Source organism: Capricornis sumatraensis, chromosome 1 (assembly GCF_032405125.1).
Source record: "Capricornis sumatraensis isolate serow.1 chromosome 1, serow.2, whole genome shotgun sequence".
Classification (NCBI taxonomy): domain Eukaryota; kingdom Metazoa; phylum Chordata; class Mammalia; order Artiodactyla; family Bovidae; genus Capricornis; species Capricornis sumatraensis.
In genome coordinates, this window is record NC_091069.1 from 223,730,162 (window position 1) to 223,802,250 (window position 72,089).

Here is a 72,089-nt window from a genome sequence, read left to right on the forward strand (position 1 = left end):
CATGGAGAAAGAGGTGATCAAGCGAAGGTGGGCTTCCCTGGTGGCTCAGTGGTAAACAGGACACGGGTCTGATCCCTGGTCGGGGAAAATTCCACATGCCATGGGGCAACTACGCCCATGTGCCAAAACTACTGAGCTAGTGCTCTAGGGGCCACGAGCTGCAACTACTGAGCCTGTGTCTGTGTTCCGCAACTACAGAAGCTGGGGCACCTAGAGCACGTGGTCTGGAACACATGGTCTAAAACATAGAAACCACCCTAATGAGAAGCCTGCATACTGCAATGAAGAGTAGCCCCTGCTCGCCACAACTAGAAAAAAGCCCACATGCAGCAAGGAAGACCTAGTGCAGCTAAAAATCAATCAAAAAATAAATGGGTCTAATGCCAATTTTATTAAAAAAAAAAAAAAAAGAACTATACACTGAGAATTACAAAATATTGGTAAGATAAAGACTTAAAGAAATGGAGAGGAATTCTATGTTCATGGATTAGAAGACTCAATATTGAGATGGTATTTCTCCCCAAATTGATCTACAGTTTCAATAAATCCCTATCAAAATATCATCAGCCTTTTTTTGGGGGTAGATATTGATGAACTGATCCTGAATTTTAAACGGATGTGGAGAACTTAGACTTACCAAAACAGTCTACATCCATACCACCCTTAACGCACCTGATCGCATCTGATCTTGGAAGCTAAGTAGCGTCTGGCTTGGTTAGTACTTGGATGGGAGAATAGCCAAAACAATTAAAAAAAAAAAAAGAAGAAATTTGAAGACTTAAACGATCCTATTTTAAAACTTGCAAACGACAAGGTCCTATTGAATAGCACAGAGAACTATATTCATATCCTATGATAAGCCATAATGGAAAAGGGTTTATATACATATATATATTTAAATATATATACGCATAACTGAATTACTTTGCTGTATAGCAATAATTAACACAACATTGTAAATCAACTATATTTCAATAAAAATAAACAAGGAAGACCTTTCAAAAAAATAATAAAATGTGCTATAAAGCTACAGAAACTGAGCATATAGTATTTACACAAAGATACACATGTAGATCAATGGAACAGAATTGACAACAGTAGGGGTTATATTTACATTGTGTGGGTTTTGCATTTATAATCAACCTTTTTTTTTTTTTTTACTAAGATTCTAAGATTCAATAGGGAAAGGGTAATATTTTCAATTGGAATCAATATGCAAAAGGGTAAATTTAAGCTCTTATCTCGTTTGCACGCTAACTTGCTTCAGTTGTGTCCGACTCTTTGGGACCCAATGGACTATAGCCCTCCAGGCTCCTTAGTCCATGGAATTCTCTAGGCAAGAATACTGGAGTAGGTTGCCATCCCTTCCTCTAGGGGATCTTCCCAACCCAGGGATCAAACCCAGGGATTGGACCTATGTCTCTTACATCTCCCGCATTGCAGGCGGATTCTTGACGACTAGCGCCACCTGGGGAGCCCTCTTATTCCATACTACATACACAAGTGAAGTGAAGTCACTCAGTCATGTCCGACTCTTCGCGACCCCATGGACTGTAGACTACCAGGCTTCTCCGTCCATGGGATTTTCCAGGCAAGAATACTGGAGTGGGTTGCCATTAAGTTAACTCAAAATGGATCACAGACTTAAATATAAAAGCTAACTACATAAAAACTCTGGGAGAGAACAAAGGAGAAAATCATCTTGACTTTGGAGTAGGCAAAGATTTCTTAGATTAGACTGAAAGAACATAAACTATAAAAGAAAATTTTGATAAACTATATTTCATCAAATTAAAATGTTCTACTCAAAATGAAAACAGGCTGAGAGAAAATATTTGCAATACCTATCTCTAATGAAAGATTATATACAGAATACATAAAGATATCTTACAACTTAAATAATAAGAAACCAAATAAACTAATAAAAATGGATAAAAGATTTGCAGACACTTCACAAAAGAAGATATCATCATATCCAATAAGCACATGAAAAGATGCTCAGCATCATCAGTTACAAGGGAAATGCAAATTTAAAAAATCACAGTGAAGGACATCCCTGGTGGTTCAGTGGTCAGGACTTCGTGCTTCCACTGCAGGGGACATGGGTTTGATACCTGGTTGGGGAACTAAGATCACACATGCCGCCATGTGGCCAAAAAAAAAAAAAGAAAAAAAAAAGTCACAATGAAATACCACTACATACTTCTTTGAAGTCTGAAATTAAAGAGTGACAATACCAAGTCTTGGCAAGAATGTGGAGCAACTGGAACTCTCAGTGAGAAAGTAAGACATGTAAACACTTTAGAAAACATTTTGGCCATTTGAAAAATCAACTGAACTATATATTTACCATATGAATCATTCCTCGGTATTTATCCAAGAGAAAAGAAAACAATGTATCCATACAAAGATCTGTACACAAATGTTCCTACAGCTTTATTCATAACAGTTCTAAACAGCAAGCAGCCCAGTTATTCACTGACACTGAATGGATGCACTGTGGTGCCACTCTATGATGCTAATCGGGGATACAAAGAAATGAATTACTGATAGAGCAACAAATATGAATTTCCAAAAATACTTCAACGAGCAAAAGAAGCCAGGTTCAAAAGATTAATTCTGCATGATTTCATTTATATGAAGTTTAAGATAAAGGAAATCTAAAATTTCAAACAAAAAGACCGAAAAAAAAATCCTCCTGCAAACCCGAACAACAACAGAAAAAACAGCCTAGGGCAGGAGATGGGTAGGACTCAGCTTCAAAGGGGCAGGAGGGAATTTTTAAGGTGATAGAGTTACTCTTCATTTTGACTGTGGTTGTGGTTATATGACTATGTACACTTGTCAAAACTCATCGAATTATTTATTTATGTTGCATTTTATTGTCTAGATTATACTGTTATGGAAGGATGTCCATGATTACTGTAGATTTGTAGAAAGCAAGGTGAAGAAGAGTATGTTTAGTATGATCCCATTTATGTTAAAAAAAACCCACAAAATGTGTATATGCATGTATTTCTTAATTATATGCAGAAAAAACTGTTAGCAGAGATTAACTCTGCAGAATAGGGTTGAGGATGAGTCAGATTTAGATTTTATATTCGAGTATAGCCAGTTAACAATGTTGTGATAGTTCCAGCCATACATTTACATGTATCCATTCTCCCTTAAACTCCCCTTCCATTCAGGCTGCCACATGGCCATCTTTTGAATCATAGACCTGCCTCGATGAAATCAAATAGATGAATCAATGAATAGGAATAATTTGTGTATAGCTTCAATGTAATTTGTTCTAGAAAAGGAGCTTTTTCTTCCTATGGTGTCTAACTCACTTAAGTACAATGGGAACAAAAACATGGGATGTGGTTTTTTTCCATAGCCTGGAATCTAGTTCTACTGCTAACCAGATCTGAGATCTTACACAGATTACAAGGTCTCTCTCTGGATTCTCTACACTTGTTTCCCTATCTGTCAAATGAGCAAAATATTTGCTTTCCCAAGACTTACTAGGATAGTTGTGAGGATTTAATGAGATAAAGGGGGAAAAAGACTTTGTAGAAGGTGGTTTAACTTATCTAGGTGACCTCTATTATCATGGGTGCTATTCTCAGATCCTAAAAATCACCCAATCTTTTCCTAGGGCTTTTGGTCAAGAAGTGCTCACTATGGGCCAGGTCCCAGTTAAGCAATGCATGTATTTCACCTTGTTTCATCCTCACAACAAGCCTAGGACTTGTTATCTCAGGCTATGTTTACAGATCAGAACACTCAAAATAAAGAAATGTGTAACCTATGTGCAAGCCCTTGTTCATTTATCCATTTAGTAACAGTATTAGGTACCAAATGTACAACTAAGGCGAAGTCCCTGCACGCACAGATCTTACCTTTGAGGGCAATCTGGCTTGAAGGTCCTCGGCTGTGAATGGCAAAGGAGGGATTCTCTTTGTTTTTGTTTTTTTTTTAAAGTATTTATTAATTACTATTTTTATTTTTGGTTGCACTGGATCTTCTTTGCTATGTGCGGACTTTCTCTGGTTGTGGCGAGTGGGCGCTGTTCCCTAGCTGTGTGGGCTTCTCATTGTGGTGGCTTCTCTTGTTACTGAGCACGGGCTCTAAGCACACGGGCTTCAGTAGTTGCAGCACATGGGCTCAGCAGCTGAAGCTGGAAGGCTCTGCAGCATGGACTCAGTAGTTGCCCCCTTCCTGGCCCAGGGGCTGAACCTGCGTCCTCTGCGTTGGCAGGTGGCCTGTCATCCACTGTACCAGCATGGAAGTCCTCTCCTTCAATGCCATACCACTCAGCTTCTGGCTTGAAGTATTGTAACCTTCCTGCCCCATGGTTTCTGGATTCTTCACCTTATGTCCGGGGCTTCCCAGATGACTCTGCCCGCCAATGTAGAAGACTCTGGTTCCATCCCTGGGTTGGGAGAATCCCCTGGAGAAGGAAATGACAACCCACTCCAGGATTCTCGCTGGGCAGCGGAGCCTAGCGGGCTGTACAGTCCATGGGGTTGCAAAAGAGTTGGACATGACTTATCGACTAAATAACAACTTTATATCCCACACGTTGGTTCCAGAACATGGATGTCTTTTCTCTTTCTCCCCCTGAGATTCCCCACCCTGTGCCAGCAATATTCTTGAATATCCAGGGGTAGAAGCCTCTGTTAACCAGTTTTTGTTGTTCCCCGCCCCCCAAGGTATGATTATCTGAGCAAAGCAAACCTCCAGGAAAACTGCATTCCCAGATGAGTCAGCCATCATCACAGAGATTACCTAATGCTGAGCTGGACGGGTTCAGAAAGCTGAAGCCAGGGAAAAAGCCAAAACTCACAGGTTTGGAACTCAAGGTCACTGGAAGCCAGGGGTTGGCCGTGTTTCTGCAGCTGGTGCCATTTTTATTTGCTCATTCTCTCTGGAGAGCAGGATGGGGTAGCCTTCAAGAGTCCCCTTTAAAAAGATGCTGGAATTTCTGGGAAGAGGTTCCTTCTCAATCTTTCCCAAAGAGCATTTGTTTACCGAGGACAGTGGGGTGGGGAGAGGGGAGAGGAAAGGGCCAGAGGATGGCGAAAGACAGGAGGATGAGAGGAGTGATTACTAGGAGGTACTTAAGCTCATGCCTCAATACTGAAGTCTCTTCTTGTGTCCAGGGGAAGACCATAGAAAAATAAAGTGATCCTTGTAAAGAGTCAAGACATGGTTAACAAAGGCAATAAACAGAACACATGGGCACCAGTGTCGTTGATTTTATTGCCTTGCTAGAAGAAAATGCGGCATAAGCTAAATGTTAACCATCCCATGCTGTGTTTCTTAGGAAACTTCCTGGTTTGTCGTCAGCTTGTAAGGAGAGTATTTCCAGTCTCCATGTGGCATAGACTAAGCACACAATAATCCAGGACTCCGTTTGTGTAACTCTTCTTCACTCCCTGGGTCCTCAGGGCACCCTGACCTGCTTTTTCTGGCGGTGTATGCTGCTCTGACCCAGCCCTCAAGCTGCCCAGATAGGGGCTTCCTGTCTCTATTCCCTCAAGGTACTCTTGACTCACAAGTTACTCCCAGACTCAGCAGTAAAGACAAGTTTTCAGGTTGCCATTTCCCAACCTCAGCTTTTTGGGAGTAGTTATTTCCTGGTGTCTCCCTACCAGCCTCTGAAATAGACCATCCCAGATCAACTCCCTTTATTCTCTCTTCTTCTCAGAATAAAATATTAAGGAAGTCTTCCTCAATCACTCATTTACTTTTTATTCCTTTCTAGATACTCATTATTTTGAAAACTGAGAAATTAAAGGAAAGAATTAAGTCCCTGACCTCCTTATATGAACTGTGCCTCAAGGTCACTGTGACTTCCCCGGTGGCTCAGATGGTAAAGCGTCTGCCTACAATGTGGGAGACACGGGTTCAATCCCTGGGTCAGGAAAATCTCCTAGAGAAGGAAATGGCAAACCACTCCAGTATTCTTGCCTGGAAAATCCCATGGATGGAGGAACCTGGTAGGCTACAGTCCATGGGGTTGCAAATAATCGGATACGACTGAGCGACTTCACTTTCACTCTTTCAAGGTCATTGAATAATTAAAAAGGGTCATTTTCTCTCTAGAGAAACTGTTTTGCTAATGAGTGAGAAGGAACGAGAGAGTTAACAGGTTAATGGGTCTAGGTAATGCTTATCAGTGCTGCCATAATCACAAAATAGGGATAGCCAGACCTTATGTGATGGAAGTATATACACCACTACTTATGAATTAATCTTGATAAGATATGAACCCAAATCTGATTAAGCCTCTAGATCTAACTAATTTACAGGAAATGCAGGGATCAGTGACTCTACAAGAATGTAGTCAGGAAAACATGGGAAAGTTGTTGGACAAACAACTCTGATTTTTAATTTCAAGAGGAAAAGAGGGGAGTGAACAATCTATAGATTAAAAGAGACTTAACAAGCATGCCAACCAATTGCAAAGTATGGACATTATTTTGATTCAAATTCAAACGAATGCACTATGAAAAAAATTTAAGATAAGCAGAGGAACATAGACATTGACTATTTTTAATGATATTAAAGAATTATTGTTACTTTTGTAGTGGAATAATAGTACAGTTATTTTTTAAAAGAAACCTTATATTTTAAAGATGTTTTATTTTAAAAATATATTAAGTGTTATGGTATCTTGAATTTCTTTCGGTATAATCCAGAGGTCCATGGGGGAAATAGGGCACACGTGTAAACAACAGAAGATTAGGTAATGGTTTAAGCTGAATGATAGGTACATAGAAATTCATTATGCTGCTTACTTTTGTACATAATTGAAAATTTCCACAACAAAATGATAAAACCTGTAAGATAAACCCCTGGAAGAATGGACTTGGAATGTATAACTTCCCAACCCTTAGAAGAGATAAAAATGAATAAGAAAACAAAAGGCAAGAAAAGGGGAAAAGTAGGGGAGGGGCGGGAATCTAAAAAACATTTCAAGGAGAAAACACAAAACAAGATGGCAGAAACATATCTAAAAGTGCCAGTGATGATAATAGATGGAAACAGCTAATTAATCTATTAAAATATAGACTGGGGAATTCCCTGGGGGTTCAGTGGTTAGGACTCATTTCCACTGCAGAGAGCCTGGATTCAATCCCTGGTTGGGAACTAAGATCCTGTAAACTAAGCGGGCTGCCTTCCCCCACACCCAAAAGACAGATTGGGTTAAAAAAATTCAACTTTGTATATATATATACATATATATGTATATATACATACACACACACACATACATATATATTACAAGAGAAACCCTTAAAAAATGAAAAGGAGGAAAATGAAGAGATAGAAAACTATCTACTAGGCTAAACAAATGATAAGAAGCTGAAATTAGGTAAAACAGTTCAATAAGGTAAGAATGAAATGCATTGAAAGGAATTAGTAGCAAAGTGACCATTGGTGATCGTGACAAAAATGGTTTGGGGTCAGTGGGGACTCAATCAGATTGTGTGTGACATGCAGTGAATGGCAAAGAAGTGGAAAGGCAGAAGGAACAGTAAGGGCAAGCGGAGGAGGCACATTCCTAGTTGGGGAAGAGGGGTTACTTACCGTTTGTTTACCAGTTTGAGCCTGTGTAAATACTGATGCCAGGAAGCCAGAGGAGAGAGCCAAGGAAAAGAAATGGGAGAGAACTGAGGGGAAAGCAATTGTGGGGAGCCAGGCTGAGATCCAAAGCACCAGGAGAGACTTTAGCAACAGACAAGAAGAAAACCATCTATTTTATTTTATTTCTAATTTATTAATTGGTCCATTACACAAACAATACATGAATGCATACTCAAAAACATCAAACATTACAGGTAAAGCTAATGCACTCCACCAAACTACTGTGAACAGTTTGGTTAGTACCCTTCCAGACCTTCTCTATACATTTTTATAATACACAATTAGGTACTTAAGATGTACACTATACAGTATTTGTGTGAATGGGTGTGGTATGTGTTTTAACATCAGTGGTACCATGTGTATTTCATGTATTATCCTTCTATTTTCCCCTAAACTTTTAAAAAACTTAACATTGTATCTTAAGAGATCTTTCCATGTCAGTGCATGTAGGACTCTCAATTCTTTTTCACTGACACCTATCTATAACATGTACCATGTATAATACGTACCATGCTCCATTCCCTAGATGCATATTTTGGTTTTTCCAGTTTTATGGTTACAACCAAAGGAACAACAGACATCACCATAGAAGCTACATTATGAATAAAAGTGTGTAAAGTGTGTTTCATTAAAAATGGAAAAATATTGGGTCATAGGGCATGTGAATTTAAAATTGTAATGGATACCATTTGGTTGTCTCTAGAAGTGGCTGTGCTAATTTATATGCTCCCTGGTAAGGTAGGAATCCTGTTTCCTCACACTCTTGATTTATATTTTAAATATTTTGCCAATTGGATCTGAGGTAATCTCTTGTGTTTTAATGTGCATTCCCCTTATTTGTCTAAAGTTGGGCATCTCTTCACAATCTACTTGCAAAACTTGCTTATGTATTTTCATAGGGATATTTCTAAATATGTGTATGTGACCAAAAAGCGTGAGTCCTACTGGAATTAATTTTTGTGAGTTAGAGATCTAAAATTATTTTTTACCAAAAGGTTATGTTATCTTAGTACTATTTGCGGAATAATCCATTCTTCCCTTATTGATTTGAAATGTCACTTTTATCATTTATTTACTCAACACGTGTGTGTTTCTTTCTGGATTCTCAGCTTTATCAGATTTAATTTTGGTTTTAGGTACCTGAGTTATTATTAACTTGGTTCACTGAATGGTAGCTGATTTTGTCAGCTAAGATAATGAATGTGTTGTTTATGAGACAGTAGAGGATATAATTCATGATACAAGAATTCTTTTTATTTAAATCAATTCTGTTATCTACAAACTTAGAGCTATTAAGAAATGTGTAAACTTCTCTTTCAGACTAGTTCCTTTCTTAGGGGATACCTTGCAGGCTAAATATAGAGATGGAAGGTCTTTTCGCCAGGTCCCCTCTTTCTAAAGTATTTGATGTTAAAGCTTTTTGGTGATTTCAAGTTGTTTCCTGGTAATGTCAAAGGGTTTCACATGGCATGGCAATATTACTGTTCATTTATAAGAATGTTTCATTCCACAAATGAAATGAGGTCCACAAATCATGAGATATACTTTGAAAAACAATGTGATGCTCTTTTACTTTTACATTGGACCATGAACTCCTGAAGTGTTTAAATCATGCCTCATTTTTCTACTCCCAAACATTCCATTCAGGCTGCAGGCAGTGCCTGACTTGAACTAGAATTGAATTGCATTTCAAGAGTGTTCCTATAAAATAAAAAAACAAAACTCAAGTTTCTAAAAAAAAAATTTAGGGGCATAACAAAGTTATGCATATTTTTTTCTGTCCATCTGCCGCCTGATTAAATTATATATATTTTGTGAGTTTTTATTGTTTTCTTAAAGTAGGAACACTAGAATTAGACACTGACCTGACAGTTCACACCCAAATGTGAGAAAAATGTTCCCTTGCTGTTCATGGACTGCCTCAGGTATGATCTATCTATAGATACACTGCTTGCCTGCTAAATGACAGCGAGAACTGAGATCTGGAAAACATTCTGAATTTAAGTGGGCAAGCATACTTTATGGTTGTTATACAGAAAAATATCAGGCGTGCAAAAGAATGAATTAAAAAGGTAAATTCAACTTTTTATGGGAAAGTAAAAGTGTTACATGTGCTATATTTTAAAATTCAGTTATTTTTAGGATCAAAGTTAGCACACCTTTTCCTTCTTTCAGAGGAGTGACTTTGGCTCTCATGGGTAATTCCTTAGTTCATAAACTTCAATGCTCTGTTTTATAGCTCAACGTACATTAGACCTTGGGAAAACTCCCTGAACTATTTAATCTATCAGTTTCCCTGATGATGAGAAGGAAAAATAAATCTAACTTACATGGTCCAAGAATGTTGAACAAGTTCTATGAGCCAAGTAGATTGTGCCAGTGGAAAATAGCAGCTTCTTACTTTACCATTATCAATCCTGAAAGGCTGTCTTACTTTTATTTTTGATGATTCTGCTAAAAACAAAAAGGCCATCTAAGACCTTTAACTTTCTTTGTATAGTGCCCCGCTTACCATTTTTATTTGTGAACACGTCAATCCAATTGCAGTGAACTGAAGGAAATCATTAAGAAGCACTTTTACAAGAATCTCTCTACTGATGAAAGGAATACATGCTTATAAAGAGCTGATCTTACCATAAAAATTCTGAAACCTGCTAGAGAAATAAATGAAACTGGAATACATTCTGGAAAGTCAAAAAAGGGAAAAAACAGGATGCAAATATACATCTCTAAATAAGAAACTATTAGTATTGCTAGAATATAGAAACACGGATTACTAGCCAGGAGGAGGTGGAAGAAAATGTCCAGTTTTGCTTAGGCAGGGGCTCATAGGGCAGAAAGAAACCTGAACTGAACTGTGTCAAAGAATGAAAGGCTACAGCCTAGCAGAACCCATTCTGATTTGGGTTGTCAAATGTCTGCAATGGAGGTAGAACCCATATTATCCTTTCTGGGGAGGAAGAGAGAGCTCTGAGGGACACACCTTGAATTCATCCTTCTGGGGCACTCTAATCCCTAGTCACTATAAAAGGGCTAAATTCGGTTTACCTTTAGGACTGGATTTACACAAAGGCATTAAAAGACAGCCAAGGCTGGTCTAGTCCCCCCTACCCTTTATTTAAATTCTTGAAATTCCTTAAACAGGAAACAAAGACTTTCATTTCAGAGAGATATATGGAAGCAAAAGTCTTACTCAAACTAAGACTTAAGAGTTCTCTCTGATCTTTCCTTGGCGCAAGAGGCACCTGATGCTAGGAATGTACTGTTCATCATGGAGGCAAAGATGATACAGAAAGACTCACGACCAACTTCCTTCATGAATGTCAGAAGATGGCCTATGCAATTTTGCCTATCCATCATTTCTTTTACGTAGTACTACTGTCCTTCCTAAATTATGTCAGCTTTTAGTTTTACCCCTCAACGACCTCTTATGCACTGCTGGAATGATTAATTTTCCTGAAATGAAATTCTAACTACAATCCAATTGCTTAAATTCACTAAATCATTCCTGCTTTCCTAATCGATGCCAGACTACCCAGGTGAGTGAGGCAGTCGTTGACTGCCTGCCTCCTAGGAAATAAGCCTTGCTTATACTCTTTGAGCACTGTTTTACTTTTGTGACCTTCAAGACTCAGGTGTCACCTCTTTGAGAAATCTTCCCTAACAAAGCCATCCTTGATGGTGCCTAACAGATCTTTATTATTGCCATTGTATCTCTTGGTTTGTCTATATCCTTAAACTCTGAATGTTGAAGGGTGGGCTTTGTCCTTTTCAATTGAATTCAATTATTAAAAAGAATTGAGTCACATCACAAAGTGCCTGCCACTGAGCTATAACTTCCTTAAAAAAAAACCAACTTCATCTTAAAAATTTGCTTCCAGAAAATCCAGTGATATTTTAATTCTGGTTCTACAAAGAATTTTCATCAACAGATATTTTGATTACTATAATCTGAAGTACACTGCACCCCTTTTCCCCCTTCCATTTTTTTTTTTAAAGGTCCAGAAATGACTATTGTTTGGAACTTGGAGAAATACCCTCATCTCTGACCCATGACAGAATAATGAGTTTTAATTGGCCATCATTGAGGGCTTGATAATAAAGCATTGCTGTCTTTATACTTGTTATGCTTAGTTCAGAACAATGGAAATAGAATTGGCAATATCCAGCTATTTTTGGACAAAAAATTATGAGTTAAAATAACCATGTATATCTTGCAATCCCTTTTTTGGGGGGTGGTATAGTAAGCTATAAAATAACATTGTAGCTACCTAATTTTTTTTGGGAGGGCAATAAAGTTTGTACATATTGCCATATCAGAAACAAAATGTCCTATGATTCTGCAGTTGGCTAAAGTAAATAAACAGAAAACCTCTGTGGTACCCTGGCCTATGAGCATTTCACTGAGAAAATTACAGATGGCATTCATACAAAGACTGTGCTCCTAAACTAGCATCTTAGTAAATTGATATTCCAGCTATGTGTTAATTGGAGATCCTAAATATCAGAGGTAAAACTGAAATTTAATCAATTGGAGGAATGCTTGATGTTGCTTTAAAATACAGTCTATCTGATGCAGACAAGCATATAGATTTTCCACGCTAAGTTGTCCCTGACTTTGGAGTGGGGGACTCATGAGAGTAGGTATGGATATACAGGTTTCCTTTCACAGGTCCAAAGGGAAGGCAGGGGAGTTGGGAAGCAAACAACAGGCACTACTATATAGTTTTGCATTTTTTGAACATGGCACCATTAGTTATCTTCTCATGTCATTAAATTGAAGTTTGTTAATATTTAAGGCTCAGTACATTTTTGCCAACTTACTTTTTAGACATTCACAGAAAGCTTGCCTTTCTACATTAAGTCCTGCTATTTAAAGACAAATAATTTTGTTAAATATTAATTTGTATTTTTTAGATTACTAGAGGTTAAACCCTTAGAAACTGCCATGTATTTCTTCTGTGAACTATTCATGTATTCTACTGTGATTTAAAAAAAATGTAATCGTAATAATTGCTTTTAATTACCATTTTAAACATATGAATCATTTCCTTTATGACTATTACTTAGGAATTATAGCGTTTTTCTACTCCCAACACCAAAATTGATATTTTCACAAAAATTCCAACTTTTTCTAATACTAGTTTTTCTCCACCTGTATTAAATATACTGTTCGCACTTCAGGGGCACACCCGGAGAGCCTTTTGGTAAACATTCCAACATGGAAGTTTCACTTCCTAGCTCATCTGATACAGCTCTACTTAGCAATCTTACTCCATATCTTCGGGTTGCTTCTTCAAGCCTAAGGATTTAAGTTCCTTTAGTTATTTCTATTAACATTAAAGTTCTGTTTTTAGTGAATATATCCTGCAGCATAATTAGAATATAAAATAACTGGAAGTTCCATGTACACTCTGATTTTATGCATTTAGTTTGTGGCTTTTTATTTTAAATAAAGAACATTTGTCTTCTTTTAATGCAGAGAGCTAATTATTGATTCTCAGTAACTCCTGATTAGCTAGTTAGCTATAGATATAGAGCATCTTAATTTCTACAGGCACCTTTCTGAATTCAAGTAAAAGTTTTGGTAGACAAGGATTTCCTACTTAAATGTCATTGACATAATATGAGTATCGAGTACAAATATTGCTCACTGTTCTTGCATTCTTTAAGTTATTTTACCTTGAAGATTTAAGAACCATCCTTAAGTCATTAGTAACAGGTTTTCATTGAAGGAATATCTGGAACTGTGAAAATACAAATCTAATCAAATTAAATTTTGAACACATATAGAGCCAAATATTTCAACAAAACTGCAGTTTAATTTCAGAAAATGTGTTAAAATATATATTTATACATCAATTTCTGACATACACTTAATGTGTTAGTATACACAAAATGATGCTTTCTCTTGAAACTGTATTTATGAAATGTACATTTTAATTTAAATACTCAGTATACACTGCACTTAATCTGCATGTTGCATTTATTAAATACATTAAAATCTGCAATGTAACAAAACGTTTTCTGCATACGAAATTCAAAACACCATTTTAAATGAACAAAAGATGGCTCACTTCATTTTTATTTTTACAACTAGTGTATAATACACTAGCTCAGCTCCACCACACTACCTGTTCGTTCTTTTTTATTTGACATTGTTCACAGACTAGTACATATTACAATAAGAGTGCTGGATAAAAACATGAGGTACGAAAGTGGTTCAAAGATTATAGGTCATGCAGATCATGCTAGACAGCAAAGAAAATTGTGACCGAGAAAACACTAAATAAAAATACATAAAGAATGTGCATTATAAAAAAAAAAGAAAACAAACAAAACTCCATTACACAGCTTTGCTTCTTTGGTTACAAAGTAGGTTGAACAATTTCACAGCTTTTTATTCCCACCCGAAAAAAGTCATACGAAATGTCAAAAAGCAGAGGAATCGTGGCAATTTCTATTAGAAAGTAGAAACAAATGAACAGTTTTCTTCATCAAAATAGCCCAATTATTTATTATATCACAATAACTGGTGACTACCTGTACAGTTGCACTATGTTCTTTATACTTACACTATACAAAATTTACATTCAAGCTGGGTCTTTACTACTGAAAATAAATACCGAAGGTAAATTGCCATTAGTGTTAGAAATATGCCAGGATTCTTTTGTTCAATTATTGCCTAAACGTTTTATCTATTAAATGCAATCCTGTCTTTCAATTCCTTTACTGATACTTATAATTATTCAAAAAAATTAAAAAAGTTCTGTGACATTGTTCATGTACATTATGAAAATAGCAGCCCTGTAATAAATAAAACACAAATAAATGAAAACTTATGTAGGCAAATGTTACTGATATTGAAAGAAAAGTGGCTCTTTAGATGAACTGTTATTTATAATATGATAGAAAGGCTCAGGGTAAATCCATGGGTAATAGGAAACATGGGAGAGCCACCAAAGCTCTTAAAAGACCCTACTCGTGTGCACCAGGTAAAATGCAAACTCTGCTCACTTTAATACACCTCATCTATTACTCTCCTTGTGTACTGATGACAGAAACTGGACACCAACAGCGCTGCATGACATCTCAGAGAGGAAAAGCTCTTGTAGAATGATTGTCTAATACTGAAAGGGCCAAACACACAACTGAAGCATGGCTACTTGCTTTCGTATAAAGTGGAAAGAACACCAGTGGCACACAAGGATAGATTGCTTTCAGTTTTTTTCTTAATGAGGCAAGAAAGCTTTATGCTGAGGAGACATTCGGCTGCTGTGGAGGTTGCGTTGGCTGCGGAGGCTGTGCTATCACTGCTTGCTGTTGAGAAGTGCTACCAGGATTGGCCTGTTGGGCTGGGAGTTGGGATAATTGATCATTGTTTGAAAGAGATTTTAACAGTGCATTTTCTCGTTCAAGTAAAGAGTTTCTTTCAACTAATTCTTTTATTTGTTCCTTTAGAACTTCCACTTCTTCTCTTACTGCATACATCAAATGGCTTTTCACCAGATCCTGTGAAAAACAAAATCAGGAATGTCAAAAAGGGTGAAAGGGGAAGGAGTTGCTATCTGGTTCTCCTTATAAACACAAGACGATTGTGTTGTGCCTTAGAAACACAAGATGATTTTATGCTAATTTTCCTGCTCTTGCTTTTTATGTTTCTACTGTTTCCTGACCAACCCTGAGGAAGATGGGGTGGAAAAAAATCTAGTTCCCAACTGGGGCAGCAAGTCCAAAATTTTCTTTTCAAAGTCTGGAGTGATGAAAAAAAAAAAAATACCAGCTCCTTAAATTTTCAATTAATAAAGCTTAGAATTAAAAAAAAGTTTAAAATCATATACTTAGATGTCACATGAAGAGAACAAAGGAAACTAAACTGCTATTAAACTAGTTATAGTAATGCTTTAAAAAATAAAGTGACCTGCAATTTCCAACTTCAAAATCTTAGGATTAAAAAAAAAGCAGACTAATGGCCTTTATTGATAACCTATTTATAGTTTTAATAACTTGAATCAAAATACTTTTTATAATGTTGAATATAAATCTTTAAGAAAAACTGAAAGTAACAGCAGAAATCAGAACCACAGTCAACAGAAACAAGTCTATTTATTAAAGCTGAGTAATACACTCTCTGTCCACTGGACCACCAGAAAAGTCCAGGTCTCTAAGTTATTCTTGATGCTGAGATATTTAGGGGATCAAATGCACGATGATTATATATATCCCCCCAAATGGTCCTTATCAATAGCGTAACATGAAATGTAAGATGTTCAAGTAGGAAAAGTATTTACTCCAGTGGTATTTCTAGACTAAAAATTCTCAATGTTTTAGCATTTTCAACTAAATCTTATTATTGAAAAATATACTTTGGTCATCTTGGTTTAAAGAAACTAGATACTTGTTTTTTAGGACTGATAAAACCCAAGAATGTATGAAATGAGAAGACTATAAATTTTTACTTACCATTGCTTGTTCTATTTTGTTGTCAATGGCTACACCACCTCCCCCAGATGCACTGGAAAAAATTAGAATATTTCATTAAATTATTCTAAAAAAAGTAAGCTCCCTTCCAACTCTTAAAGTAAATAAAAACATTTGTGTTTTACTTAAAACCAAAACAGTAATTTAAAATAGACTATTAGTCTATTTTCAGAATTTCATACTCAAAGCTCTCGCTTTGAAAATGAGGATCTCAGCAAATAGGTGATTTCTAAAAATCCTTTGTAGTTTCAACATTTCCAACTTGCCTATGAGATATAAATGCTACTTTAAAAATTAACTCCCAGTTCTATCCAGGAGTTCTCAATTCAATGACCTTAAGATATATTTCAAATGAGCAGTATCTGCTCCACATGTCTTCATTTACTAACTGTATGTTCTAATTAACTTTCATGCAACAATTTCAGTGGTTACTTATTGCAGTAAATTCAGATGATTACTCCTATATATTTTTATATTTTTAATATCTCATTTTTAAATTTTAAAAACTGGCTTGTAAAAATGATTCAGAGGGCTTTTGGGCAAACAGTATTTGGAGGGTTGGTTAACAAGGAACTCAACTGTCTGGCAGACCTGCATGCTTTGACTGTAGCTTGCTACCTGGCAAAAATCACCAACTATGTGGTTTAGACCAAATTTTCCTAGAAACAACTGGAAACAGTTTAGCTGGTAAGTATATCTCAAGTTCAAGTATCATTTTAGATGTATATGATAATGACACAGAAGGCTGAATAATTATCCTCTTTGGCAGTTTATATTTTCCTATGTATAAAGCAAGGACCTATATCCTTTTCTTGGTGTTTTTGTAAATTTTAAAGAACAGTTATTAGATATTTCTAAATGTGATATATTAATCTATTGTTTCAATACAGGAAAAGGTCTTTATTTTTATATAAAACTTTACTACACGGGTGGGAGGGGGGTTCATGTTTGGGAACGCATGTAAGAATTAAAGATTTTAAAATTTAAAAAAAAAAGATTTTAAAAAAAACTTTACTACACATTCTTCATTTAATATTTAGTGATAAATTTAGGTGCTAATATATCTGAAGACTATTTTACTTTAGATGATGGGGACCCTCAATGTTGTATCAGATTGAGGCTCAGAAATATCCTATCTGATGTAGTGGTACGTTTTATATTGTAATCTAAGTAGACATGGTTACAATCCTGGTTTTGTTACTCACTACCCTACATCAGTAAATCATCTATTTAGCTTCCTTGGGCCTCAGTTTCCTCATCTGTAAAATGAAGGGGTTGGTATCTATGCCTCAGTGGCCTTTGAACTTTTCAATCCTCTAAACTCTGAGTCAATGCATGGAAAACACTAAGCTTGTTTATCTGAGCATTTACAATATTAATAATAGGATACTACTTCACTTCCTGCTATTGCTAAGATGAAAAGGAGCTTCTGTATACCTAATAACTGGAAAGGATATATAGATCATTAATACTTATATATGTTAGACTTTAAATGCTTGTAGAGACTAAATATGGCTTCATGTAACTATAAACTACAGAACTATATAAACTTTAATGTAAAGTTCAGTTCAGACACCATATGGATAAAGTCACCAATACTGGCCATAATTTGGCAGAAAAGATGGTAATAGTTGGACACGACTCAGTGACTTCACTTTAACTTTTCACTTTCATGCATTGGAGAAGGAAATGGCAACCCACTCCAGTGCTCTTGCCTGGAGAATCCCAGGGACGGGGGAGCCTGGTGGGCTGCCGTCTATGGGGTCGCACAGAGTCCGACACGACTGAAGCGACTTAGCAGCAGGCATTTAGATTAGAATTTGCCTGAGAATCCCAGATTATACTTTTTTATTCTGTATCAAGGGATAACTGAAATCATTTCATGACTTAAGTACAATCAATTCTTTTAATATGTCAGTTTAAAATAGACTATTGTAAATGCTAACTTTAATACCAGTTTTACATACTAATGAGCAAACAAACAAAAAATCTAAATAAATCTCAAACTCTTAAAAGATTTCTTTTCTGACAATTAAAATAAAACCTAATCAGTTTTCAAACCATTTCCTCAGCTAAGGAACAATAATTAGCATCCTACTCTTTGTTGATAAAATAACCTCAAGTTATTTTAACCCCAGTCCTGACGTATATATCTTCGCATAGTTCCAATTCACCTGGCTTTCTTCTACTTGTTTCTTAAGATGTTCACTGCCATCTCTTCTGGAATGCCTTCTAGTTTCCTAAGGTGAACCAATATTCCATCCCTTTTGTGGTTTCACTAAAATAATCACAAACTTTTTACAGTGCATAACCATGAAATTCTGGCCCCTCTATATACTCACTGTGAATTCTAGGAAATTATTTAACCTTCCTAGATCTCAGCTTTTTTTTTTTTTTAATCTAAAATAAGGATGGTATCTTCAGGATTCTTGCCTGGGAAATCCCATGGACAGAGGAGCCTGGCCGGCTACTGTGCACAGGGTTGCAGAGTCGGAGGTGACTGAGCAAAGAGCAAGGATTATAAACCCCAATTCACAAAACTCCTGTGAGGATTAAGTGACTTTAAATAATACTACCGCTGTTAACTCTATCAGACTGAGCTCTTTGAGTGAGGTTCATTATCATCTTCACCTCTGTGAAGAGAACAGTGCTTGGCACATAGGAGCTCAGGTGTGTACAGAAAGAGTCAATATGACAACAGTTACTGAATATATTAGAAACAATTACTGGTTCATATTAGGAAGCCATTATATTTTTTTGAGTTTAAATAAATCAGTAGTTCTCCGTGTGGTCCCTGAACCAGAAGCATCATCAGCATAATCTGGGAACTTGTTAGAAATGCAAATATTCCAGTCCACTCAGACCTACTTTTGAGGTGGGATTAAAAAAATCTATTTTAATAACTCCTCCAGCTGATATGCAAGAAACTAAAGTTTGAGAACTACTGCTTTAAAAATAAAGATACAAAATGGGCTTCCCAAGAGGCTCAGTGGTAAAGAATCTGCCTGCAATACAGGAGACTTGGGTTCAATCCCCTGGACATGAAAATGGCAACTCACTGCAGTATTCTTGCCTGGGAAATCTTGTGGACAGAGGAGCCTGGTGGCTCAAAAAGAGTTGGACATAGTGACTAAGCAAGCAAGCACCAATATGGTAGTTTTAAATAAAAACAAATAGGAGGGTATTCTATTTGATGATCCCAGAACATGGGATCAATGAGGGTAATAAGGTGTTTTCTATTGTGTTCAAAGTCAACATAGTGGTTTGGGGTTTACAGTCTTTTAAAATGAGAATGATTAGCTGCAACAGAATGAATAATTTTCTTTTATTTGCTTCCTTGACCTAACATTACAGTATTAGGCCTTGTTTTCTTCCTTATTGCATTCACTACACTAACTGGGCGATTAATAACCAGTTTCCGAACTTGAGTTCCTTAAGAGAAGGCTTCCTAACACTTTGTAACTATTCTGATAAACTATACAGTGCTACAAAAGGGGGTAATTTTCATAAAGAAACTTTCTGTTTACTATGGGTCACTCTTTTAGAATAAAGCCATAGGTGGATTAGCATTTATTAGATGAATAAAAAATTGTGGGTACTGAGGGAATGGACAGAAATATAAAAAACACAAGAATGACTATTACTTTTTTATATAATGAATGTTCGTTTCTTGGAATTGTGGCTCCCAAAGGAACCAAAAGGAGCTTGATAGTGCTCTAAATAAATTACAATCACATTCGTAAGAAAAGTAAAACTTAAGAGAAACTGAAAACTTAAGTATCAGTGTTGGATGGACTTTCATGCTGTTCATCTTTTAATTTACCACAATTGGTTCCCCACCACAGTTTTTCTCCCCAGGCCTGCTTACTCTTATCACATTAGATTACTTGCAACCTCACTGAGAAGACAAGGGGCCAGATAGGAGACTTCGCTCCGTCTTCACAAGTGTCTTACATTTGCATCCTTCTTAATAGGCTAACTCTTTCATCCATGCTCTCAGCTCAGTGACTGCAAATCATCCCGTCTTTCCTCTCTAAAAATTAAAACCAGTGAAGGCAAAGTTAGGCTTAACTTGATTTCATATTGAAGAAAAATTCCTTATGAGAAATCAAAATTTTTCTTTATTAATGTGGAGAGAGACATCATGACTACTGTTTAAGATAAAAATAGTGCACATTTCTTCACTATTACACTTTGACTACTGTTGTCTTTCTTCTCAATAGAAATGCCGTTTTAAAAATTGTTTTTTGGCCACACTGTGCAGCACGCGGGATCTTAGCTCCCCAACTAGGAACTGAACCTGCGACCCCTGTAGTGGAAGAGCATAGTCTAAAACACTGGTCTGCCAGGGAAGTCCCAAAAATGCTTATTAACAAAGCAACAAGGTAGAGGAAAGGAACACAGATGACTTCTCACTTCATGGCAGCACACACACTTTAGTGAGTTCTTACTCCAAGCCTGAGTAATGCTCTCACTTTACAGTTGAGGAATCTGAAGCCTAGTAACTTACTCAGACACAACCTGAGAAAGTGAAAGTGAAAGTGAAGTCGCTCAGTCGTGTCTGACTCTTTGCGACCCGTGGACTGTAACCCACCAAGCTCCTCCATCCATGGGATTCTCCAGGCAAGAATACGGGAGTGGGTTGCCATTTCCTTCTTCAGGGGATCTTCCCGACCCAGGGATCAAACCCAGGTCTCCCACATTGCAGGCAGACGCTTTAACCTCTGCACCACCAGAAAAGCCCACCTAACCTAATTAATGTCAAAACACATGCTTTTCCTATCACAACATTAAGACTGTGAAAGGAAGAAAGCAACTATCTATAATGACCTAAAAGAAATACAGAGTTGTGTGCATTGTGAAAAGTGCTTAAACTTAGTTGTGAAACCACAAGCATGGATCCTACTACGTTCATAACATGCCATTTATCTTATCTAGCATATTCCTAGAAGAGGTTCAGGTCTGAAAACAAGGTAGGTAGCTTCTAGGAAAAAGGCTGCTCAGTGATCTTTAGACAACCAGCATAGTTTGATTCTCTGCTAAGGACTAAAATGTTCTTTTGTTAGAAAGTTGAGGGTACCTTAAGACTATACAGATCCATATGCAGAATATTATTTTAAAAATTACCTTGTTTTACTCAAAGACCCTCCTAATCTTCTCTGTTGAAGCACAATACAATTAAAACAGGAATTCACAAATCACAAAATAAAATGTTGTGTGATAAGAACTTATTTGACTGAATTGGCAATCTCATACACTAAGGTTCAAGCACCTTTACCAAAACCAGGTAAAATCAATTCTTTTTAAACTTAAAAGTAGAAGCTATAGTCTTTCTTGGAGGCCAGTCCTCAAGAATCACATACTGTTTCCAATACATCATTGACAATCTCCATCCCCTTGCCCACCGCCCATAATAAGCTCTATATCATTAGTGCTATAAATGGTTTAATTCTAATCTGGATTACACTTTGCCTCCTCTCAAAGAAATGTGTGTTTTTATTTTTAGAAAGTAATTGTTAAGTAGCTGATTGCAAAAGAAGAAATCCAATGAATATACAGCTCAGCAAGCTTATCAAGGTTAAAAAAAAACAACGAAAAACTATTACCCTTTCTGTAAAGTGAAGTCGCTCAGTCGTGTCCGACTCTTTGCGACCCCATGGACTGTAGCTTATCAGGCTCCTCCATCCATGGGATTTTCCAGGCAAGAGTGCTGGAGTGGATTGCCATTTCCTTCTCCAGGGGACCTTCCCAACTCAGGAATCGAACCCGGGTCTCCCGCACTGCAGGCAGACGCTTTACCGTGGGAGCCATCAAAAGGAATTTTAAAAACTATTTACATTTTCTCACAATTAAGAGCAAATAACAATCCTCCTTCCAAAAAAGAGCCTATGTAGATAAAAATTCACACAGTCTCTGGCTAAATGCAAACCTCTGTGGTTAAGAATAAAACTGTAAGACAAAATTAACAGAAAATTAAGCTAAGAACTCAAATTGTATGTACCCTAATTATTAACCGTAAGCTCTAACAATGTAAAAACAATCTGTTTAATTTCATGGTTTAAAAAACATAGGCAAAAGTCCCCATGGAGATTTTATTCTCAGTAACACAAAATAAGTGATTTCTGTGGACCATAAAAGCTATTATCATGCTAAGCAAGCAGGTAAAATGGCTATTCACAAAACTAAACGTTATCAAGTACTCAATCTTACTGTGAAAAAAGCTTTTTACCAAGGAAATATTAAAAACCCAGCTAAATATACAAAGATTGATATTTGTTTTTAGCATCTATAAAAACCTTGCTCACCAATACCGTTAGCATATTTTACATTCATCTAATTAATTTCAAGTCAAAATCTTGAAATTTTGTTTCAGAAAAGAATATTTAAAAAGAGGAAAAAAGGATACACACTGTGGATTATACCAATGTCAGTTTCTGGACTTCAGGTGTTATATTATAGTCATGCAAAATTTTACCACTGGGGGAAGAACTGGGTGAAAGGATACATAAGACCTCCCTGTACTTCTTTTTTGGGGGGGCAACTTATCTATAAGTATTCCAAATAAAACTTTTAAAGGAGATACAAGTACACAGTAAAGAATAAATTCAGTGAAAGGAAAGTGAAAGTGAAGTCACTCAGTCATGTCCGACTCTTTGCAACACCATGGCCTATAGCCCACCAGGCTCCTCCATCCATGGGATTCTACAGGCAACAGTACTGGAATGGGTTGCCATTTCCTTTCCAGGGGATCTTCCCAACCCAAGGATTGAACCTGGGTCTCCCACATTGTAGGAAGATGCTTTACCATCTGAGCCACCAGGCAAGTCAAATAAATTCAGCGGGTACACACAAAAAGGTATACCATCAATATAAAGTCCCTCTCCTACCTCAGATTCCCTTCGTCCAAGTCAACCACATATCTGTATCAGTGACCTTAAAAATGTCCATTTAGGAAGGAATTCTTTGCTGTTTTGGAGTGGGAGAGGCCTTTCTAACTATATGCCTCAAAATATATGAAGTACTTCTATAAATCTGTAAGACAAGAAACCCCAATAGAAAAATGGGTAGAATACACATGAACATTCACAAGATATTAAAAAATACTCTATCTCATAATAAAAATACAGACTAAAACTATGTGATATTATTTCCCTAAACACGCTGGCAAACATATTAAAATTTAATGCAAAATTAGTGAGGCTGTGGGAAAATGGGCCGTCTCTTACTGTGCTGATGAAAAATGGTATAATGGTATAATCCTTATAGGGAGCAATTTGGTTACATCTAATAAATTTTGCATGTACATACACACCCTCACTCTTCAAGTCAGCAATACTACAAGTAGGTATTTATCCAACAGGTATTTTTACATATATAGGAAAAATGTACTGACAAAATTACTCATTACAACGTTGTTCGTAACAGCAAGGTTTCTGACTAGCAATAGGGAAGGGGTTTAAATAAATCATGGTATAGCCATTCATTTAATACTAGCCATTTAGTAAGGGGAAAAACCCACAAAGATGCTGTTCTGTGTACTGAGATGGAAACTGTATGATGTGTATATATTATCATTTATGTGAAGAGGGAGATTATGTATTTGCTTGTGTATGCAGACAGACTGGAAACACACACAAAGAAAGTTATCTGTTTTCGAAGGCAAGGCACAAGGGGAACAGGGATTGAAGACTACTTTCACGCACTTTGAAGAATACTGAAAAACATTTTTCAAAATGAAAATGATTCATAAAGGAGTTATTACAGTGTGAACCTAAGACATGACCAAATGGCAGACAGGAAACAAGAAAGGAAGAAAGGAGGGAAGAGGACCAACAACTCCACTTGCTTTTGGAACTTTTTCTTTCTGAAAGATTAGGTACTATGTTTAACACAGGAAACTATTAATATACATGATACTTGTGATTTGTAAAATTTATTTTCTTGGCTTAGGGTGAATTAAAATCACTTAAAAACATAACTCACAGTATAGTTATTTCTGTTTAAAGTGATGCTGGTAACTAAATAGTAGAAGTCTCTCAGATAAGTATCTAAGATACAACAGGCTACATAAGCTTACACAGTGCTGCATTAAAAAATGAATTCCAAATAAAGTATTAGTAAGATCTTTTTTACTTTTTTCCAGATTTCTTTACACTTCAACGTTATGATATTTTGGAGGAATTATTGTTTGATAGTAAAATTCTGATATAATTATATACATATTTTTCTTGAGCTACTCTAAGGAAACAACTTAAAAACTAGCCAAACTAAAAATATTTTTCTGTTAAAACAGTCAACATGGAAGATATAAGAATTTAGTCAGGAGACTTATATAAAAGGAAAACCGCATAGCAATTTTACCATTACAGTGCAAACATTCTAGTAAACTAAGAAAGTTACCATTCTATTTGAACCCGGGTCTCCTGCATTGCAAGCAGACGCTTTACGTGGGAGCCATCATGGAAGCCCTAACATTCTATTACTTCAGGTTAAATACTTAAATGTAACAAGTACATGAAAAATCATATCTACATAAGATAAATTACATAAGATAAATGAGCTTATGCACTGTTATTTCTTATTAGACTAGCATTAGGCAAGGTTTGACACAATGAAAAAGTTATTTCCTTCCTGAGTCAGACTGAAAAAAGAAAGGGTGTGAGAAAGGGGTAGGAGGGTAGCATTTTTCCCAATACATTTAAAGGAGACTCTCTTGAAAGAGATTTCATTTTACTGTTTACAAAGCAGCAACTGGTAATTTGGTGATAGCGAAATTACAGGGGAGTGAAGGACACATAACAGAGGTGTTTAAGCCTAAATTTAAAATTTGACACTATAGTCCTGGCTAACTTTACTTCCTGGAGACTGGGAAAACAGTATACGACTGACAATTATCTAGACTGAGATGTACACTGGTATCTGAGAGTAAAAAAAGGAGGAGAGAGATTAGGAAGGCATTTTTCCCAACTCATGTTCAGAATAACTAACAAAAACCTATTTAACATAGTTATACTGAAAAATAACATAGTGGATATAGTTCCACATATTCATTTTAGATATTCTAAAGCCATTCCCTTTAGTCTGCCGGGACAGAAGCTGATAGTTAATCAACATCTAAAAATATTAAAATTTGGTGATTAAAGTACCATATAGGTTAACCTAGTAAAAGTTCTATGGTTTCTGATACTTTAAGACCTATCTTTCCTACAAAAAAACAAAACTTCAATAGAAGAGAAAAATTCAATAAAAATTCTTAATATTAATGAAGACATTACAAACACATAAAAGCTCAAATTTTTCCAGCTGTGTTAGGAAAAGGATAAAGATTAAGAAAAATACTTTCAGGAAAGGACTACGATTAACAGCCATTTTGTAGATAAGATCAAGTCTCCTTTAAATGGTTAACAATATGGCATTCCTTCCCTTTGACTATGAGGAAATAACACTGTTACCAACTAAGGAAATTTTCATGGTGTAAGTATATGAAAATGAACAAAACTGGAGAAAGAACATAATAAAAAAGAGTATCAAGGGCAATAAAAACAAAAATGTAAAGCTCTTAAGATTTGCATTTCATTTCAGAGGCCAAGAAGCATTGAATAAATTTTTACCTAGCAGTGGGCCTATTATAAAACAACTTTTTATGTAGCTAAATTCATCTACAATTTTTAAAGTAACTTCGAATTCTTCAGCAATCACATACAAATGGGCCAAAGTGTGTGTGGCAGGAAAAGTGGGGGAAGAATCAAGAACTAGCTTACTGTATGTATCTCTAATGCTAACCTTTACATTATCCCACCTCACCTCTCCCCAACTCCAAATGCCTGCAACTTTCGAACTGAAAAGTCTAAACTCCTTCAGATGCTCTGTGGTTTACTTTTATTCTCTTTGTTGATACTGCTTCTCACTCTCTAAATACTCTACCATTCTTTTAGAGCTTTCAGCTCAAATATTTTCTCTTCTGGAAAGCCTTCTGTAACTCTTCCAGAAGTAACACAGTAAGTCATACTTCACACTACACTTGCAGCACTCCGCATATAGGGTGTGTTCTAACAGTTTCATCAATCTCCTACCACACGAAAGTGCTAACAATCTACCATGAGGCTGGCAGACATTTAATAAACAATGCTACAGAACTTAAGACTCAAAAACTGTATACTTGGAATTTGAGTCCTGAATACATTACCTGCTATGCTGACTGTGGGGCCTTTTTTCCTGTAAAGTTTTAACACGAAATAGCTGTATTGGATCACCTCTAAATCATCTCCTACACTTAACAGCAAAACTTTTCCAACATTTCTTGGTATTTAATAAACTTGGGTAATGGTACTATTTTAACCAAACACAAAACAAATAATTGAGGAAACATTCCTTACTCTCATTTCTCATTTTCAATTTGAAACTAAACTTGCTATATGTTCTTGCTATTATTAATGAAATAATCCGTATACCTAGGTAATTCAAATACCTTTGGTGGTAACAGGTGATAAATCCTGAACAAACTTCTGCCTCTTATTTCCTAATAGCCAAATCTCAGTAACATTTACCTTTCTAGATGTCACTTTTGTAAAAAAATAAAATAAAAATCGAATCTGTCTCCTCTGCACACACACAATGCTCAACAAATATTGGGTGAAAGAACATGAAGTTAGAAGTTAAGTGTTCTTCACAGAGAAGACCACTACATGTGGAATTAGCAAATACACATTGCAACTTAGCCTCACCTCAGGTTTACTATGTCCAGAGGCAAGTTACTCTTATTGGGCTTTTTTCCTTCATTATTTAGTTTTAGAGACTTTTGAAACACCCTAACTACTTCAATGTGGTGGTGTGTGTCTTTGGGTGGGTAGGGGAGGGGAGGGAAGGGAAGAGGGGTGCAGATTCAGTGAGAAGAAAGGATAGTAACATTTAAGACAAGTCTTAAAAAAGTTACCCAAGCAAGTAAAGGAGTAAAGGGAATAGCTAGACACTGCAAAATGCTCGGTCACAGGGATTAAGCAAGGGAAAATGAAAGTTTTATAACTCAAGCACAGAGAATCTTTGAGAAATCAGAGGGATGATAAAAATGAGAGTCACCTATAACATAGAAAACACCAAGAATGACTGCAGTTTTTAGTATGGAACAACTCAGGAGTGGGGAGATCATTAATGTGTCATAAGAAAGATTGTTAAGATTTTTTGAGGGGTGGGGAGTGAGTGGCAAAGAAACTTGCAGATGGAAATGAGACATTTTAAGCTACATTTGGGACTGCTGAATCTGAGATATAGATCACGATGGAGAAACACAAGTTGAGAAATAAGGTTACTAGAAACAGGTATGTAAAACTCTATAGAGTAATCTTTGGCAAGGAGTCTAGATTTGAGAGTTGTCAGAATGTGGTAGGTAGCTCGAACTGTGAGAGATGAGCCTAGTTAAAGAGTGAAGACAAATAGGGCCAGGACACTGGAGATCAGCAGGTAAAAAGCTACAGAAGAAGGGCTGGGCAGAAACTACCCTTTCTTGAGAAAGCTAATTATTTCTTTCACTGAATATCCTCGTAATTGTCTCTTCTTTCTCAAGCATTCCACATATTAATTTTTTAAACTAAGCAGCTATTCTTGAACAAATCCTCTCAATCCCATTTCTGCAATGAGGCCTAATCAAATGAGTCAAAATGAGACTATCCCCTTGAATATCAAATGCCAAATATCAGTGAAGAGATCATAATTTTTGCCTGTCTTACAGCTAATCTCTTCATTTATGTCTGCAGAGATGTTATTTAAAAAAGCTTTTATAGAAAAAGCATAATTCTATGGACAATATATTTGACAAAGTAAAACTGTATCAGGTTAACCATTAGGGTTATCTGACTAAAACTCAGCTTTTGTTCCCAGGTTAATAATTAACCTTTCTTTACCATATTATATCCCTTCCTAATCTGTCCCCAAAGTCCAATAATAATAAATAAGAATGGAGGTTATCAAGGAACTGTTTCAAAATAGGGATAAACCCAGAAGAATAAAAGTATCATGAGGTTTTTAAAAATATAGTTGCTTCATTATGAATTAGACTAAAGGGACAGCTCCAAGCATGGTCATTACCCTTCAATAAAGTGAAGAGAATACTGTATCAGGGAAAAAAATATCTGGTCTATTTTACTTTTAATAAATCAATTAATTTTTGCATTTGGGATGTTTTAAAAATATAGGTTGGCCTGGGTTTGAGCAAAGAATTAAGTTGCTCATCTTCAACAAATCTAAGAAGAGTACTGTGAAGGCATGCCCTGAAGATTTAAAACTGTTTAGGTTTCACTACCATTTGGCTTAACTGTCTTTTGCTCTCTGCTTCACTCTGGGGGTAAGACAGTTGACTTCTTAGCAGCTGCCTAAGCAAAAGGCTGAATTCTCCAAGAGTAATAAAGGGGTTTAAGAACATAGGCTTTACAACTAGACAAGCTCGTTTTAAAATCCCAACTCCCCTACTCACTAATGAGGTGCTCTTAGTAAGTTAACATACTGAAACCAGTTTCCTCATCTGTAAAATGGGTCATGGTTTGTACCTACCATAAAGGATTGCTGATTAAAGATTATATGAGACTTTTTACAATAGTAGTACTTAAAAATTTTTTGTTCTTTCTATTGTTTGGATCAATTTGGATTTTGACAGTATGTAAGGTTTACTATCCCACTGTATCTTGGATTAAAAATGAAGCAGTAAGGTATAAACAAAAATTATGATTAACATTAAGAAACAGCCTTTATGGTCTTTCCCAAAGAAAAATAATGCTAGTTATGCTTTAAATCTACTTGATTTCTTTGTACTTCTTTGATTACTTTGTACTCTTTGTTAAAGATTCAATGCAGTCACAAAATATATGCTAATCAAAATTGTGAGACTTGAGATTTAAACTTACATCAATGTTTATGAAGCACAGCACTCCTATGAATTGAACATTCGTAAAATTCTTTGATAGGATCTTAAAATTTCATTGTTTAGATATAAATAATCTTAACTTACTGTAAAAAACTTTTCCAAAGCCATTAAAATATAACTTAATCAGTTTAATCCAACATAAAAATTTCCAAAAACCAGTTTAACCAAAAATATTTCACGCCCTTCTTCTAGTGTTACGTGACATTTTAACAATAAATATTACTAACAACTCAAAAGAGTGGGATAAAGTATTGTTTTGCTTCTAAACTACATTTCCCTTAGTTGAGAATCACTGCTTTAGAATTACTTAACTCAAAAAAGAGATTCTTGGACAAGAAAGAAAAGTATAAAGTAGCAGTATTATAAAATTTAAAGGGTTACAAGGTTTTCTCACTCATGGAGAAATAGGCTAAAAAATGCACATCTTCAGTGGCAAAAAGTTTTAACAGCTAATTACTTTTTCTCATTTCTTCTTTTTAATCTGGGCCCTTGGCAGTGAAACTGTCATGTCCTAACCATTGGACCAAGTCGGCTTAAATAAAAAGCCAATAAACTTTTTTCTGATATTCTTTTCATCTGGTTGTTATTCACTGAAAAGGAAGAAAGTATAACAGTTTCTATATAACATAGGCAACCGAAGTAGAGAAACTCTAAGTATCAGGAAAAGAAAAGTCAGTGCGCTATGGATTTTCAGGTTACTTCTGACAAAATTATGCCAGTGAAACTTCGCAGTTCTATGGGGATGACAAAATCATAGAAGACTTTGTGGAAAATAAAGCTGGACTTTAAAATTCAGTCATAGGGAATAAGAAAATGAAACCAAAGGCTATCCTGAAAGTGGAAAGAGGAGTTCAAAGGCTTGCTGGTTTGGTCAGGTCAGAGAAAGCTGACAACTCAAACTGTCGTATCTTTAAGTGTGTATTATGAACAAGTAGAAGTTCTAAGTGAAGTAGATCCAGGATTCTGAAGACATTCAGATATACTTCACTCTTTTTATACTGATGATCAATGCACATATAAAGCAGTCCCATGAAACCCTTGTATCACCTCTATAATCAGCCATTAGGAAGAGAGGAAACATCTTGCTATCTCTAAGATGTTAAGCAATGTCTCCTTATCCACTGAAAAAGAACTTCAGAACTAAAAACCATGACTTATGGCCATGAACTGGAACCCATATTCTTGACTACAACTGCTATGAAAACTAACAGAACTAACTACAGAATATTCTCAGTTCAATGTTTCCATAGAATTTGTAGTACAGCTTACATGAACCTAACCTCTCTACTAAATCTTTAAATGAGGCAAGGTATTTTTTTGCTTCACATTTTAGAGTCTCTGCTATATAAGAAGGGTTTATAAAAGGTTGAAACATGAAATGGAAAAAGAAAGAAGACCAGGAAGCTAAGATAAACATCACCGGAGGTGTTCAAAGACTAGATGACAACTTGGAAGGTATGTGGTAGACATAATTTAAGTATAAGACAAGTGGTTTGACTAAGTGACCACTACATTCCCTTCTAACTCAAAGGATAATAAATAGGACCAGATGTTAGGATTCAGTGAGATAATGCGTTTGTGTCTGGCACACGCTAAATACTTAACACGTTAATTACACAATTTGTATTAGTAAGGTACAGTTTCATTTGTTTTTGCTTTAAGCAGTAATATTATCATATTTACTAAGCCATATTTAGACACAAATATGTGTCTCTGTTACAAACACTTAAAAACAGGCTAAAGGTTATAAAGTTTGGAGTTCATCTGAAGATAAAATTAAACCAATGAAAAGGACTTGCACCAAGTAATTGCTCAACAAAAAAAATCCCATTTTTCAGACCCCCCAAAAATGAATGTTATATAAATATTTAAGAAGTAAATATAAAATAAGTTTCTTAATGGTTATTCACAACTAAGGGCAAATGTGATGTAGCTTAGCAGGGATTTTTACATTTGACTCATCTTCCTATCCCAAAATTTGCAGTCTGAAGTAGCCTTTTAAACTGCTGATGGCGTTTCCTATTTATAGATCCTAAATACTAAAGGGTGAACTCCTTAATGGTTACACTTAGTATACTACTATTCCAGTAAGTACTAAAACTTTCTAATACATATATACTTGTTTATAATTATAAGCATTAAATTTAAATGGAGGTTATTTTACAATGCAATAACAATTTTAGATAGTAAGCAACCTATCAAATTTATTTTTTGGCAAGTGCTTTAAAAAATGGTTTTATAATGAGGATGACCCCCTGCTACTAAAATTCACAGGAATTTATGTATTCATATCTTCATACAATATGATATTTTCCCTTATCTTATCCTTCAAGTTTTCCAGGGTTACTCTCTAGATCTGCATACAACTGAGAGCCCAGGTTCCACTTAGAAAGCTAGATCCAAACCCTAGTTTCACCACTTAATGGCTATGTGACCTGAGAAAGTTCCTTAATCTAAGTTTTCACTTTCCTCCTCTATAAACTGAGGCTATTGATAGTATCTATACATCTGCTGTGAAAATTAAATGAAATAACAGGTCAAAAATAATTGGCATGTTATCATGTTGCGTATTTTTACTTAGCAGTCCTTCACATATAGTAATCCCTAAGTAGCAAAAAAAAGACAACTACTCTGTGGAGAAATTCAATCAGCACTTGATCACAGAGACTGAAAGGATTTATTCTAAATTAAAAGCAATTAGGCTATGATTCGTTCCATCAGTCTAATGATCACTCATAATAAACTAGCCTTGGATAAATATCAGTAAGAGTTACAGATTAGTGTACTCATTAAAAATTTCTTTCATAAGTCACGTATTTGCGTGTCTAACAAGGCCTGTTCCTTAGACACAAACATTCACTAGCAATGTTACCCAACTGTTTTTGAAAACCTGGCAAATGCTCTGAACCTTTCACTGAAAACATACATAACGTTCTACCCCAAATTCCACAGGCTTCATGACCCTCTGAAGCCTACCCACTGACTACTAAATATAGATATCTTACTAAAGAAATTAGAACTTATTAGAAAATAAAAATGAAAAACATATATAGAATAAGGGACAACTGCTATTAGTTTGTTGTATTTCCTTCCAGATTACCACTGATTGCTATTATTGGTTTAAGAAACTTTTAAGTTTATATACAAAATATGATCAAAATGAAGTCATGGAATACTATTATCTGAAGCAATTTAGAATATAATTAAAAAGAATTAGTATGAATGCGTACAAAAGAATAACATACTTCTGATTAAGATTAAGGTTAGAAATAGATACCATAGTCTATTTAGATGATAATTTTTCGAATACCTGACAGACTTGCAGAATGTGTACCATATTTTAATGAAAAATATTAGTTCTAATATTTTCTGTATAACCTTGGAAATATATCTTAACACAGATTCTTTTTCTTCATATGCAAATATGATGATCTGATTGAGCATTAAGATATCCTAAATCTAAACTGTTTTATCCTAATCTAAACCATATTATTTTAAGACTTCCCCTATAAAATACAGCTATGTAAAACAAAGCAAAATTAGAAGACATATTATAATACAAGTTTACAAATTTCTGCTTTCTAAGCAGAACACAATTCTGAAAGGAAATGTTTTTTCAGGGTATACAAATAATGTATAATGACTTCTGATATATTATTTTCATCTGATATTATCATCTTAGGTATTCTCAACTAAGAACTGAGAGAGTTTCTTCAGCTTTTATTTTTAGAGACAGCATGAAAAATGCCTTTTTTATGAAAAATAAAATCCTATAAGTAATTTAAATTATATTTTATGAAAAAAATGGATGTAAAATGTATTTCTCAAATATTTCTTGGGATATTAACTAGAAGGTATATGGGGTCCCTAATTATACTGTAAGCATCTACAGCAGATGCGATAGCAATATTTAAATAATCATACTATGATATAGGATGTCACTTTATTTTTTAAACTGTTTATTAAACACCATTGCAAAGACACAGCCTGAAAGGATTACATACTCCAAGTATTTAAAATTCCAAGTTTTAACGTATATATTTAATACTATACTCTTACGTTATACAATGTGCTCAGTTTGTTCATAAATATTCATCTCAATACAATAACATCAGGTATAATACATAAAATCTAATCCATTAAGTCTTACCAATTTATGACCTGATGAGACACTCTTGTGGACAACATTCAGTCCTTAGAAGCTAGAATAACCCTTCAACCATGTGAGGGCATCACAACTTTTAAACTTTCGGCTTTCGATCATTATTATGTCACATTCCTCCTCCGATGCTGAATTCTAAAAAAAATTCTAGCAAAGAGTTTAAGTAAATACGTGTTTTAATCAAATAGCCTTTAAAAATCTTTTATAGCAAAGGTTTATGTTCTACCATGATTACACAACTGATATTTTGTACTTTTTTAATGTAAAATAATTTCATATTTGATCTGGATACTTCAAGCTTTAAATAACATGGACTTTCAGGCCATCAGGAATACTTGTCAGTAAAGAGTCAAGTAGAAATGTAACCCATCAAAGGTTTAAGATCATGATCCAGAAATTATGATTTAACACCATAACCTGGTATAGATAGCTTTGTAGTCCTGCACTTGAGTTATACTGTTTGGTCCACAACCATACCAGTTTCTAGACTTACACAGCACAGGTGGCTGGATCAGTAATAATCTATATCAATCATTAAATGCTCAAGACAGCATTTAACTTAATACCTAAATCCAAGTCTATCTTTATCATCCCCAGTTTTAAAATTAGACATCATGATGGAAAGAATAAAATTTTAGTATGTGTTTTATGTAATAGATACAACAAATGTATCCTACTCAAAAGTAATCCTACTGCTCATCTGTGTATGCTGCTGCTGCTAAGTTGCTATAGGCATGGAAGAAAATACGGGGATAGGAAGATTAAATAATTGTAAAAATTACTTGAGAATATAGTCTTAAATTTATTTAATTTTTTATAAAAAAGCTTTCAATTGGGCACCTGTTTTAATCATTGGAAGGTAATATTATCATTTTCTGGTTGAATTTCCTGTTTGATAAGAATGCTGATATATATTTTTAGTCGGCAGTAAACCATAGAAAGGCAACCCACACATTTATGGGGACATTTCTGCCTACATTAAACCCCTAAATAAAATGGCATAATGGGGTAAAGGGGAGGGGGAAAGGGGAAAGCCCTTATTGAGGAAGATCAGATGTGCAAATTTATAAAAAACTCAAAGACAGCATTGTAAAGGAAACTCTGCAGCCATCTCCAGAGATTTTGACTCAAATATAGGGGGCTGGAGTTATGCTGTTATAAACACACACGGTCATTTAAAAGTCTTCTATGTAATCTGAAGGTCTACTTGAATTTTTTCAATTTACAAATAATCTTTCCAAATGTAACCTGACAACACATTTGACTTCAACAAAATCAAAGATTTTATTTTCAAAGGACAGCCTTACAATGTAATCACCTGGTGAAGGCAAAAATCCTTATTTATTAGGATAAACAATAGTTGAAGGTTGCGGTCATTTCATCAACATTACTATCAAAATGCTTTTAGAATATTTTTACGCAACTCTCATCTCCTATCAACCAAAATACTACCATAATTTAAAAAAACAAAAAAAGTTACTTTAATGATTTACTTTTTTGAGGGACAAGTCCCATGAGAAGATACAATACACAGCCATAAGTAAATGCTTCTTGAACTATATAATCAGTAATGCTGGTAAGCTGCTTGTCTGTAAGACTTTGATGAACTGGTCATTTAAATGGCAGACTACTCGGTCTTTTAGTAAAGGACCTACCAACAAAAAGCACTGTCATGATAAATGCCTGGAAAAAAATCTCTGAAAGATAGAATTAAACCAGCCATATAAAGCAGATTTAATTATTTGTACTGTGACACTTATAAAAATGGTACTTTAAGGTTGCATGCACCATACAAATGTATGGGAAATTTAGGATGTAAGAGTTGTACACATTAAAAATATACAAAACTTCTGTGTCAATTTTTCCCCAAGCATGCATTCTCAAAATTAGTTCCTACCAAGAACAAGGTTCACAACTGAAGAGTTTCAATCACTAAATTCTAACATGTAGGAAATTCTTATTAAAAATTTGAAATAAAACTGAGTAAATAAAGTGCTTATACATTAAAAGAGTTAAGATTAATTTAGATATCCTTTAAAATTTTAGTTAGAATTCTCCTAAAAATGAATGTTTATTTAGAAGTTATTCATAATCTTGAATCTCTGGCAAGATTGCTATAAAAAAACAAATCTTGAATATTTCCTATAGTTATCATTTCATTCTTTAATTTTTGAGGAAAAAATCTCTGTTGAACTGAGAATGAGCTATTAAATGTTCTTTTAGCCCAGCAAGAACCAGGATAAAGGTTACCATCATTTAGCTAACTTTATGGAAAACTTATATTAACAAAATAAAAGAATGAGCATAGGGGCAAAGAGGTAGACCATTTGCAATTTCCAAGTCATTATCTGAAAACTTGTAAGTGAAATCAGACAAACCTATATATGAGTTCCTAAAGGAACTTGCTATTTGAACGCATGTCCTTAGCTTCTTTTGGTACACAATTTCACTTTCAAAGTATAAACAACAATTCTTTAAAAAGTTCACTACACTGTTCTGTGATTTCCTACACATTATAAAAATCAATGCTTGCTTCTCTATAAAAGGTCAGAAATGCTTATTTTTTAATGCAGAAAGGGGGTATATGGACCAACCCCTCATGCCCCTGATAATTACATAAGGACTTTCCATATGTATAAGAGAAACCAGGCTAGAAATATCACAGATAAACTTATGGAAAAAAAAATCAGTACAAATGTACCTAGTAGAATAAGAATACTGGAAAGACAGTGTTTCAAGAAATTAACATAAAAAAATAATATAGCTTTGGAAAAAGAGCTTTAACAAGATAGTTATAGATAGATCGATCATGTTTACTCACAATGATTTATACTTCTCTTTCAAAAAAAAGTTTATACGGGATACCGAAAAAAAAAAAAACCCACCAAAAAATTGAAATTGGGGGTGGGAGAAGATAAAAATGGAAAAATGTATTACTCAAATATACGCAATAACATTCTGCAGGCTTTGTTAACAGAAAGCTGCATATTTGACTTTGAGCTTTGTTAAGAACAGTTAAAGTGAAAGTGAAGTCATTCAGTCGTGTCCGACTCTTTGCAACCCTGTGGACTGTAACCTACCAGGCTCCTCCATCCATGGGATTCTCCAGGCAAGAATACTGGAGTGGGTTGCCATTTCCTTCTCCAGGGGATCTTCCCGACCCAGGGATTGAACCCAGATCTCCCGCCTTGCAGGCAAAATGCTTTAACCTCTGAGCCATCAGGGAAGCCCAAGAACAGTTAACATAAAGCAAACAGAACTGTTTTTAAAATTTTAAATATCATCATGTTATGTTTAAGAGTTAACAGCTAATGTTGTGAAACAAACTATGTTATGACCATTCCAGATATGTATTTAGCAACATTTTCTGGACTAAGTTAGTAATATGTAAGAAACAGTTGCTGTAAATACTGAAATTTTCTGAAGATTAATGGTTAATAGACACTGTGAACAGGAGTGGGATTAGTCAGACACAACAACTCTTTTTCCCTTCTTGTTCTCCTTCTAATAGTGCACAGGGCTAGAAGGAGAATACTTCTTTACCTTGATATTACCACCAAGTAGACATGTAGAAAGATGTTTTTGGCTTCCAGGATATAGGTTACACCACCACTATTTCCATGCCAAATATCACCATTAAATTAAAAACTGAAAAAAATACCACATGGACCCTCCATATCTTTTCCTATTTATAACCAAAATCTTTACACTTTGCCAATAACCAGGAAACAGCATAAAAATGCTATTTGAGGATATTTATCAATGAATACATATTCTGAATTATTACCGTCTATCTAAATTTGTCAAATGTGGAAAATATTTTAGAAGTCGTCAAGTGAAACCTAAACATAGAAGCTAATTTCTAGTAAGCAAATGCATATAAATGATCTATGGCAATCACAAAAATCTAACACATTTCCTGATCTGCATGATTTAGAATATTAGTCAATTACACGCACACACACAAAGAATGTCAGTTGGAATGGAATCAGTCATTTCTTTTGTCTAACTACCTACCAACCCAAATCTTGCTGAAAATAAAAATATTCAAGTAATTCCACTTAATATTTCTTTCTTCTCAACAGGTTGCCAAAACTATCTGCAGGTTTCAATACAGAGAAAAGGTATGAATTCATATTTTTAAACTGTTAGGAACTAGAATGGAAAAAAACCTCCAAACAGATGTTGTATGTTTGATCTGGTTCAACAATTTCAGGCTATATTTGAATTTCCTTGTCATCTGAACAAACTCAGGGTCTTTTCTTAAAAAGCTTTGCTACAGAGTTCTAGATTCTGTAGGAAAAAAAAAGAGATGGCTTTAGCAAATTACACACACATTGTTCTGTTCAAGGGTTTGATTTACTTAAAATCTATTCGATGAAAAGTTAAACAATTAATATCAACAATAATAAAGTGACCTTACCAACTATTCCCATGTTTTAAAACTGCTTTTCAAGTTTCATCCTAAAAATAACTATCATAATCTTTCAGAGTAGGTAGGTTGTGGTGACTTATATGGAGAAAACATTAACTAAAGAGAAAGGCAGTAAGCACATGCACAAAGAAGCATATCATAATCGATGAGCAGTTAATAATTTCTCATCACCAATTCTGAAGTCCAGTCATGTCAGCATGTCAGGTGTCCCATTTCTGTTAGTCACAGAAAAGCTGACAGGAGAACAAATGCTTAGGATCCACTGAAACACGACTCCAGACAATGAGATACAGATCTATGGTTAGAAATCTAGCAGCAAACAATCCACCGTAAGCAACTATCACAATAAAACTAGGAGGATAAAACAGACTATAAAGGACAGCGATCACATATTTCGTAAACCTAAGTGGTGAGTAAGAATGTCTTCATATTATTAAAATCCCAGCTTAATGTATAAAAACCATAGTACAGAAAAAACTGGTATATGAATATACCTCAATTTCTCTTGTAAGGGATACACCCTCATTAATATCTGCATGTTCTCCTTCCTTTGCTGCTCCTTACTAAACTTTAAGAAATATGACTTCTTAAAAACTTCTCCAATCCCAGTAGTTGTTTTAGCTGGATTCTAGTCAGCACACCCTTTCATCTCTCTCCTTTCCAACCCCTGTAACATAGACTGTACAAAGGACATGCATCTGTAAAAAGGCAGATGCATTTTTCCCTGTTATTCAAGCAGAACACAGGCACTTCCTTTTTTAGTGACTATTTAAATGATCTTAAAGAAGACGGGTACAATATTTATTTATATAAGACAGGAGAAAAAAGACAAATGTTTCATAATTAAATGTAATCTGTGATCTTTTTAGGCTCTTTGATCAGGTAAAAAATGGTCATGAAGGACATTACTGGGACAACCAACAGAATGTGTACATGAACTGTATGTTACATATTAGGTAAGTCTAACAAATCTGAATTTGGTAGCTATACTATTTTTACACAGTAGGAAATATATGCTAAAGTATTTGGGGATTAATGAACATGATATCTGCAAGTTACTCTTAAATGGTTCCTAAATAGTATGTTAGGGTGATAAAGCAAGTCTGACTAAATGCTAACAAATGTCAAATCTGTTAAGATTACTGAAATGCTTTTGTACAGCTGACTCTTGAACAATATGGATTTGAACTGTGTGGGTTCACTTAATATGTGGATTTTTCCAATAGTCATACTACAGCACTACACAGTCTAAGGTTGGCTGAATCCATGTATACAAAACCACAGATATGGAGGAACTCTGTGGCTATGGAGAGCTGACTATTAAGTTACATAGGAATTTTCAGGCATAGAAGGTTGGTTACCCCCTTATCCCTGCATTAAGGGTCAATAGTATTATTCTTGTAATTTTCCTGTAAACTTGAAATTTTTTCAAAATAGATTCAAACATTTTCCCTTCTTTTTGGGTAAAAATTAATATTCTTAGAATCTTTTAGTCTCTAAGACCACTTATCTTCTTCAAAGTTTCCCTCATTCTCTAAATGTAGATAGTGTTGCCCAAGGCCTGTCCTCTTGGCCTGCCCCCTTTCCACTACTCTGCTCCTAGAAAACATGAGCCTTTCCTAAAGCCTGAATTCTAGAATAAAATAATAATATAAACTAAGAAACAAATAAATAAAAGATCCTTCAATCTCTTCTAGCCTTAACTTCTCCACCAATCTGCAGGTTTGCAGCTAGAGCTGCACCCTGAATATTTCCACCTTGACCTTCCACTGGCTCTTCAGCTCAAAGCAAAATCTCATTACTATTTTCTTCTTCCCAAACCAATAATTTCACTAATACTAGTAATGATACCACTATTCCTTCAGTTAGGTCTGGCAAAGTCAAATTTGACTGTTTCCCTGTCATACCTAATCAGTAGCAGAATTCTTTAATTCTAACCTTCTGATATTCATAAGTGCGAGCGCACCAAGTCACTTCAGCCTTGTCTCTTTGCAGCCCTATGGACTGTAGCCCACCAGGCTCCTCTGTCCATGGGATTCTCCAGGCAAGAATACTGGAGTGGATTGCCATTACCTTCTCCAGGGAATCTTCCCAACCCAGGGATCAAACCTATGTCTCTAATATATCTGGCATTGGCAGGCAGGCTCTTTATTGCTAGCGCCACCTAGGAAACCCCTTTGTTCATCTCTATTGCCTAATTCAGACCTTCATCACCTTCCTAATATCTTTGATCTCTAACGAATCTACCATCTTTTCTCTGTCATCTTCAAATGTTTTACGCACCAATCAAATTTAACCATTCTTACCATATTCTTCCACAGTGGTTCACAGTATTTCCTCTAACCGCAATGTGCCTTCTCAGTCCTTTAACTCTGCATGACCAAATTCTGGGGCTTCCCAGGTAACTCAATGGTAAAGGATTTCCCTTCAATGCAGGATCTACCCAGGGTTTGATCCCTACGTCAGGAAGATCTCCTTGAGAAGGAAATGGCAACTTGCCCCAGTATTCTTGCCTGGAGGAACCTGGCAGGCTGTATAGTCCATAGGGTCACAAAGAGTCAGACACGACTGAAGGAAGCAACTGAGCATGCCCGCACAACTGAATTCTACCCAATCACTGGTTTCCCAATTTGTGGCCACAACTTAATTGCCTCTGACATGGGAAATCTGTCCTAATAGGGAAAGAATTTTATTAACCTTCCATTAACCTTCCAAAGGTCTGTTAAGCCTCCATTCCTTAAATAAATACACAGCTCTTTGAGGTTTTTTAAAACTAATGGGCAACAAAGACAAAACAAAATGAAGCAGATCAACTTCAAAACTTTTCTTACCTCTTTTCTTTCTTTAGAACTAAGCGGCACAATAATATTCTGCACAGTAGGGATTTTAAAAGTAACTGGCTCTTGACCTCAAACATTCCTAACAGCCAGGAAGACCGCTTTATTATTTCTAGTGATGGCAGGGCTATTTCCCAGAGGACCCATTTTCTTTCAGAAAATAAGCTCAAGTCTTCCTACTGAAATTCCCACCTGGCTGTCCAGGTGGAATATAAATTAGATTTTCTAGTTAGCTTTGTATTTAGAGGAACCAGCCTACAGAAATGAAGTACAGTAGGTCTGTCACCATCTTTTCCTATTTATTCTAGTTATATAAATATTGCCTCACATTACATTAGCTTTTGTGGCAGGCCTGTCATCTGCTAAGCAGTAACTATAAAACGCAGCCAACTAGTGTATCTAGATACTTTTTACTCTACCTATTCAGCTAAGTTTCAACCTTCCTGAGTTTACATACACGTTCTTTCACTTTCTGAATTTCTCCACATACTTTAGACGGTTAAATTCACAAATGCTATCATCCAATAATAGCTATGACTTCCTGTTTTAATGTCATTTGAACATTTTATAAGCATGTTCTTAGGTTTTCATCTAACTCTGAGATCCAGTCCTAAAAAAGGTGACGTGCTACGTCACTTTAGGTCATGTCCAACTCTTTGTGACCCCATGGACTACAGCCTGCCACGTTCCTCTATCCATGGGATACTCCAGGCAATACTGGAGTGGGTCGCCATTCCCTCCTCCACGATCTTCTCGACCCAAGGACTGAACTCTTACGTCTCTTACGTCTCCTGCACTGGCAGGTGGGTTCTTTACCACTAGTGCCACCTGGGAAAAAGATGACAGGCTATTAAAAACTTCCTCTAATTTTTAGTATCTCTGATTATCCTCTACTAGATACCCTTAATTGGAATTGGTCAAAATACAATCAGATAATAAATTATATAAGTACTTAAGGTACAAATTATTAAGAAATGTATCGGATATGGTTACACAACAGTTTGGGCTCATATCCTCAAAGTACTTACAGTGTAATTATCAAGAGAGCACACTAACCAGTTACAATCTCTAACAAGTAGCCCACCATGGTTAATTCTTTGAAACTTGATTTTTTTCCATTTGGGTTAATAAGTGGGTGTTAATGATGTAGCCAAGCTTCCTGGAGGAGGACAGAACAAATTGTCTCATGGTTTAGTTCTGATTTACTCCTAACTTCAAAAGTGGAATCTCATAACCATAGGAAATGTTGGACACCTTTTCTAACACAAAATTTTTTGTTGTTGTTTCGTTGCTAAGTTATATTAGACTCTTTTGCCAACCCATGAACTGTAGCCCGCCAGGCTCTTCTGTCCATGGGATTTCCCAGGCAAGAATACTGGAGTGGTTGCCATTTCCTTCTCCAGGGAATCTTCCAACCCAGTGATCAAACCTGTATCTCCTAATTTGGCAGGCAGATTCTTTACCACTGAGCCACTTGGGATACTCCTAACACAAAATACTTGATGTTACTTAATAAGAACATTTTAATTCAACAATTTAGAAACCAGATATAGAGAAAAGTAAATAATCACTATAAAGACTTAAGTGAAATCATCAAGTAACCGAGTAAAAGACCCAAAGACTTATTCACTTTAAGCTAATAATTCATGTGTACTACTTTCCTTATTCATTTCTCTTTTAAATTTTGGTGCTGTCATAAGGAAGGACAAAAAGACTCAAGCGGATGGTGTACCCAGCCACTGTTACTTTAATTGTTTAACTACATTTTAAGTATTTTCTTCATTAAGGCAGAAACATTTCTAAGTGTTTATCAATAAGGATAAATCCTTACAAGCTACCTGATTTTTTTCTTTAGTCTACCTGAGGTAAAATCTCTTCCCTTTAGTACTCCTTTATCTTCCTGACTCGATATTTACAACAGGGTAAAAGTTGTTTGCTATAAATTCTTACCCTTAGCTTATGCACACAAAGGACTCCCAATGAGAGCCTATCCCCTAGTGATTATCAGGGCAACTTTCTAAACTAATTCTGTGATGCAACAAAGCAATGCCAATAATTAAGTTTGGAAAGTTGGTTTTTTAAAGAAGAAAAATAGGAAGTCAAAATCTCAAGTTACTCTTCTGAAATGCCAACGGGCTAGGCTATCACTAAACACTGGCACAGGGCTTAAAAAGTGAAACCTGGAAGCTACATTATTCATTTTAATAAAATAGTCAATGCAATTAATTTGGGTTTCCTAAGAAAAAGTTGTATTATTTTAGCTACTAGAATCTACTGCTCTTTATTTGGTGATGGTTTCAGCTGACTGATTCCCTGAAGACTCTGCAAATGACAAATGGGAAAGACAGAAAATGATGGCACCTACAGGAAAAGGAAGAGGAAGGCTTGACAGGAGCTTTGACTTTAGTATAATAACTGAATAAAGCATTGGATATCAACAGAAAGAGGAACTATCTAAATATAGGCAGAGGCAGACTGACACAAAGTCTCTCAGCTTGCTAATTCTAATTTAAATAGTAGAGAAAACAAAAAGGCCATTAGATAGCTCTAAGTCAATGTGAGAAAGATATATCAGTACCTATATTTTGACTAAAGATAGTCTGCTAAAAGAATTCTAGGAAAAAAGATCCCAGTCTTCTGAGTAAGACAAACCCAAGGATCTTCAGATATCTAGGGCAGGTTTAATAAAAACTGGCACAGGGCTTAAAAGCTGCCCCTACCGAAAATGATTTCCAAGATTTCATAAACGGGAGCCTGAAATACCATATATATCCACACTGATAGACAAATTTATACCTCTTAGTGAATAAATGATGTAAGGACTGTACAGCCCCTTAAATCCTTTAATGGATTCTATTTAATAATATCATCCTTAAAAAATACTGACTTGCCAAATTAGTAATACTTAAAAAAGCTTAAATTTATAATAGTCAAAAATGAACAAGGCAATAAGGTGAGATATTTTTCAAAGCTTAACACACATTAATCTTCAACCTCTGTCTGCAATGAAAAAGAATAAACAGTCCCACAATACTTTACCAGGTATTAAACTACTAAAAAGTTTATAGATATCTGCCAATTGAAGCTGTAGATGCTTAGAACTAACAAAGCCAGCCACTACTCCTCTTCTCAACTGAAAATTAAACTAGATGAAAAGCTAAAAGGAAACAACTAGTCAGCTTCCACGGGGTTGAGTTTATCATCTTAGTAACAACATGTCAATTTCCAGTGAAGAATGGCTGATCTAGAATAAAAGTTCTGATTATATTTTGGCACTAATACACTACAGACAACTATCCAAGTATCCATTACACTTCTTTGGCTCTGGACAAAAGAGGCTCCAAGGAGAAGAGAAAATATTTTCAAACCATGAGAAACTATAGATATAGCAACTTGCCTCACTTCTGATACCTTAAATATTTCTAGGATCTAAAAAAGAAAACAGATGTATTTAGCAGTAACAGATGATGAGGAGGCAACTTGTATGGCTGCTTTATAATGAAAAGAAATCTTTTAATTAGATCCAAATTATAAAAAGTAAAGTTTAAACCTTTCTACATCATTTTGATGAAAATAATAGGTATTATTCATATTGCTATCATGGTAGCTCATGAAAGTTAGCTATTTCAAATAAATTATCATATATCTAAAAAACATTTTATAACATTTCTAAGAAGAGTGTGATTTTTCCTTTCTAAAGTACTCACCCTGGCTACACTGGTAAGCCATCTAAATGATTAAAACTTCATGCTGTTTCATGCCACAATTTACATTTATGTCTTGATATTGCTATAGCTGTACAATTTAAAAATTGAATCTATAAATACAGCACTATACATTATAAACTTCTTGTTCTATAAGCAACCATTTTAAAATATTTTCAGTTAAGTAAGGAACACATTATCAAAAAGATAGTTAGAAAATATCCTGAGTGATACAGTAAATCAAGCCTAAGAATTAAAAGACTGTACAGACCATGTCTTAGCATGACATGTACATGCACGCAGCAATACTTTATTCTAATGAGAGATGGAGTTCAGTCCATGAGTGTTATCCAAACTATGCCAAAGGACACAAATGTGCTGCCAGGCAGAGTTAAAAGAATCTAACAAAGCTTTGTGTGAATTTTAAAAACATTGCACTCAACTTCTGTTAATTAGACACAGATTGATGGAGTGCTAATAAATATTCAGCAAAATAAGTGAACAGAGCATATACTATCTAAAATGTGTATTAAGCAGAAAGATAAACCAAAGTATCTTTTGCCATATGTGAAATCCAAGACTTCAGTCTATACTTTAAAAAGTTACAAAAAAAATTTATACAACATTTCTGTGAGAAAAACTATTTTAGGGGTTTATAAAACTGTAATCAGATATACTGAATTCTAGTAAATAAGCTTAAGGTTAAACTTTCTTGCCAAGAATTAAACGATTGCTACTTTAATACCTTAGTCTTTTCCCTTCCCCAATTTCTTAGCACGAAATAACATTCTGCTTTGAGTCACTGAGGCTTTTTAGAGAGAAATGATATAAAACAGCATAAAGCTAACTGTAGGGTTTTTTTAATAGAACATATTTTTATATTAAACACACATGGGTAAGGGGATATTTCATGTAATAAAATCCAATAGAGTAAGCCCTTCAAAAATTTACTTTAAAGTGCAAAGAAAGTATGTTCATATTCTATTTAAAATACATATTGTCCTTTTGGTTTATTTTGCTGCTTTATCTCATGCTAGATACCATGTGATTTCCCCCCCAACATAATAAAGATCAGTTTTAACAATGAGAAACTGTGCAAAGCAATTCATGCATACATTGTTGCATGTATGCATTTCATAGGCAAGTATTCATACCTATCCCAGAGGTTCTTTGATTCCTGAACCGTGTTCAAATGGAACGCTTGGTAGAAAGCAGTTGAAGGATTCCTGTGAGACCCAAGAATCAAATGGAAATGAAGTTGAGAAAGTACAGTAAAATCACTACTTTTCAAAAAAAGAAGGAATATTTTAAATTTCTAACACAGTGCAACCACTTTAATAAAAAAAAAACCCACATTAGCTTGATTAAAAATATTTCAAAAGAATTTAAAAGCTGGACAAAATCCAGCAGATCCCAACAACAATGCAGGAAAAGAATGGGGCAATACAGATAAAATTAAATACTAACTAGCATCCAGTTGTGTGTGTGTGTGTTTATATGCCTATGAGCATGATCAACTCATAGCTTAATCAGCAACTATTTTTTATCAGATGCCTTTATAAATCCCTACACATGTCAACAGTTTAACAAAGCTGTTCTCAGGTATAGTGTCCACATAAAATAAATTAAACCTTCATAATATAAAAATTCTTCACAGGACCGACTTGATAGGATTTGATGGTGACCAAGTCCTTTTCTTGGTTGAACTCTGCACAACTTCCACCTTCAGAGTCCATTTATGTATGGTTTCCCTGGGTTAAGACAAAAAATGATGCTGCAACTAGAGGGGAGCTTTCTAATTTCTCGCATTTGTACAGTGTCCCCTTAAGGGGTAAGAGCTTATACGCCTTTATCACCATCCAGTTCTACTAATTCCCTGGAGAAATATTCCCTAGGGCTATCCTACAGAATCTTGACGGGACAAGCTCCCAGCATGCTTGTTTCACTTCACATCTCATAAGTTGTTTCTCAGGTGACTGCCAGTTTCTCTGCCACCCCAGCATATTTCCAGTACCCCCAGCTCCCAACCTGCACACCTGCCATGCCACTTCCATAATTCCTGATGCATGCTGTAGCAGAGACACAGCAGCAAGCTAAGACTAAGCAAGCTAAGTGCTGATTACATACCAGACTCTGTTCTAAGTGCTTTACATTTATTAACTCAATACTACAACAGTCTTAAGAGGTAGGTGCTATTTTTATTCCCATTTCATGGACATGGGAACTGGATCAGAGAGAAGAACCTGACAAATGTCACAATGCTAGTTAAGTGGCAATCTGGTCCCAGAATTTATACTCAAACTACTATGCTAAGCATACAGCAGAGTTAAATTTTAACCTTTCTAGGTCTGTCTCTTTATCAGTTAAATGGTGATATTACCAGTTAGCCTTGCAGGGTGGTTCAAGAACTGAGACTATATATAAAGTTCCTGGCATTCTGTCAATGCTCAGTAAGTGACAGCTATTATCTTTATCATCAAAATGAACTTCAGATACAACAGGGAAATTCTGAGATCCTAACTAGTGCCTTAGGAGAGTCTGAAGTATCATTAGTACAATAAGAAAAACTATTTCCAAGTTCTACTGGAATAACAACCAAGTATCAACAAGTATCACTGATCATCAAATAAAACATTCAATAGTATTCCATGATTACAAAATTCAAGTTAAGATACATTATCTGCTGAATTAAAAAAAAAAAAAGACCATTTTAAATTTTAACCAGAAGGCACCTTTCAGATGATCCCAAACTAAGAAAGGCAGACAGACACTAGATGCCAGCATGTCACCAGTTCAACTGTTTGATTAATTAGGAGTCTTCAGTATGTGTTCTTTTCGCTTTCCCTACTTTAACTCCTTCCTATTCTTTTTTACTATTTCTGCACTTTTCTCTTGACTAAATCCAAGGCAACTGAAGGCACTGACTAGACTGACTAATATCAAGAAAGAATTAAGAAGTTGCTATTGTTTAATAACTTGCACCCTCTCTAGATGTATTTACCATGGCTCTTTTTTTTCCCACTGTACTTAGAAAATCTGTCTGCCAAATTAAATGAAAGCCAACTAAACCAACTGAAAACTCAATTTGGCTTTCTTTAGCAGTCTCACCCAAGATCATATGGGAACAAATTTGCTATTCACACAGGTCTGTTTGGAGACCTTGGGTTTAAAATAAACAAAGTGACACAAAGAGGAAGGTACTAAATACAAGAAAATAACAAAGAGTAAACTTAAAAGTTACCGTGTAAGTCTGGAATTAAAAATTCATTAAAGAACATTTACAATATATTTTTAAGGGTGATATTCTTTAAAAGACCATTAGATCCCAATTTTGGAAAAATATAAACATATATATTTAATTTAAATTAAATCCAAATGCAAATAAATTAGTTTTAAATGAAGTCACAAGACTTTAGTTATGAAATTCCAGCATTTTGGCACAGATATTAATAATGAAATGTTTCTCATAAGTCAAAGGCAGAAGTGTAAAAGAATATATCTGCAGTTAGATGTGTATCCTGGGGGCAAGAAAGAAAAAAAATCTGTGAAATACAATACTATAAATGTACTTAGTCTTTAGAACATGTCAACAAAAACATTTAGGCTGCAAGAGCTGGCAGTTAACAATTCCTTTTTACATATATATTTGAAATAAATAAGCCATATGGATTTATATAATCTATGCAGTATAAAAATTTTTAAATAGTTGAGATTCCAGGGATAAACATTTAGATAGTCTTAAAAATATGAAATTTTTGGTTTCTGGAATACTTAAGCTGGGATGTTATCCATACACAGAGAGCTTTTTAGCAAACAGCAACAATTAATCTCAAAACACTGATTAGCAGGCACAGATTAAAGGAGTCAAGTCTATGAAACCTAGTTGATGGTGAATTTCAAAAGGGCCATTTGTAATACGGAAGGGTCAGATCAAAGACTTTTGTTTTGGAATGGCGTAAAATTGAGGAAATCAAGAGTCCAAGGAAAACACTGTTAATGGGGAGCATTTCAAGTTTATAGTCTATGATATTTGAAGGCATCAAGAAGCAACTGATATTAAAAATTTGTTAGAAATACTAAATTTTTTGGAGATTTGGACACAAATGCTCTTCTGCTCAAGAAATAAAATTTGAAACCACTTTTCTAACATATTTATGTCAATGTAAACTAAATATAAAGTATTTATATATAAATATAAGATGCTAATTTAAATATAAAGCTAAAGAAGCACTTCTTCAAAGACTGAGGTGTGGCTTACTCTCAATTTATTTCAGCCTGCTACAGGAAAACATTGTTTTCCTATTTGTAAAAAAATTTCAAAACCAACAGACAATAAACATTCTCTCTGAGTTTATATACTGAGTAGTCTGTCATGATAATTATCAAGTACATGAATGTAATACCTGAGAAAGTAAGTTAAATGTGACATATGTCTACCTGCTAAACTAAGATACTATCTCTGTAGGGTTGCCAACTATAATAGCAAGAAAAAACATATGTACCTCAACTTTAGAAATCTCTAAATAGAAACCAGGGAAACACAGTAAGCAAAGGAACAAGGGCCATCTCTCCAAAATTATAATCTACAAACTTTAAATGATTAAAAAAAACATTCTTTAGGTAAAAGGTTACAACACAACAGATCAGTGTCTACAGATGCTTTTCCTTTATCCTATATCATAGCCAGGAAAGTAATAAAATTAACCCTGGGAATATCCAAGAGCTGGCTATGGAGTCTGAAAGCCTGAATCTGACCCTATGCCTTGTTTGACTTAACAGCTATGTGACTCAAATCCTCAGTTTCCTTAATCCATAAAAACAGGGAGAAAAACAGTCACTACAATCACTGAAAAGATGAAATGAGATTATGTATACATAGGCTCTAAAACAATTAAGCCTGGTCTGTGTTTAATACAGGGTTATGATTTCTAAATATGTTATATAAAAATCAACTTTTGGTAGAGTATATTAACATATACCAAATAGTTTACCATTATTAAGGTACTACTGGGGCAAACAGAATACTTAAGGCAAGCAGAATGCATGAACCTGGAGCCAGGTATATACCAAGTTATTTAGTCCATTCTATTGGAGAATTCTACCTCTGGGATTCAGATCTCCCCCAGGATTTCCTTATATACAACTTTATCACAAGATTTTAATTAAAAATACAATAATCACTATAAAAGAGTATTGAAATGGTTCCAAGATACATACTACTTAAACAATAAAAGCTTCAAGAAACTTCAAGAACAGCAATCACAAACTTAAATGGTAAAAATCTCAATTTCTTTCTGTGACATTTAAGCCCTTAAACATTCTGGTTACTGTCAAATTAATCACATCATGTTCCACATCGGACAGTCTTACTCTTCCACATTGTTACACAAAACTGCCCTCCTACTTGGAAAATCATCTGCTTCTTTCATCAGTGACCCAATCTGAGTGACTCTTAAGATTCAGTTCAAAGAGTTAGCTTCCACAGAATGCAAAAGTAATAATGGGTTGCTTCTGAGGACAGAAATTGGGTAGAAGAACAGAGGTGGCAGAAAGGCTTTCAATTTATACTTGCATATTTTGAATTTTAAACTGTATAAATATATTACCTATGCAGAGAATAATTTAAACAGAAATCAGTCTAACTATTCCCTCCCTACATAAATCTGACTTGATGTCCTAAATTGTTGGCATTAATAACTTAAATATTCCATCACAGCCTACAATGAAGTATACAATCGGTAACTGTTTCCATAAATCCCGAGATCTTAAAGGAGAAGATAAGTCTTATTTCTGTATCTCAGTTTGTACTACTCAGAGAACGCAGAGAAAGCTGAATGACTGACATATTGCAAATGTTTTTCCTGGGCATTCAACTTGCTTACAGAGTATTTGTAAACTTCATTTTTGGGTCACACATTAGTCTAAGGGCAGGAAAAGGGTTTTACCAAGAGGAAGGTTTAAGTTGGCAGCTCTCTCATGTATGGACTTAGGTAATCTTAAAGTCTGACCAAAGGCTCAGGAAAATGAGGAAAACCAAGAAAATTAAATGACTTTATCAAATAAATCAGCTAAATGGTGGAAAAGCCAGGATTAGAACACAAGTTTCTGAACCACTTATTACATCATGACTTTTTCTGGCCTGAACCAATGTCTCCTTTTCTCTAATTATATCCATGCCATGCAATTACATTTTTGGATCAAAACCGAAGACTCTTGATTCCATCATCTTTAATGGTCACTCATGATATGCCATATGGTACATAACTAAACACACTATAGATTATTTGATCAAGAGCCCCCTCTCCTTTGTTTTCAAAAGCTAGGTAGACCATATAACATGGATTTGTTTTGGTTTACTTATAATACCAATTATTAAAACTGAATTCTAATTCTATTTTAGAAACCAGTCAGCCTTAAACTTTGAGTATCCTTCATACACAGATTAAACAATTTACTTGTGTAACAATGAAGATGGATAGCCTAAATCTTTACCGATAACATGTAAAACACATTAGCATTATTTATAGTATTGACAAATTAATCAGTTTCTCTTCTAGATATCTATATTCTTTAATCAGATTTTAGTAAGAGTTTATGGGAAAGGAGGCTTTAAGTAACTTAACCTTTAGACTTCACTTATTTGTCCTGCCTACTATGATGAGTATAAATTATCAGGACGTTTACTAATTGTCTATGTCCATGGTGAACATTATTAACTCAATGATCTACAAAATTTTTACATAACCATCATATATAAATGTACAACTTAAAGAATATGAGTTCATTCTTTTTTAACAAAAGGTAGTTTGAGTACAAAGACATAAAACTAAAACTAAAAACTTTAACCTGACTTGAGGCTTTAAATTTGAGTGGTAAGCAGTCTAAGGTAGCATAGATGAAATTTAATTCACCTGATTTAAAAATAGAACCAATCACATACTTTTTAGAGGTAGAGCAGATAATCAATATACCTTAATGTTACCAGTCAAATCTGAAGAGTATACATTAAAATATTATGAAAAATCATGAAATGATGTATAAGAATGATACAAATTACTGTTCCTAAATCTTTACACAGGAGTCCCAATTTTTACCCTAAGCAAAACCAGATTAAGAATATAACAAATATTGAATAATCTGGTGTGTTCAAGAATTATTCTGGTAAAGACCTAATTAATTATACAAATGATTCAGGAATGCATATTCTTTGTGGAGGCAGAAATTTGTATTACATGATTTAAAAGAACAGCTTCAAATCATAAGACTACTGATTTAGTATAAAGAAAAAACTTAAGGGATTTATTACAATTCAGAAATTTTGCTACACATATCCCTTCAACACTGTCAACAATTAAAGACTTCTTATTAAAAATCTGCTCTTCCCACTAATAAAAAGATTCCTTAGAACATTATTATTCAGGCTACATTTAACAAGATATACCTGTTTTTGTAAAGCCTCTCTTCTATTTAAGGAGTAATTCAATTAAGAAATAAACAGTATCTTTCTGGAAAAGGAAATACATACTGGTCTAAAACAATTATTAAAAGAAGAAATTAGACCACTGTTCCTTACTAGTAACATGGTATGTATGGTTCCTATTCCTTTTGAGACCATATTTCATATTATTTCACTATATTTACTTCTGTCTTGGTTATCTGCTATTACTTCCTACTCCCTAAATCCCTCAGCTTCTACCATTTTAGGGAAAAAAAAGTCAAGATTCTTTTATACTCCCCTATCAAACCATTCCTCAGGGAAGAGATTCATTTTGGTTTCTTTACCATCTGATTGGTGGGGCAGCTCTTTGTTACTAGAGGACTCTAGAGAGGACTCTAGAGCACCCTCCAACTTCTTCTGGTGCTGAGAAAGACTAAGTGTGTTAGTCACTCAGTCGTGCCCGACTCTTTGCGACCCCAAGGACTGCAGCCCACCAGGCTCCTCTGTCTTGAGATTTTCCAGGCAAGGATACTGGAGTGGGTTGCCATTTCCTTCTCCAGGGGATCTTCCCAACCCAGGGATCGAACCTGGGTCTCCTGCACTGCAGGCAGATTCTTTACCGACTGAATTACCAAGTACCAGGTCATAAATCTAGTATCATGTTTTATTATTTCCAAATTAGTGCTATCAAAATTCCCAAAGAACAGACTGGTCTTACATTTATTCTCATAAGGGAGAAAACATATACTCCACTATCAGTACTGTAAAAAAAAAAGAAAAAACTTCTCACTATAATTCAAAATACCCTCCATCACTTCCAAGAAAAAGACTGTTAATAAATGTTACTTGGCAATGTATCTTATCCACACACATAAAAGCCCTTATATTTTCTAAAAAAGTTAACCAACGTTCAGTCCATACAATTTAGTTCACAGAAACTTTTAAACAATTGTGTCACCGTGAATAAAAAAGGCTATATGCCTGCTGATACAGTTCCTGGTTTTAAGAATTTCAGGCACTTTTTGATCATTGGCCTTTCTGGAAATGTATCATAATTTCCTTGACTTAGAGCCAGGTTTTATGACTAAAGCATACCAGTGAGGCACTCTGATGAATGCATCAGTATCAGTTTTTATACTAAATAACAATGTCACTCATATGATGTCAAACTTTGATTACAAAATCCTTAGTAAGAGTACTTAGGCTAAGACGGTATCTAGTATGTGATTTAAACATCAACTATAAAGCCACAAGGCAAAATTCAATATTGATAAGGAACCATAAGCTCCCAAAGAAATACAGATTCAAGTAAGGAGCTTTCACTTTTAAAGACTAAATGCAGTTAAGTTTTTTCAGAGCTCTGGGAAGTTACAGGTTTTTAAAACACAGATAAGAGTGACAGTTTTGCCTCCCGATACACATTTACTAATTCTCTTAAATGTCAAAAAAAAAAAAACTTCATTAAAAAAATTATATCTCATACACATATCTATATACACAACTATACAAACAAAATCTGTGTTTATAGCACATACCAGGACACACCACTTAACACTCACAATTTATACTTTTATCAACAGTCATTAGCAAACTACACAAATAAAACTATTAACAAGATATAAAGATATCTGCCACTAGAGGATCCTTACAATCAGGTTTTCAACAGTCTTTTGGTTGCAGTTGACAGTTCACAATTGCAGCCATTCATGAGTTCCTGGAATGTGGCCTACAGAGTTCACATTGGGCAGTTATCTATGGAAAAGGATCTGTGGTGTATTCCTTTTCCAAAAGGGCCAGTAATATTTTGCACCTCCCCATTTTACCATAGGAATCTGTTAAGTCTATAGGTAGGTTAAAATTTTTTTGTAACATTTACTGTAGATATGTCTATGCATTTTTTATGAATCATGTTTTCAACCACTATTATATCCTCCAGCTTATGCAAAATCAACTTAAATAATCTCAACAACTGACCATTAAGCTAGAATGATATAAAATGTTATGCTAATTAACAATATAAGCTCAACAGGCAATGTCAAGTGAGAACTTCAAGACTTTTCTTACTTGGCATACAAAACCATCAGCCCCTTTAAAGATATGAATAGTATATAAGGTCTGATTCTTTAAATTAAATGGTCTCAAAATGAGACAATATAGATCCTTGTATTAAGTAACAGAACCAATATCTACTAGAGTGTTTAATATATTAACTTAAACCACCTGAATCTTTTTATCTTCCATTTTCCTTCCTTTTCTCAAAGAAATAGATAGTGTTTACTGACAACGGCTTTTTAAAAGGCAAACATCTTTTAAAAAAATATTTAAGGATCTGAAATTTGTCAACCTACTAATAATTACTTAAGACCTCTCACACCAGTATTTTGTTTACATCTGAATGACTGCAAATAAAACTGTATGAAGATTTTAATTAAAGGCAACTTAAAATCATATTAAAGATATTTAATGTGATTTTTTTAGTACTATCTCCTCAACAGTACTCATCTCAGTAATTTAAACATACCACTGGAAAAAGTGTTCTTTAATTTCAAGCATACACCTTTAAAATGTGCTTTTACAAAGGCTTTCCATTAAAAAACAAATTTATAAAGACCCCAAAACTATTTCTACTTAATGGATTCATTCCTTCACCAGGTGTGTTGGTCCAGTGACAAAACAGTCAAATGTGTAAGATTACATCTTGGAAACTGGCATGTTAAATTAGAAACCAATGGAAGACTATAGCAAAAATTAGAAATGCACATTTGATAAGCAATGAAGACTTTAAAGACTGGGTGGGGGAGGGAAGTGCCACATTTAAAATAGGAGGATACACACAGGAAAACCCCAGCACTGGTTACCTGTTAAAATTGATAAGAACACTGATAGAGTAGTATCTGTAATTCAGATAGTCCTATGTTTGGAAATAAGATTCTTGAAATTACCAACTCTTTTAATAAAGAGAAGAAATAAATGCATCTTTGAGGTCATATCCTAAAGGATACAACCCAGAGTTCCCATTTATCAACAGATCTCTCTGCTTCATACCATATCATCACATTAAAGTTCTGGCAAATGTAACTGAAAAAAAACTGAGAGGTATGAAGGAGAGAAAAATACATTCAATTCACAGGTGTGCGTGTGTTTTTGGGGTGCTGAGGGGCAGAGAAACCAGTCATTATTTCTTGAAGAGACATGAGGTGGAGGGATGTACAACACGAACAGAGAGGTAAGCAAATTATTATTTACCAACCCATCAAAAAATTGGCTTCTGGCAGCTAGAAAAGGGAAGATGCCTGCTGATTATTACCAAAGGTGAACAAATAAACTCAAGTGGCATTTCAGGTGTGCACCAATGTGTGAAAAGTGAAATATGGCAGAAAATGTAGAGAAGGATTTTTCTGAGTGGCTTGTGGAATCAGTCTTTATTTGGTAGTCCCATCCACATAAAATTTCTCAGTGACTAGTTGAGCTCACTTATGGACATGTGGTATCCTCTAAGGATTCTCAAAAGACAGACACCCCACAAGCAAATCTCCTATAAAAAAAGATGAACTTTGAAGAGAGGATGAATTTCAGTGAGCATTTCAAACCCACAGAAGTATGTAACAAAAATACAAGGGTAATTCAAAATGAAAAGAATGTGAAGAAACTCAGAAGAAAATAAGAAGAAAAAGTTTTAACAGGTCTCACGTATTCTAGTTAATCAGAAATCTATAAAGGTACTTCTGATCCTTTACCACACGTAAAATTAAACCTTTCTCAAAACAAAAACCCGAGAAAATAAATTTCTAACTGTGAAGTAACTGAAACTTTCTCTGTGATTTTTAAATGTAATTTTTGGTAATAAGCTAGTTTTTTAAAATTTGCATTATATATACTAAGTCAAAATTTCATGTGACATTTCCTCAAAACCACTTAAAATCCTTATTAAATCATAACCAAACATCAACTGTAGTGGACTTGGTATGGCAATACACCAATCTGTCCTTGAACTGTTTAAAAAGCATCCCCCCTAAACAGAGGGAACCAGTTGTTAACGTTCATATTTTTACTATAAAATCACTCTAATTTTTAAGAACTACAGCTTTCCCTTCTGTCAGTCTCACATCTCCCCTTTCTACAGTAAAAAGATTGATGGAAAATAAGAACATCTTTCCAATACACTTTCTGCCTTAAAAAAAAAAAAAGCATCTTAAAAGAAGTCAATAGGAAGCCTCCTGACCTGTCCTCTTTTATTAAAGGGCTGAAGACAGGATCTTCAAAGCCGAATTTGACATTTCATCATTATCTCTCCACCCTTTCCAGATACACTAGAGATACCTTACATGGTTCTTTCTCTATTACAGGACCTCCTGGTTTTCCAGAATGGGAAAGTCTTAACTCATTTATGTCTCAGTCTCAGAACTCACACTGACAAAACACTCTCCCATTAAGTGTTCAAGTGTGATCGACATCTAATAAAGGGACAATCGTACGGGGCATAACCTACTAGCTACCACTTACAAATCGAGAAGATTAAACTAATATCCACCCTTTCGAATCAACAATGTTGCATTCCTACCCACTTTGGTGCTTATAAACAGCTATGACATCAATTCTATCATTTTTACATCAGTAATCTAAAACGAATGTCTTTTCAAGAACCGATAAATCAATTTTATTAAATACAAACTATCTTTTATATTTAGAAATGTTAAGGTCCTCAAATTGGAAAAAAGAAACAAAAGAATCTCCCACAGCTGCATCCTAAACTACAACGTTTGGTCAAGCATTCCCATCAAATATTTCAAATAAGATTTCCATACCTGTCTTCATCACCATCAACAGGAATAGCTATGCTGAATACAGAGGTGGCGAGACTGTTCATAGGTGTTAATTGAAGGGGATTTGCCAGGGCATCTGCAACAGGAGGCTTCACAACAGGCTTATTTTCAGCAATGAGAGAAAGTGGTGGTTGAGGTAGGGGTTCTGATTTTCTTCTAGTATCGTCAACTTGCCCGACTAAAGGCTGGGTCTGAGTCTGAAACTGGCTCAGGTCAGACTGCGGTAGACTCGTCGGGGCACTGGCTGTGCCAGGCGCTAAGGGCAGCCCCACGTGCTGGATGCTGCTGCCGCTCCTGCTGACCGGAGGCTGGCTGCAAAGCTGCGGCGCCTGGCCCAGGGGCGCGGGAACATTTGGCATAGTAACAGAAGTCGTCGACACACTAGGCACGCTGGGAGCGGGCGCGGCTGCAGGCACGTTGGCAACTCCGGGCACCACGGCGAGAGGGCCGCCGGGCACGACCGACGGCGCGCCGCTGCCACCCATCTGCGGCAGAGGCGCGGCCTGCGGCTGCCCGACCCCGGCGGGAACCAGGCCCGATGGAGCCGTGCCTCCCACAGTAGCCGGGGGCACTCCGGCCGGCTGACCCTGCGCCGCCGGTCCTCCGGGCGCGGGACCCGGCCCAGGGGCCACCGCTTCTGCGGGCAAGGAGGGCGCACCCATCATCTGCGCGCCAGTGGAGGTGGCGTTCTGGCCGGTGCCCGCGGGGAGACCGGCGGCCGCGGCGAGACCCGCTGCCGCGCTCGCGGAAGAGGGCTGCGCCGGGCTGGGCGGCTGCAGGCCGGCCACGTGCGGCTGCAGGTACTCACTCTGGCCGGCGGGCGGGACGGGCAGCAGATGGCCCGGCGGCATCTGAGGCTGAGAATACGCGAACTGCTGGGGCGGGGGCGCGGTGGCAGCGCCCACGGCCAGGCCGGGCTGCGCCAGGGTTACATTCGTCAGTGGCAGGCCCTGTCCGTTGGGCCCCGGGGGCCCGGCGCCCTGGGCCTGGCTGGGCGGCGGGGCTGCCAACCTCTGCGGCGGCCCGGCCGCGGCTCCCGGGAACAGCGGCAACGAAGCCGAGCTTGGAGCCACAGCCCCACCTACGGGCGGAGGCGGCGGCTGCGGCTGCCCAACGCCAAAACTCTGCGGCGGGGCCGGGGCGGGTTGGCTCATTTTCTCCGACTGGGGTAGCTGTGACACAGCAGTCAAGGAGCTGTCAGTTCCCGAGTCGGGCCCGTGCGCGCCTGGCATGGAGGCCACCACCACCACCACCGACCCTCCGGTGGCGCCCAGGCCGCTGTCCCGCTCCGCAGTCTGGTCAAAAGTATTGCTGTGCCTAATGCAATCCCCGGACCGGGTCAGGACACTGCTATCGGAATCCCGCTCATAGTATTCCATACACGTCCATCGACCGCGTCTATAAGGCTCCCCGCTGCCGTGGTCCAGCTTGATTACGCGAAAACGCGAACTACAAGCGGTGGGGGGCTGTGATGAGGCGGCAGTTCCCGGCGTGGCGGACGGGCCTGTGACCGGGGGGGCGCCGGGGGCCCCCGAGGAGGGGGCTGAGGGGGCGGCCGGCGACAGGGTGCTGGCCAGCACCCCGGCCACGCTCCGGGCCGAAACGGCTCCTCCTCCGTTGGCCGGAGCGGCTGTCGCGGCCGCCAGCTGTCCGTCCAGGAGAAGGTTGGGGGAGACGGTTCCGGGAGTCTCCGCATCCCCAACATTGTTGAGTGTCTCTTCGGAGGAGCTGCGCTCGCAGACCTCCTCGGGGCCGTAATCCGTGGCCCGAGAAACGTCGAATATCTCGGAAGAAACGTCCTCCGTGCGTGACTCATCCGGGTCGTCCAGGCTCTCGGTGTCCTCGGTGATGCTAGTAGCCACCTGGGCCGTGGTGACACTGGTGATCTGGAAGCAGCTCTTCTTCTTGGCCGGCATCTTGGACATGGTGAGGAAGGCTGGAAGGGCAGAGGCACCCGGCTCCTCGGCGATCTTGTCGGAAACCAGGAAGGGCAGAACACTGGCCCCCAAAGACAAAGTCCGTGTCCGTGCTGGGGTCTGAGGCCCGCCGCTGTAAGAGTCACGGGCTGATCCGGGCGCCGGGCGCTCCGTGAGACATCCTCCTCCCGTTTCCTTATCCGAGTCGGTCTCTACCGCTCTGCCCCCGTCTCACTCGTGCGGCGGCTCCTCCTTCCTTCTCGCCTCCCGCAGTCGCGGCGCCTCAATTCAATCCCCCCAGTGGCGGCGAGAGCACTATCCCAGGGGCGGGTCGGCTGCTTCCTCCTCGCGTCTTCGGGCCGCCGTGGTCAATCCAGCTCCGCGCGGTCAACAGGCCCAGGCTGGGGGTGGGAGTGGGAGGGCGAAGGGGAGGCGGCGGCGGCGTGAGGGGCGGTGCTGCCCCGCTCCGGCTCTTCGAACCAGTGCCGGCGTCAGCTCCGGGCTCTCGGACGCCGAGGGAAGCAGGAGTAGGAGTGGCGAGACCGGAGCCAGGGATTCCTGATTCAGCCAGGAGCCGCGGGCGGGTGGCGGAGCTTCGGCGCGGGCGGGCGGCCCTCCCTCCCCGGCTCTAGCCGGAGCTCAGTCCCAGGGACATGTCGACTGTCTCAGGCGGAAACCTGCTCCGGGGGAGGGGAAAGCCGGCTCGGTCCTCCCCTATACAGGGGGAGCCACCCCCGCGAGCGGGCGGTGGCGGCGGTCTCGGCCTTCCCCTCGCGGCTCCTGAGAGAGTGAGGGGCGGCGGCCGGCAGGCCGGCAAGCGACGGCGCGCCGGCTGTGTGAGGTAGCTGCGGTAGCTTCTTCGACTCTTCCTCGATGCGCCCGGTTCGCAGGCCCTGTAGAAACTGAAATTCAAACTGCTGAAGCGGCGGCTGCAGCTCCCTCCCCTCGGCCAAGATGGGGCCGAAATGGCCGCGCCAGGGATGCTGGGAGGAGCAGCAGCCCCGCTGCCGCCGCCGCTGCCGACTAAAATGCCGCCGCTGCCGCAGCCACCGCCAGCGCCGCAGCCGCCGCCGTTCCGTGACGCACCGGCGTCGTGACGTCACCACCCCCCGCCCCCTCCGGTTTCCTGCAGAGTTTCGCGTGGAGGCTGGGGTGTAGTGGGCGGGGCTAAAGGTTAAAAACGGGGAGCGGTTTTTTTTTTAATTTAAAAAAAATTTTTAATTTAAATTTGCCCTGTAGGTCTTTAAGAGTCGAAGAACTAAAGACTCTTAAATTCCAACTCTAGGAAAACTTACAGCTGCGCCAATTGAAGGTTTTTATATCGGTTTATTCGGAGACATTGGAAACGAGGTCATGTGCTTGCTGTGTCTAATGTTTAGCAAAATCTTAGTGAAAGAAGGCGATAGGAATGGAGGTTGGGGGATTTAGCTAGGATAAAGAGGGAGACGGCTGGAGGAACCGAATCACTTATAAAAAGCCTTTCCTGCAAATGAATGTTATCCACTATAGTCAGAAGAGTGAAATGTTGAGAGAAATGGGGACGATTAACCAAGAATAGCAAGCCAGATTGAGTCAGAAAAAGGATCTTTCAGCCAGAAATTTTAGTGTCCAACAATGGCATCAGGAGATGGTTACTTGCCCAGGATGAGGTCAGTTTAAAAAAAGATTAGAGGTTACCAACATATTCCTAATTTTCTTGAGTTTGTTGTGATTCCAGCATCGAAGAGTTCGTTTAAACATCTTGAGACTGTTTTTACTTTCAGCATGAAATCAGCTTATGGGCTCCATAAATGTAGAACCTACTGCGTTAAATAGTTGTAGTTCTTTCTTTTGTTTATTCTGAAACTCTTAGTTAGAGCCAGAGTGTTAGTTGGTTTGGATTGGGCCGTGAACAATCTGAGCAAGTTAGAAAGCACTCTTTCCTGTCCAAAAAGCAGCTATGCAAGTACTGGAGAATTTACCATCGTTTAGTTACTCTCTGGCAAAAGAAAATGGTAACGTCATTCTTTTAAATAGTTGAAAAAAAAAGAGGAAGGTGGCTCTTTGACACATCGTTTAGGTAAAATCTAAAGTGTCTTGATGGAATTCAAAGTTTAAATATCTATTACAGCTTTAGCAATCATATCATGGCTGACATAAATCAAGGTAATTATTGTATTCAGTTCTCTAATCTTTGAAGAATAGAAATATTTTTTATTCCAAAGGATCTTTTGATAATTTAAAATTTCAGAGAACTGTTTAGGTCATTAGTTGAAAATAATATACAAGGATATGTCTATGTCATTAAACTTTTTTCAAACCAAATGACTGAGGTCAGGGTGTGAAATAAGACAACATAATAAAATTCCTGCTTCTTAAGGGGGTGGGAGAGAGTAAAGGAACCAAGGGGTAATATAATGTTGCTATTGTGGCAAAAATAGCTAATGGAATGTTTCATTACTAAATCTGTAATTTCAGTAATTGTTAGACAGTTTTCCATCAATAAGTTAGATCAACTGGTTACATCAAATATGAGTTTATAAAAACTTCATTTTGGATTGATTTTCTAGATTGTTAAAAGTGAAGATCAATGGGTGATATTATGTGTGCAGCTTTTGGAAAAGTAAGTATTGTATGCCTGCTTATAGCAACTTCATATATACATATATGTCTGTCACTTCAGTTCAGTTGCTCATTCGTGTCTGACCCTTTGCGACCCCATGGACTGCAGCACGCCAGGCCTCCCTGTCCATCACCAACTCCCAGAGCTTACTCAGACTCATGGCCATTGAGTTGATGATGCCATCCCACCATCTCATTCTCTATCGCCTTCAGTCTTTCCCAGCATCAGGGTTTTTTCAAGTGAGTCAGCTCTTCAGATCAGGTGGCCAAAGTATTGGATTTCCAGCTTCAACATCAGTCCTTCCAATGAACACTCAGAACTGATCTCCTTTAGGATGGACTGGTTGGATCTCCTTGCAGTCCAAGGGACTCTCAAGAGTCTTCTCTAACACCACAGTTCAAAATCATCAATTCTTCGGCGCTCAGCTTTCTTTATAGTCCAACTCTCACATCCATACATGACCACTGGAAAAACCATAGCCTTGACTAGACGGACCTTTGTTGCCAAAGTAATGTCTCTGCTTTTGAATATGCTATCTAGGTTGGTCTTAACTTTCCTGCCAAGGAGTAAGCGTCTTTTAATTTCATGGCTTCAGTCACCATCTACAGTGATTTTAGAGCCCTAAGAAATAAGGTGTGCCACTGTTTCCACTGTTTCTCCATCTATTTGCCATGAAGTGATGGGACCGAATGCCATGATCTTCATTTTCTGAATGTTGAGCTTTAAGCCAACTTTTTAACTCTCCACTTTCACTTTCATCAAGAGGCTCTTTAGTTCTTCACTTTCTGCCATAAGGTTGGTGTCATCTGCATATCATCTCAGGTTATTGATATTTCTCCTGGCAATCTTGATTCCAGCTTGTGCTTCCTCCAGCCCAGTGTTTCTCATGATGTACTCTGCATAGAAGTTAAATAAGCAGGGTGACAATTAACAGCCTTGACGTACTCCTTTTTCTATTTGGACCTAGTCTGTTGTTCCATGTCCAGTTCTAACTGTTGCTTCCTGACCTGCATACAGATTTCTCAGGAGGCAGGTCAGGTGGTCTGGTATTCCCATCTCTCTCAGAATTTTCCACAGTTTATTGTGATCCACAATTTATTTATTTGGCTGTGTCAGGCCTTAGTTATGGTGCTTGGACTTGATTGCCCCATGGTATGTAGACTCTTAGTTCCTGGACCAGGGATTGAACCCTTGTCCCCTGCATTGGAAGGTGGCTTCTTAACCACATCAGGGGAATCCCCACATCAATTTTTCCATTGCTTGTTATGCTACTCTTACATTTAAAGGAAACATTTAAGATGTTAAGTAATCCATAAGACTATTTCTTCTTAAAGGATATATTATGAAATGAAAGTGATGACAAAGGTAACTTAGAAGACATCAGTAATGGGCTGTATTTCTAGTAAGGATAGAGTTAAAGATGTTAAAGGCATCTTAGCAAAAAATAATATCTATAAAGTTAAAATTTTTATTTATCTGTTGAAGGATTTTTGTGGGTTTAAACTAATAATATAGTTCTCCTGAAAGTAAGTTTTCAAAAGCTTTTATGGCCCTAGCTTCTTTTATATATTTTCTATTTTAAAATGTAAGGAATTCACTGCTTAAAATTTCTATTAAGAAATGAAAAGAATTTTGCTTTATGTAAATAAGTTTGAAATTTTATATAGAACAAAAAATCATATAACTCTGATGAAACTACAAAAAGCTATGTAATTTCTGGTTGGCCCACAAAAAATTAAAAGCCAACATGTAACTAAAAGCAGGATATACATGCAAGTATGTATGTGTGTGCTGGAGGGGGGGCACTTCCTGAGTGGCTCAGTGGTAAAGAATCTTCCTGCCAATGCAGGACACATGGGTTCAATCCCTGGCTTGGGAAGATCCCCTGGAGAAGAAAATGGCAAACCAATCTGGTATTCTTGCTTGGGAAATCCCATGGACAGAGGAGCCTGGTGGGCTACAGTCCATCGGGTTGCAAAAGAGTCAGACACGACTTTTTAGTGATTAAACAACAACAAATGTGTGTGTGTGTGTGTGTGTGTGTGTAAAGTTCATAATAAGTAACTTGGTAGTATAACTCACTGGAACTGGGAAGCTCCCTGGAGTACCAAAACTGAAGGCTAGCTACATTAAGGCAACTATCCTTATTTCTTGCCTGACCCAGAAACTGCAGGTGGAAACTGTGGGAATCCTTGGTTACTGCTCTAGCACTTCTAACTTGACTGTTCTATGCTTGATTCTTCCCTCAAAGACTTAATTTGAAGCACATTTAGGAAGAACAATGCAGGGAGGAAAATGACTTAGAAACTAAGGAGTATTTCCACTGATTGGGAAAAAAACAAAACACGAAACAATTATGGCAGAAAGATCTTTTCATCATGTGAGAGCATCATACCTCCAAATTTTACTAGGTTATCATCTACCCTTATCAATTTATTGTTCAGTCACTAAGTCATGTCTGACTCCTTGGGATCCCATGGACTGCAGCATTTCAAGCTTCCCTGTCCTTCACTATTTCCCCGAGTTTGCTCAAACTCATGTCCATTGAATCAGTGATGCCATCCAACCATCTCATCTTCTGTCATCCCCTTCTTCTCCTGCCTTCAGTCTTTCCTAGTCTCAGAGTCTCTTCCAATGAGTTGGCTCTTCACATCAGGTGGCCAAAGTATTAGAGTTTCAGCTTCAGCATGAATGGTTCCAATGAATATTCAGAGTTGATTTCCTTTAGGATTGACTGATTTGATCTCCTTGCACTCCAAGGGACTCTCAAGGGTCTTATCCAGCACTACAGTTTGAAAGCATTGATTCCCAGATGGAAAACTATTTTATAGTCACAAGATCCTGGGATGTAAACCAGAGATACTCAAGAAAACTTGACTTTTTTTTTCTCAATGAATGAATATTATATTTAAAATAGTAATAGTATGTAATCTAAACACTCTGGGATAGAGAAAAGAAAGCTATACTTTCAGTAAAAATGAAGCAATTGCCTAGGTAAAGAGAAGTAACTCTTTAGAGTTAATACTACCAGTCAGACAGTGACATTTATTGAGCATTATCTTGTGTGAATTAGGAATTGGATGGTTTTTATTCCAGCTAAGAAATTTTTCTGGAATTTAGAAATAACTTGTATTTATTTTCTATACTAAAAAAGTTTTTTTTTTTTTTTTTTCTTGACTGCACCATGCAGCATGTGATACCTTAGTTCCCTGACCAGGGATCAAACCTGCACCTCCTACAGTGGAAGCGCAGAGTCTTAACTACTGCACTGCCAGGGAAGTCACTATTTTCTATAATTTTAATCACTAAATTGTTAGAAAAACGCAAAGTGGAGGACTAATTTTCAGGTTCCAAGAGCATTTGTTAGAAATAAATACCAGTTGTCTAAATAATAAGTACTTCATTTATTACTATGATTTACCTTGGGTCTCATTTCTGGAATAATATCTTATTAATAACCCCTTACAGTGAAGCCATTTTATACTATTTTCCAAAAAGGAAAAAAAAAAAATGTAACAGAAGAGGCCTAAGGCCAGTGAAATTCCATGAATACTTTTATAAAGAAAAATATAATCTGATAATCTGATTGAGATGTACAAACTTTGAGAACGAAGTATGTAAAATTTTCACATTTAAGGAAAGTTCTATTAGATACTCTTCTAAAGTTTGATACACTAGCAAACAATGATGTCCTATTTTAATATTGAAGATTTCCTTGAGTCCCAAAGATCTTTGACGTTCAGGCAAAATACAGCAATTTGATGAAAGAAAAGGGTGCATCTTGAACTAAATAATAAATATAACATCCTATTAAAGCCTACTTTCTTTTATTATGGAACTTAATTTAGAAGCCAAAACATTAATTCTTTGGTTTTGAAATCTAGCTTAAATAAGAAAATCTATTAATGACTATATCCCCCCCCACCATTTTTTTTAAAACAGTATGTTACCACTTGGAATAAAATTAATCTACATTGCCTAATTGGAGAGAACTTGAAATCAAGAGTAATCTCCAATTTTGCTGTCACTTTGTTTTGTGATCACTAAGAAGTCTTTATTAACCCCTCAGTTTCCGTTACTAAAAAGAAGCAACACTGGTAAAGGGGTGTTAAACTTCCAACCCCAGAGAAAGAATGGATGGAAAAAGATAATACATGTAGCACTGTTTTGGCATCTTTGGGAAGATAGTATCTTTGGTGTCTTTGGGAATGTGATGCTATTGGTAATAATATTTTCAATACAATTTGTTAATTAAAAACAAAGTTATGAGGTGTACATGATTTTAGGAAGAAGACGTATTCTGTCATAGATGAGCTATTTATTTACAAACATTTAATAGCATATCCTTTGGTATGTGAATCATCACTGTCTATTCTGTCCTTGTGTATATGAAGTTGGTATATGCACAGTTGTGATTATGTATCATTTCAAGTGATGATATACCTATAATTTTAAGTTATGACTTTAACATTCACAAAAGAACATTGAAAGACATTGCCAGTTTCTAGACTTCTGGATTATAGTTCCCTCTGTATGTTAATATTATCATCTTACAAAGTTTTTTTAAAAATATGTTTGAATAGAAACTTATATACATGTTATTTGGACATAAAGGATGGTCTAAGTGTTTCCAGTAGTCATGTATGGATGTAAGAGTTGGACTATAAAGAAAGCTGAGCTCCAAAGAATTGATGCTTTTGAACTGTGGTGTTGGAGAAGACCCTTGAGAGCCCCTTGGACTGCAAGGATATCCAACCAGTCCATCCTAAAGCAGATCAGTCCTGGGGGTTCATTGGTAGGACTGATGTTGAAGCTGAAACTCCAATACTTTGGCCAAATGATGTGAAGAGCTGACTCACTTGAAAAGACCCTGATGCTGGGAAAGATTGAGGGCAGGAGGAGAAGGGGATGACAGAGGATGAGATGGTTAGATGGTATCACCGACTCAATGGACATGGTTTTGGGTAGACTCTGGCAGTTAGTGATGGACAGGAAGGACTGGCGTGCTGCAGTTCATGTGGTCGCAGAGTCGGACACGACTGAGCGACCGAACTGACCTGAAGTGTTGTTGCCTAATAATCTGATGGTCACTCTAACCTGGCTGATGGGACTACTTTTAATTTAAAGGAACAAAAGGTTGAAAGGCACAGCTGGAATCTTGACTACTTTGTATTTGAAGTTATGTTTTAATTCAAAACTAACTAGTTCTTTAGTCACTGGGAACAAAACACTTTTAGCATTTAACTTTAGAACACTTGAAATCCAAATTTGACAGCATTCATTCTCATTAAAAGCTCAACTCATGATCCATGTTTGTACAAGGATTTGTGTGTTACTTAAAATGTCCGTGTAACAAGCTGCTTCTCTGCAAATTAATACTTCTCTTTCCATCTGTTGCCTAGGATCTTTGGAAAAGAAGGGAAATAGGGGAAAAGTGCAAAATCAAGGTGAAATGCTAACCGAAAGGTCATTCCAGTTATGGCCATCAAATCCCTAATGAATAATCATATTGTGATTATTGTGGCATCCAATTTGTGGTACTTACCTATTTTTAACCTAAATTGACCAGATACAAATATATTTTCATCTTCAAATATTTAGGATATTTTCATATATTCATCTTCACCTTGTCTTTTTTGGATTTTGATACTAATTTTTCTTTTTTTGCATATTGCATATGTTCATTCACTGACTGATCTAATTCTAGATTTTTTTGTTTATAAAAATTTCATTCTTACTTGCTGTATAGGTACTCTGTCAATACAGTGGTTCTACCCTTGAAGGAAAAGATAATCAACCTTTTCCACAAAAATGCATATTCCTAAGAAAGAGAAATTGTGTGGTAATGATTCATTCGCATTATCCAAGTATTCTCCACTGAATTTCTTTCAGCTTAATTACTATGCTTAAATAGTTGTGTTTTTTAATATTTCATCTGAAATATTATATTTTGATGAAAGAAAAAAAATCTCCTGGTAACATTAGCCTTATATTTTGAACAAACAGCTTTAAAGATTTTTTTTTTTAACGTGGACCAATTTTTAAAGCCTTCAGTGAATTTGTTACATTGGTTCTGTCTTATGTTTTGGTTTTTATGGCTGTTAGGCATGTAGGATCTTAGTTCCCCGAGCAGGGATGAAACTTGCACCCCCTGCACTGGAAGGCGAAGTCTTAACCCTTGTACCACCAGAGAAGTCCCTGAATAAACAGCTTTCAATATCTATTTGTTTCTTCATTCAAAAAATATTTAGAAGCCCACTATATGCTGGCCTCTTCTCTAGACTTGGGAAAACACTTATGAATTAGACTAGAAAAGGAAAGTCCCTTGTTCTAAAGGTCTTATGTTTTAATAGGGAAACAGACACTGAAAAGCAAAAAAAAAAAAGTTGTAATTTCAAATATTTACAAGAGTTAAGAAGACAGAAAACAATCATGGAAGATGGAAGCCAGGGCACCTTAGGTGTGTGGCAGGTGGGCCTATGGAAAGACTTTTTTGAGTCAAGGGCAAGCTCATTGTCAATAGCCAGCATTTAAGGAGGAGAGACAGGTGCAGACAATGACCCTGAGGTGGAAACCAGTGTGTGGTGGAGAGGGAGCTGGAACCATCTGCAGGGAGCAGGGGCCAAGCAAAAAAACTTGTATTTTATTTTAAATATAATGGAAAGCCACGGGAGGGTTATAAGCAGAGGATTAACGTAACCTGATTTACATTTAAAAAGAAACCTTTTTGTTTTCTTAATCTCTCATAGTTTAGAATATGTTGTGCATTATGTTTAGACAAAGCTAAGCTAGCTTTTCATTATATAGTCAAAGACAAGTTTATAGGGCTATCATATTGTATCATACCAAAGTGGTAGAAATATCTAACAATCTATGTGACAGTTCTTATATACAGATTTAATAACTTTATATCAAAATGAAAGGTTAATACTCATAAGAAATCTTTTTCTCAATGAGACCCTAACTAACTTAATTGCAGTGATTTTGATTACTCAAGAAGAATGTGAAATGCCCCATATAAAGAAAAAGCAACCCCTAAACAATGGTGAAAAAAGTTGCATTTTGCTTAAATGCAACATTAGATAACTGACAGAACCCCCTGACAAGAAGAACTTCTAACAAGTAGAGCTAATTTTAGGGAGGCTCAGAACTGAGCCTCATTTTTCCAATGAGATAAAAATATCCATAGATAAATCTAGGGACACTTTGAAGCATTCAGTGAGTCGTAAAAGAGCCACAGAGGAGGAATCGTTCTGGAAGAGGTAGGAGGCAAGGCCATATACATTTTGGTATTGCTGGGTTTACTTTCTTTAAGAGATTACTACCTAATTTCCCTTTCAGGAGTTTTACTTGGTTTCATGGGCTATTTCTTTGTTAGCAAGAAGACACTAAGATAGCATTCTTTAAAGAGGTTTCACTCTGGTGTGTTAGCGGCCCCAACTGGCTTGGCCACTTTCTTCACCTCTTCCTTTGTCTTCTCCCAATTCCAGTCCTTTGTGTAAGAAGGTTAAATTAATTCTTACCATGCATGTGAAAGTCACACAGTCGTGTCGACCCTTTGCGACCTCATGGACTATACAGTCCATGGAATTCTCCAGGCCAGAATACTGGAGTGGGTAGACTTTCCCTTCTCCAGGGGATCTTCCCAACCCAGGTCTCCCTCATTGTAGGCTGATTCTTTACCAGCTGACCCACAAAGGGAAGCCCCTTTCTATGCATGCACGCGTGCTAAATCGCTTCAGTTTTCTCTGACTCTTTGCGACCCTATGAACTGTAGCCCTCCAGGCTCTTCTCTGTCCATGGGATTCTCCAGGCAAGAATACTGGAGTGCGTTGCCATGTCCTCTTCCAGGGGATCTTCCCGTCCAGGGATCCAACCTGCCCTCACCCCCACCCCCAGCCCCATCTCTTAAATCTCCTGTGTTGTTGGCAGGGGGGTTCTCTACCACTAGCGCCACCTGTGACGCTCTAGTTCTTACCCATCAGTTCAGTTCAGTCGCTCAGTTGTGTCTGACTCTTTGCGACCCCATGAATCACTGCACGCCAGGCCTCCCTGTCCATGACCAACTCCCAGAGTTCACTCAAACTCATGTCCATCGAGTTGGTGATGCCATCCAGCCATCTCATCCTCTGTCGTCCCCTTCTCCTCCTGCCCCCGATCCCTACCAGCATCAGAGTCTTTTCCAATGAGTCAATTCTTCACATGAGGTGGCCAAAGTATTGGAGTTTCAGCTTTAACATCAGTCCTTCCAATGAACACCCAGGACTGATCTCCTTTAGAATGGACTGGTTGAATCTCCTTGCAGTCCAAGGGACTCTCAAGAGTCTTCTCAAACACCACAGTTCAAAAGCATCAATTCTTCGGTGCTCAGCTTTCTTCACAGTCCAACTCTCACATCCATACATGACCACTGGAAAAACCATAGCCTTGACTAGATGGATCTTTGTTGGCAAAGTAATGTCTGCTTTTTAATATGCTATCTAGGCTGGTCATAACTTTCCTTCCAAGGAGTAAGCGTCTTTTAATTTCATGGCTGCAATCACCATCTGCTGTGATTTTGGAGCCCCCCAAAATAAAGTCAATCACTATTTCCACTGTTTCCCCATCTATTTCCCATGAAGTGATGGGACCAGATGGCATGATCTTAGTTTTCTGAATGTTGAGCTTTAAGCCAACTTTTTTACTCTCCTCTTTCACTTTCATCAAGAGGCTCTTTAGTTCTTCACTTTCTGCCATAAGGGTGGTGTCATCTGCATATCTGAGGTTATTGATATTTCTCCTGGCAATCTTGATGACAGCTTAGTCTCCAAAACAGGGCCATCATATCAGAGTGCTTCCACAGGGATAGATGCATAGGCCTATGGAACACACAAAGTTCATCTGTCTTCCTAACTGAACATGGGAGAAGAAACACCTTGATGTTTTGCACTAATAGGCCCCTGTGTAAAACATTAACACACTGGTATAAATTCCAAACAAAAAGGAAAAGGAAAGTTTGCTTACCTTATCCAATACTTTTGAAACATACTATTTGTTATTTGAAGGCAGTTTTTTTGTTTATTGAAGAAAAAAATGGCAATCCACTCCAATGTTCTTGCCTGGAAAATCCCACAGATGGAAGAGCCAGGTGGGCTATAGTTCATGGAGTCACAAAGGGTTCGACACGACTGAGCAACTAACACTTTTTGTTTATTGAATTTAAGATGTAGATCATAATGATTTGACTTGCATCATGAGATGATTACCACAGTAAGTTTTGTGATCCTCCATCATCTCTCATAGAATTTGGTGTTTTAGAAAGTATGATTATGAGGAATTAAGACTAAAAAGAGGGAACTATAGTCAAAATTTTGTAATAACCTGTAAGGGAAAAGAATCTGAAAAAAAAATGTTTAAGAACAGAAAAAACAAGACTAAAAAGAGAAAAAGGGTAGTATGCCAAGGTTATCATGCAAATTCTCTAAAAGGATTTCATATGTTTCAGTGTTGCATTTTTGTTAAATATTCTGAAACTCTTAAATATTTTCCCAATTTAATTATGAAGCTTATGAAAATTGATCAAGTTTAGTTAGTCGTTCAGTCTTGCCCAACTCTTTGTGACCCCATGAACCGCAGCATGCCAGCCAGGCCTCCCTGTCCATCACCAACTCCCAGAGTCTACCTAAACCCATGTCTATTGAGTCGGTGATGCCATCCAATCATCTCATCCTCTGTCGTCCCCTTCTCCTCCTGCCTTCAATCTTCCCCAGCATCAGGGTCTTTGCCAACGAGTCAGCTCTTCACATCAAGTGGCCAAAGTATTGGAGTTTCAGCTTCAACATCAGTCCTACCAATGAACACCCAGGACTGATCTGCTTTAGGATGGATTGGTTGGATTTCTCTGCAGTCCAAGGGACTCTCAAGAGTCTTCTCCAACACCACAGTTCAAAACCATCAATTCTTCAGTGCCCAGCTTTCTTTATAGTCCAACTCTCACATCCATACATGACCACTGGAAAAACCATAGCCTTGACTAGACAGACCTTTGTTGACAAAGTAATGTCTCTGCTTTTTAATATGCTCTCTAGCATATTAAAACTTTAAAGTTTTAATATTTAATATTAAAAGGTCATAACTTTCCTTCCAAGGAGTAAGCGTCTTTTAATTTTATGGCTGCAATCACCATCTGCAGTGATTTTGGAGCCCAGAAAAATAAAGTCAGCTACTGTTTCCACTGTTTCCCCATCTATTTGCTGTGAAGTGATGGGACCAGATTCCATGATCTTTGTTTTCTGAATGTTGAACTTTAAGCCAACTTTTTCACTCTCCTCTCTTTTGTCAGAAGGCTCTTTAGTTCCTCTTCACTTTCTGCCATAAGGGTGGTGTTATCTGCATATCTGAGGTTATTGATATTTCTTCTGGCAATCTTGATTCCAGCTTGTGCTTCTTCCTGCCCAGTGTTTCTCATGACATACTCTGCATATAAGTTAAATAAGCGGGGTGACAATATACAGCCTTGATGTACTCTTTTTCCTATTTGGAACCAGTCTGTTGTTCCATGTCCAGTTCTAACTGTTGTTTCCTCACCTGCATACAGGTTTCTCAAGAGGCAGGTCAGGTGGTCTGGTATTCCCATCTCTTTCAGAATTTTCCATAGTTTATTGTGATCCACACAGTCAAAGGCTTTGGCATAGTCAATAAAGCAGAAATAGATGTTTTTAATAGATGTTTTTTCTGGAACTCTTTTGCTTTTTCACTGATCCAGTGGATGTTTGCAACTTGATCTCTGGTTCCTCTGCCTTTTCGAAAACCAGCTTGCATATTGATCAAATTACTGTACAATAACACTTTGTTATTAGCGGCAAAAAGTCACCCAGACTCTTTAGCCTACCCTAGTAATGAATTTTATGTTTGGTTTACTTTTATTTTCAAAAATCAAAACCATTTAAAAATTTTTTATTTATTTTTTAGATTGATGGATAATTGCTTTACAGAATTTTGTTGTTTTCTGGAGCTGGTAATAAATAACCTGCCTACCAATGCAGGAGACGTAAGGACATTTAAAGATGAACGTTTGTCATTATTTGATATTTTAAAAATGATGGTAAAATAATCAAGTTAAAAAACATTAAACAAAATTGGATCTCATCTTTTGGATAAA

At 36.9% G+C, this 72,089-nt stretch overlaps 1 protein-coding gene across 2 annotated transcripts; it reads right to left on the bottom strand.

The window, feature by feature from the left end:
• Window positions 1-13,558: 13,558 nt before the first annotated feature.
• On the bottom strand, window positions 13,559-59,193 carry TSC22D2 (TSC22 domain family member 2). Of its 2 annotated transcripts, XM_068969890.1 has the most exons (4): window positions 56,414-59,193; window positions 45,325-45,396; window positions 16,102-16,153; window positions 13,559-15,150 (listed from the first exon to the last, which is right to left on the bottom strand). In XM_068969890.1, the coding sequence occupies exons 1-4, from the start codon at window positions 58,354-58,356 to the stop codon at window positions 14,890-14,892; spliced, it is 2,328 nt and encodes a 775-aa protein (XP_068825991.1). In that variant the 5' UTR covers window positions 58,357-59,193; the 3' UTR covers window positions 13,559-14,889. The 2 variants fall into 2 exon arrangements, with proteins under 2 accessions (XP_068825991.1, XP_068825997.1); XM_068969896.1 differs by lacking the exon at window positions 45,325-45,396.
• Window positions 59,194-72,089: the final 12,896 nt, after the last annotated feature.

Excerpts from the sequence above, each read along its gene's own strand:
- TSC22D2 (XM_068969890.1), bottom strand. The coding sequence starts at position 58,356 with ATGTCCAAGATGCCGGCCAAGAAGAAGAGCTGCTTCCAGATCACCAGT. Across the intron at positions 45,397-56,413 it reads GTTGATGGTGATGAAGACAG|GAATCCTTCAACTGCTTTCT; the intron begins GTATGGAAATCT and ends TGGGTCTCACAG. Across the intron at positions 16,154-45,324 it reads TCAAAGAACCTCTGGGATAG|TGCATCTGGGGGAGGTGGTG; the intron begins GTATGAATACTT and ends AATTTTTTCCAG.